The 61,546-nt window shown below is 55.5% G+C and overlaps 2 protein-coding genes, 1 long non-coding RNA gene and 1 pseudogene across 3 annotated transcripts in view; 2 read left to right on the top strand and 2 right to left on the bottom strand.

Moving 5' to 3' along the window:
• The first annotated feature begins 27,433 nt into the window (after positions 1-27,433).
• On the top strand, positions 27,434-48,646 carry PRODH (proline dehydrogenase 1). The gene is made up of 14 exons (XM_019755911.2): positions 27,434-27,722; positions 31,971-32,179; positions 37,344-37,378; positions 37,782-37,931; positions 39,056-39,120; positions 39,328-39,444; positions 39,870-39,949; positions 40,706-40,787; positions 42,076-42,168; positions 42,260-42,406; positions 43,270-43,445; positions 44,373-44,471; positions 47,878-47,966; positions 48,041-48,646. The coding sequence occupies exons 1-14, from the start codon at positions 27,450-27,452 to the stop codon at positions 48,226-48,228; spliced, it is 1,803 nt and encodes a 600-aa protein (XP_019611470.2). The 5' UTR covers positions 27,434-27,449; the 3' UTR covers positions 48,229-48,646.
• Positions 48,647-49,221: 575 nt separating this feature from the next.
• On the bottom strand, positions 49,222-55,786 carry DGCR6L (DiGeorge syndrome critical region gene 6 like). The gene is made up of 5 exons (XM_019755912.2): positions 55,618-55,786; positions 55,383-55,543; positions 51,266-51,366; positions 50,262-50,402; positions 49,222-49,766 (listed from the first exon to the last, which is right to left on the bottom strand). The coding sequence occupies exons 1-5, from the start codon at positions 55,725-55,727 to the stop codon at positions 49,683-49,685; spliced, it is 597 nt and encodes a 198-aa protein (XP_019611471.1). The 5' UTR covers positions 55,728-55,786; the 3' UTR covers positions 49,222-49,682.
• LOC141569303 (U6 spliceosomal RNA) lies at positions 52,842-52,942 on the top strand (annotated as a pseudogene).
• Positions 55,787-61,322: 5,536 nt separating the features above from the next.
• The window catches only part of LOC141569195 (uncharacterized), a 1,901-nt gene continuing 1,677 nt past the window's right edge, over positions 61,323-61,546 (bottom strand). Inside the window, exon 2 of the long non-coding RNA XR_012492653.1 lies at positions 61,323-61,546. This exon is cut by the window's right edge and continues 1,340 nt beyond it. This is a non-coding gene — a long non-coding RNA (uncharacterized LOC141569195).

Raw genomic sequence — 61,546 nt, 5'->3', positions numbered from 1 at the left:
CAGCCTCATAGATAAACTGCTGAGTACTTCCTGGAGCTGCCAGGCCAGTGTATCTGCAGGCTGCCGGCACCTGGAGGAGTGCTGGGAGGCGATCAGCTGGATCTGGGCAGGGGCCTGGACCTGGGCAGGGGCAGGGGCCTCTCTGAGTCCACCCTGCAGGTAAGAGAACCATGTGGATGGGGAACTGGCTGGCCAATTCAGAGTTAGTTGAAGTCTGCAGGACCCTGTGCCCAGGGCAGACCCTGGAACCCTCCCTGTGGCTGGAGCTCCTGATGGAGAGCTTGGTGGTCCCCCTGGGAGCCCTAGCCAGTGCCACCTGGTGATATGAAGCTGAGAGACCTGGTGCCTGGAAAGTCCAGTGCACATTGCCTCCTCACCAGAGCAAACCTCCTAACAGGGAAGGCATATGACAGCTGTTGAGGGGCTAGTGAGGATGGCTTGACAGAGGCTGCAGCCTTTAGTCAAGGGGCACAGCCATCCCTAGGAGTCAACTCTATTGGAGGAGCCAGTGGAGTACTGCCCCTGTAATGCCTTCCGCACTCATCAGTTCCTGGGAGGGCCAGCAGGGGGCAGAAATGACAGGCCATTTGGGCCGCACTGATCTGAGTTCCCGAGGCTTTTTGGACACACGCGCCTCCAGATCAGGAGCAGGCATGGACTGGAGACTGCAGGCAGCTCTGCTATCCAGGCTGAACAGACATGTCACTCCTGGCCTGGGCTGGGCTTCTGCCTGAATTACCCTCTCAGACCCATTATACATGGAATAGAGCCTCCTTTCAGCTTGTCCAGACTACCATACGCCTCCAATGAGGCCTGGTGCTGCCTCTCTCCCACCCTCCGGTCCTGGATACCAGGCACGCGAGGTTCCTCCCAGCTGTGTGACCTCTGGCCAGCCCCTTGGCCTCTCTAAGCTCAGAGCCACCTGTGGACAAGGCAGACACTAACATCTCCTGGGCAAAGTCAGCTGGTAACCATCCCTCCTTTTTCCACTTCTCCTGTCCCCTGAGAGGATCATGCAGGGCCCTAAAGGGGTGGTTCGAGGTTTTCAGTCACACTCATAGAATCTAGCTAGGAAGGGGGTATCCTTGCGCTGTGGACAGTCCTTAGCTTACAGGGACACGGTTCAACTTCCTTAGAAGGTCACTGCTTCCATAGGTTCCAGGAGCCTTGTTTCCATCCTGGAGAGATAGGCCTGTGGTGGCTTTGCTCAGGCAGCTTGGTAGGGTACATGTGGGCATCCAGTCCCTCAACGCCCTCCTGGGGAGGATTAGGGAAGCAAGAGACATGGTATGTGCACACATTCTGAGCCACTCCCAGGATAGCGCAAGGAGAGACCCAGAGGAAGCTAGAAGTTCATACAGTAAACCTGCGCCTGCCGCCCAAGTGCTGCTCCAATGTGACCCGTCCTAGCACTCTGAGTGGGCGGCTGGGAATGTGATCCCAGTGCCAGGGAGCTGGGGAGTGCCGGCCTGCCATCTGCTCTTACCATGGAGGGTGGCTGCCTGCCCAAGGCCCAGGAGGACTCTGTGCCAGGCTTACTAAGTGCATCGTTCCACTCTGTCCTCTGGTGTAGATACCACACTACCCATTTTACAGACAAAAAATTGAGGTCAGGGGAGTTTAGGTAGACCCACATCCTGGCAGCTCCTCCTAGGACCACCTTTGCCCACAGCCACTACTTCCTCCAGAAGCTCCCTACCATGCCCAACCTCAAGACTACAGGGGATGTCTTGGCCTTCTATCATCAGCCCTGCACCCCCAAAGAATCCTTTTGCCCAACTTTGGTGCACATGAAGGCATAACTAATCTGCTTCCTTATCTCTTATCCATCAGAGCCAAGCACAGCAGCAACCCTGAGCTAATGCAGGGAAGGGGCTGACAGCCTGACCCTTGGCAGTATCCTCAAGAATCCCACGTGGCCTGACCATCTCCAAATGCCTCCAACCTCCATACCAAGCAGGGGCCTCCTGGGTTCTGCTGTGCTGAATGCACCCCTTGCCTGTCCATGTGTACCGCCCACCTCTGAGAGGCTGCTGGGGAGTGTAGAAGGGGAGTGTGCATTGCACAGTGTTGGCCCTCACCACATCCACCCTCTGGGCCTGGACCCCCCATGGGCAGTTTCCAGGATGAGAGCCTGAGCCTGGAGGAGAGAGGAGACTCAGGCTGGGTGGTGGACATGCAGTGCTGACACTTGGCTCTCAAAACTGGATCTGCCCCTTCTCTTTGCTCCCAAAGGGAGGGGTGACTGTCCAGGACTCCTTAGTGGTCACCAGAAGATGGGCTCAGGGTCCTTTCCCAGCCAGTGCAGCCAGCTTGGTAGCTTCTGTCTGGGCAATAACCTGGGCTGGGGATGAACAGGATGCCTCTGGTCCAAAGTCTGTACAGGGGCAGCGCTCAGGAAGGTGGGGTCTTCAGGCTGTGCCCAAGGCATCGGCACTTGATTTATTCTACTTCCCTATCCCTGCAAGGAATTTGGATCCTTCCAGAGCCTCCCACCTGGCAATGACAGCTAAATTGGGAACTGCTGTTCACACCAGGAGCCCAGCAGATGGTCAAAACCAGGTCCAGGTTGAGGGGGGCACCTGGTGAGGGGACCCACAAATGCCCAGTGGGACAGGGAAGGCAGGCCTAGGCATGGCTACAGATGCCAGCTGGAGTAAACAGGAGTGGAGGGCAGGGCATGCATTGCAGACCCATCCTGGGACCACAGTGAGGGAGCTCCTACTGGGCCAACTCAGACTTAGTGCCCAGACTTGCTTTTCCCTGACCCCCTTTCTGAGCTGCCATGATCCACAAGGAATGCAGATTTGCTCCATATTTCAGATGGAAAGGCCAAGGGCTCATCTCAGATTGCCGTCTGAGGCCAGAGAAGGGCTGTGGAGCTCAGAGATACCACCCAAAGAGCCCAGCGGAAGAGCCCCTCACCGTCCTCCCCTCAATGCTTTTATCTCTCTTGCTCAGTCATATTTAGTCACTTATCAAACACCCCGGGAGGCTGATTCCAGATACCCTCATACCTCTGCTGCACTGCCACTTCCCTCACCCCCACGGGATGCAGTGGAGAAACTGAGCCCCAGGGAGGATGGCCTTGTCTTGGGTCACTCAGCTAATGAGCTCAAAACAAAGGGTGTGTCCATGCCACATGGTCACCTGGAAGCCCACCAAGGGACTGACGCACTAATGGGGCAGGCAATTGGGACAGAGCCTGCCTGGCACTCACCTTCTGCCCCACATTATGCTGGGTTGGCTCAGCCCAAGCACTCAGAGTTCTGCTCCCAAGCTAGTGGCTCTGGACACTGAGAGCCACAGGACAGAGACCCATGCAGGGTGGGGGCCAGCAGAGCCTGCAGCCCTTACTTAGCTTATCCTTGACCGAGACTTACCCTGACTCCTGCTAAGTCTCGCTGGTAAGCAGCAGGGAAGGGGTTAGACCTGGTCTTGAGATGAGACAGAAGGCTCTGTGGCCGGTCTCAGAGATTGGGCCTTGGGCTGGGTTCCACTTGGTGCAGGGCCTGATTTTTCTCATCCGTCCAGTGGGCCCTCTTGCTAGCCTCTCACATGGAGGTTGAAGGGCATGTTTGTGGTACCAGGCGTGAGGAGGGGGCTCTGAGAAGGCTGCAGCAGCAGGAAGGCCTCTGAGACTGGGGTATTTTTAGCCAGGATTCCTGCTGACAGTCCAGGCTGGCCGAGGTTTGCTGCCAGCCTCAGAGGTACTTCTCTCAGTCTGCCAGGACACCTGGAGTCTGCCCATGCCACCCCTGCCCCTCTCATTGCCCCCACCCTATCAGCCCAGCCAGCTACAGCCCTTCAATCAGGTGGCTGGTTTCTCCCAGGTGAGGCTTTCCTAGCTTGGCCACTATGGAAACTGAGCTTGGGCCCTGGGCATGCAGCTAAGAACAGGTGAGGGAAGACCTAGGGGCAGAGCCGTGGGCCATCTGTGTTACAAATCCTGGGCCCCAAGCTGCCACTCTTGACTGGCCAGCCTGAGAGTTGGGTTTCTGGAGGCTTCGATCAATGCCTAAGCTCCAGGCTCTGGGCTGAATGTGTATAAAGTTCAGTTGAAGGCTGACTGGCTGCTGCCTCCCACCTGCCTACAAATCTCCTCTGGAATGGGTGGTTAACAGGATAGACATAGCTGCCCATCTCGGGCCCAGCTCCTCTCCCAAACACCTGTGCTCAGCGCTATTCACCTGCTCTGGCCACTGGGCCTTTCCAGCCTGTTCTACAAGTCCAGCCTGGCTATGCCCAGGACCACGTGAGAAGAGAGGCCCATGCTTGGGCCCGCAGAGCCTCATGGCTCAGCCAGGACCACCTCCCTTCACATAGGCAAGTGAGAAGAAGACAACCAGCGAGAAGGTCCTCTGCCTTAGCCATTCCCTTGAGACACCCCTCTTCCAAGGCTTGGGGCAGAAACACAGCCCAGCACCCTGGATAGCACCACGCTGGCATCATCCACCGATGGGGCGTGGCCAGGCTAGAGAGCTAGGCCCGCCGGCACCTGCACCTGCCCATGAAGTGAACCCTGCACTGGGACCCTGGCGCCTGCACCGCCACACTGAAATTCTGACTGCTTGTTCTCTGGTTAAATCAAGAGGCCCGGCCAAAGTAATCCTGAAGTTCACATGGAAGAATAAGCAAGCAAAGAAACCAAGGAAAAATTTTAAATTAAGCTTATTGAGGGAGATTGGCTGCATGGGATCTTAAAATATATTCTAAAATCACAGTAATTAACACAGCCCATGGACAGTTAGATGATGGGAAAGTCCAGAAAGAGACTCCAATGCAAATATGAGAAGAGGCAGGTAAAATCCAGGAGGAAAAAATGGATTATTCAATAAGTAATTTAAAAGATATAATTAAACAGGCATTTGGGGAAAACTTTTGGATCCCTACTTCACTTCTTGACACGAAAATAAGTTCCAAACGAATCAAAGCTTTACATAGTAAAAAAGGAAAGCATAAGACTACTAGAAGAATAAAAAAAATCTATAACTTTGAATCATTCTAAGAATTATACAAAACCCAGAAACTACTCAATAAAAAATGGATGTATTCAACCTCATAAAAATAAAAGATGCATGGGAAGGGAACAAAATAAAAAAGATAACAACTGTGGGAATATCAACAACTCATTTCACAAAGGTCCGTTTCTTGTTATACACACACACACACACACAGTGGTACCTTGGTTTTTGAACGTCTCTTGATGAATATTTCGGTTTACAAATGCCGTAAACCTGGAAGTAAATGCTTTGGTTTTCGAACACGCCTCAGAAATCGAACATGTCACGCGGCTTCCGCTGAGTGCAAGATCCTGAAGCCCAGCTGTCGGCTGTTTTCGAACGTTTCAGAACTCGAACAGTCTTCCGGAACAGATTATGTTCGAAAACCGAGGTACCACTATATATGAATTCTTACAAATTAGTGAGAAAATGAACAACAACCCAGGAGAAGGATGGGCCAAACCATGAAACGAACCTATCAAAACAGGCTCAACTTCACTCATGTGAGAAAGATGTAAATTTAAATGACAGTGAGATGCAACATCCCCACCCCTGAGAGGATGGCAGTTCATCAAGGTGGTGGATTCACTCTGGTGTCGGGTGCACCCCCCGGAACTGCTGGGAGGAGTGGGAGGGGGGAACCTTTAGGAACTGTGGGGGGTGAGGGAGGGGACACCTATATGTATGGTTGGGGAGGTACAGAAGAGGGCACCTGTAGATACGTCCAGCTGGGAGTGTCAGGTGGCTGGAGATGGGGCGGGAGGGAGACACTTCCTTTGCCCCTTTATTCCACATCACAGACTGGGAGATCCAGTCTAAATAGAAAATAAAGCATTGTTTTAAAATAAAACAAATAGTACCTCCCCTCCTGGCTGCCACCACCTACAAGGCAGCGGGCAGAGACTCTCCTGGCCTTCCCACCAAGTGTTCGTAAATACCTTCTCCCCCTCATCTTCATTGGTACTGTGCTGGCAGAGGCCTGCTTTAATTACTCTCTTGTGTGTTTCTTGGGAGCAGTGTCAAATTTAACAGGGGTGCACAGAGGTGCTGCTCGGTCCCCAGACCTCGCTGAAGCCCCTGAACATGAGCTCCACTGCCCCTCCTCGTCAGGTCCAGCGTGCTTCACCTACATTGCTTTCTCACACCCCAGCTGTCCCAATGTGTCACAGCTGGCCAGTAAATCTCGGGCCTCCTATGGACTGGCCGCATGTCCCTGGGCAATACCCTCCCCTCCCAAACTCAGTTTCCCTGATGGTGAAATAGGGTGAGACCTGCTTCATAGGAGGGAGAATGAACAGAAATGAGGAGAGCAGGAGGGGCGGGACATGAGGGAAACAGAGTCCAAGGGGGTCCCAGAGCAGTTCAGGGGCCCTTGAGTTTGCAGGGCCTGCCTGGGGACATCCATCTAGGAGGTGCAGAGATGTTAATTGGTAGGAGGAGAGGAGGGTGATCCAGGAGGACTGTCTGGAGGGGCCTAACTGCTAGTCCTGTCCACTCTGCAGGCACCCGCCTGCTTACCTCTGCTTGCCCGCCCCTCATCTACCCATGTCTAAAGAGAGGTGCCTCACAGGTTTGAGCTCAGAGGAGCCCCTGGTGTTGAGCTTCAAGGAGCAGAGTGAGGCAGGACCGGTTCTCACTGAAGCAGAGCATTTGGGTCTCCCCTGTACCATAACTTATCAGCTTGTCTTATCCTGGAAGAGCTTCCTGGGGAAAAGGTCACCTTTTCAGCTGAGGCTGAGCTGGAGGTGGGAGGATGGCAGGCCGGGGGGAGGGGGTAACGGAGGTGAATACTGAGGGCTGAGAGCTGAGTGGTATGAGGACTGGCAGAGGCGCCTCCAAAAAGCACTCCACATGCCAGGTCAGGGAACGCTTCCTGTGAGCCCCTCAGGGAGTAGGCTGTGCCCACTGGCCCTGCCCCACCCAGGCTCTGGGATACAGACTCTGTCCAGTAGACACAGACTTCTTGGGGAGGGGGGACGGGGGAGCCCAGCTCCAAGAGCATCAGGCCACAGCCAAAAGTGGGAGACGTGCACCCACATGACTGTTGGGTGCCAAGCACGGTGTGGATATGGATGGCAGCAGTCTGCGCCCATGTCACTGAGGCCAGGAGGCTCTCCATGGTACACAGGGAGTAAGGATAGGGAAGGGTGACAATCAGATGTGTGGTGGGTGGGTCACTTTCTTCACCTTGTCCAGGCCTGACCCCCAGAAGCCCCCTGATGCCTTGTGGGGAGGGGGCTGAAAGTGGAAACAGGGGAGGTCACAGTTGGAGGCCCAGCTGTCCAACCACACTCTGTGTCCCCTTGTTCATTGGATTTTCAATGACTAAAAGTCCGGCAGATCCTCAAACAGAAAAAGAACATCAGGTAAAAACTAGGAAAATAGGCTTTAATCAGTAATAATGTATCAGTATTGGTTCATCAATTATACATACTAATATAAGAGGCTAACAATGGGAGGAACTGGGTGTGTGGTATATGGGAACTCCCTGTACTAGCTTCTCAATTTTTCTATAAATATGAAACTGTTCTAAAATTAAAAGTTTATTTTTATAAAAGATGGATTTGTTAGCAAAAAGCTGGGACATACAGAACCAAGCAGTAGGACCACGCTCCCTCCAGTGGTGACCTGGGCCATGGCTCAGGCAGTTTGTACGTGCCTGTTTTTCACCTGGTCTGAGCCAGTTCTCAACTGCCTTCCTCTGCCCTCCTCTCACCAACACCTGCCCCTGCCTGGAACATCCTCTCAACGGCTCTTCTGGCAGCAGGAGGCCCAATGGGTATAATCCATTTATCCAGCACTGTGGGATGTGGTGGCAGTGAGTTGGGCTGGCTCCTGCTCTGCAGAGGGCACCTCTGCACCGACCTAGCCTGGCTCCCTTTCCCATGGGCTTGAGGTCAAGCCCACTCCCATGGGCTACCCCATGTGCAGCCAGCAGATGGAGGGGGTAGCTCCGTCTGAGCTCCCAGGGAGTGGGAGCAATGGGCTCAGACACAGCTGGCCCTCTCCTTCAAGGCTGTGGCTGAGTCTCCCTTCCATTTCTTCTGTAGAAAAGCAGAGTGTGGTGGGGGACACCCAGGCCTGGGGACAGACAGGCTGGGTTCAAATATTCACACTATAGCCCTAACTTTTCCTGTTTGAATGACGTTGCTCTGGGCCAGGGGCTCCCTTGATAGAACAGGCACCATTTAGCTCTCTTAAAGCACAGGGGAGGTACTCCCAGGGAAGTGCTTGACTGTCCCATCCTGCCTGGGACAGGGACAGCTGCCCATGGACAGCTCAAATATGCCCAATGTGCCCACCCAAGGAGGGGCCAAGTGGGGCTCTGCCCATTGCAGGGCTTTCCTATGCTGGGCCCGGGCGCGCGGAGGATATCTGCAGCGAATCGGGAGCCATAGGAGGCAAGGGGTGAGCTTAGCTCTGTTAATGAGCTGCTGTGTGCCAGGCCCTAGGACTAACCATTCCGGAGACTCTTACAGTCAGTCCCAGCCTCTTCCCTTCCAGACACATCCTGCCTCTCAGTCCGTTTGGGCTGCTGTAACACAGGCTGGGTGGCTTATAAACAGCAGAAATGTATTGCTCAGGCTGGAAGTCTGGTATCAGGTGCCAGCACGGGCCTCTTCACAGACTTCTTGTATCCTTCCGCGGCAGAAGGGGCAAGAGAGCTGACTGGAGCCTCGTTTATAGGAACTCTATTCCTGTTCATGAAAGCTCCACCTTCTTGGCTTACGTACCTTCCACAAACCCTACCTATTAATACCATCATCTTTGGAGGTCAGGATTTCAACATATAAATTTGGGGGAGGTACATTCAAACCATAGTGGAGACTGATGGGCAGGGCTTCTGAGCAAGGGAGGTCCAGGACTTGGCCTTAGGCTGGGGAGCCAGCAGCGAACACACACTCTTTCTGCTTACACAGCCTGGAAAACGTGCCCAGGGCCCACCTGGGAGGCTGCAGCCCTGACCCAGGCTTGAGGCACATGTGTCAACTAAAACTGCCTGTTTTTGGACCCACGACACTAGGAGGCATGGCTTAGAGGGGGCTCTGGTCCCCTCTCTGCTAGGATTGGGACTACCTGTGTCATCGGGTACCTTGAACTTGAGTTTCAGAGCTTCTCATGGGGTGTGACAACACTGCTTGGTCACGGGGGACTTCTCTATTGAAAAGGGATGTCAGGATATGCCCAGCTTCCTTCCAGAAGGGGGAGCATGCTCCTGGGAGGTAACGGAAAACATCAAGGGTCACCTCGATGCCGTGCTAGACAACACCTAGAGAATCTACCTGGCTCCTGCTGCGCCCTGCCACGTGGCCCTGGCCTGCAGTCTTTCTTTGTGTCCACACCCCTTGCTTACTCCTGGGACCAGTACCATGGTGCCCTCTGTGCCACCTGTGAGGGTGAGGGCTGCTCTGGGCCAAGCTGCTCAGGTGGGATGGGGTCAGGAAAGGTGAGTACAAATCCTGGGCCCCTTGGAGCCAGCCCATGGTGTAGCCAGCTCTGCTGCCTCTCCCTGCCTCCTTTCCACCACCTGTAAACTCTCAGGGAAGTCCCTGATTGTCCCATCCTGCCTGGGACAGAGTAACTGGGAGGGTCTGTGATTGCTCACCTTCACCAGAGTTCCTGGCTTGGAGCAAGAAGGGCAGGGTCTTCCCCCAAAGAAATGAGGTGTCCTGTTCCTGGGCCCAACATGGAGCCCAGCCTCCCAGGTGTTTGTGGACATTTGTTAAAGGTTGGACGGCTGCTTCTGTTATGCAGGAGAGAAACAGAGGCTTGAAGTGGTCCCAAACCGGCCCCAGTGCCACAATTAGTGAGTGACGAATCCCAAATGGCCACCTCTCCCTCTGCTACACCAGGGTGGGTGGGAGGGAGGTGGCTGCAACCAGAAAATTCTGCTGTAGATTTTTCTAGTTGCATGAGTCAGTGGAGATGATTAAAGGGTGGATTATGGAGAGATAAAAAGTGTGAGTGGTGCATAGGACACAGAGAAAGCACAAGAGCCTGAAAGACCCTGCTATGCTCTTGATGGGGTGACTCAGAGACAGACTCCCTGCAGGGAACTTGGAGGTACAGGGGGACGGGCTGGGTCCTGGATCAGGACCAGCCCTGGGACGTCAGTGCTGGTCAGCCCTGGGACGTCAGTGCTGGGGGCATGGAGGAGGGGACAGTATCTCCCCAGGCCTGTGGCCCTGGACCCTCAGGGACCCTGCGGGTGCCCAGGCAAGAACAGTTTACTGTACAGATGGTGAATTTGGCTGGGGGGTGAGGGTGTACGTACAGAGTCACACTGCTGCCTTGTGGCACGCTGCACCCTCCAAGTGCCAAGCACCAGGCTGGGCTACAGAGAGACCAAGGGAAACAAGGTCTCCCCAGGGAGCAGTGTGCCTCAATTTCCTTCATATTCAACTTTGATTAAGATTCCTGTAAAAGTGGACCTCCCCGAGTGGGCCCAGAGTCAGCCCATATCAAAGTAAGAGGTAGTGGGTGTGCTGGCCTGGCAGGGTCAGGCGTCTAGCTGGACAGAGAGGAAGTGGCACGGGCTGGGCTCGAGCAACCATCCCAGCTATCCCCACCCCGGCCCACCAGGAGAGGAGGGAAGCCTTGAAGTGCCAGGCCTTTGAATCGCCATCTCCATGGCAACGCGTGGGCACAAAGGGCCGGGTGGTGAGCAGGCTGCGGCTGTGCAAAGCTGAAAGGAGGAAGGGAATCTTTTATTTATGGGGAGGGAGCATCGGGGAGCCGGGCTGCACCCACGCCCATAACCAAATTGAGGTCTTGAGGCTGTGTCCTCCACTCTACAGCCAAGGCCCCTGAACCAGCACCATAGGCACACCACTGAACCACGCTGCCCGGCGGGGAGGAGGGAGCATGGGCAAGTGGAGGGCCAGGCAGGGGCAAGGGTCCAGCATGTATGCAGCCTGAGAAGTGACCCCAGATGCTCCCCACGAGCAAGAGAGCCTCCTCTCTCCACTGGACCCAGTCTCTATAAGGTACACGCACTAGGACACGTACAAGCCAGGTGCTAGGGTAGGTGCAGGCAGCGAGGACATGCAACCAAACCAGACGTGGCAGAAACAGAACTCAGGTGGGGGTTGCTTTAGTAGGTACTAAATAAGGGCCTCTCAGAAGAGGACACCAGAAGGAGCCAGACATGGGCTGAGAGAACCACCAGTGCAAAGGCCCTGAGGCAGGACAGAGCTGGGAGTATCTGAGGACAGGCAGGAAAGCCAGGAGTGAGAGAGGAGGCAAACCTGCCTACTGCAGCTCTCCTTTCCCCCCACAGCCTCCGTACCTCCACTGTCAGGGGCCTTGGGCACAAGGTGTGTTCCGCCTGCTTCAGTGCAACCACCCAATCCTGGCTTCCAGTTGCCAGCCCCACCTTCCCCCATACTCCTTCCCTCTGTGCTCCCCTCTTCCTTAGGCCCCCAAATGCAGGAAACTGCACTCAGGGAGAATTCTGACCCCAGAGAGCCAGGGAGCAGTGTAGAAACCACCACTGTGAAGCAGAGATTGTATTTCATTTTTAAAAGGACTTGAACCAGATTGAAGAGAGAGATGGAGGCAAGTGTCATAGCCCAGTGGTTGCTTTTCCCAGGCCCACCCACAATAGCCCCTCGCTCCTCCTGGCAGCATGCCCCATCTCCTTTCCTTGAAAATGTCTAGATTGGGGCAATATTTTGTGAAATTGGGGGAATTGCACTGGAAATTCAAAACCAACATACTCGTATACAGTGAGCCACACACACATTCTCTGCTTTGAGCCCAGGGAGGGTTGGTGGAGGGCGCCCACCCCCACAGTCCTCAAACTCGCCAGGGTTGAGAGGGGCTCCTAGGAAACCCCATATTCCCTCAACCTGAGATCTAGCCTCAGCAAGCCTGGGAAGCTGCAAGTCCTTGGGGGAGCCTAGAGACCCACATGACCCGTCTGAAGTTTCGTCCCCTCCACAATAGTGCCCCCAGTTCTTGGCCCTCTGAGTGCCAGCCTCAGGACAAATTAGGGCCATTGGGGCTGTTTCCTCCCCTCACATTTGGAGACAACACCCCCATCACTCCCACCTCTGCCCCTCTCATGGCATCTGTGTTAGATGGGTCTCCCACATACTCAACTTTGGGGTCTGAGCTTGAGGCCTGGGAGGGAGAGCTCCAGGGGACCAGGCAGGACTGAGTAGAAAAGGAGGGTGAGAATCTGGTGGACAGGAGAGGAGACAAGGGCCAGCAGAGCTGCACACAGCAGGAGGAAGGTGGCCAGAGTGGGGTGGACAGCCAGCTTCTCCCCATGGGCACTGTGTCTGGAATGGCCCCTGCCCCCTCCAGTCCAAAGATGGGGCCCTCCAGCCCAGGGAGCCTGGATGATGTTCCCCCAAACCACCATCCTCTCCCAGATCATGTTGGTGGCAACAAACGGGGGCATTCTACCTATAGCCCCTGCCCAGCACTGACAAGCCTCAATTCCTCCTGATGCTCAGGAAGAAAGGCTTGTGGCTGGCTCCATGCTTCCCCTGGTTTCCGTTGGCCCTTCTCCGACCCCCACTAAGGTCTTTCTCTTCCCAGACGTATCTCATCCTTTCATTTCATTTCGCATCAGCTCCATTGTAGAGATGAGAAAACCGAGGGAGTGGCAGGAAAATGAAGTTTTAGATGAAACAGCTGGGATGGGGGAAGACAACGTTCAGGCCAGGCTGACCTGACTGGAGCTTTACAGGACCACTGATGAGGCGAGACCCTGCCTATCCAGATATGGCCCCAGTGTGGGGAGCTCCTTCAATGCCACTCACGGCCTGCCATACCCCGCGGGTCTCTGTGTGGCCAGACTCTCCTCTGGCACAGCTGCAGGCCCCCACAAGCATCCTGCCCCCAGCTGCTGCTGACAGGTGTAGGGTGGGCTCTCCACCTCCTCTTTACCCTCCTGAAGCTGCTCTGCCTCAGGACACTCCCCTGGGAGCAGAGGCCATTGCCTTGCACTTTGATGGGAAGGGCACGAGGCTGCACCAGGTGGAGGCCTCAAAGCTCCCTCGGCAGCCTGGGTCAGTGGGGGCCACTCCCAGAGACCCAATGACAGGACGGGAGGCCCAAGGCCAGCACTGAGGGTGGAGGGGGACACAGGCGAGATGCGGGGATGGCCTGAGAGCAGGGCCAGGTAGGATGCGTCTGTTCTACATGCTGTGGCTTGTGGCAGAGGCTCCACTCAGTTTTTTGTAAGTGGGAAGTTGCTTCCATTAACTAGCACACCCTTTCATTACAAAGTGCCCCATCCTTGAAAACACTGCATCTGGAAGAGCAAGGAGTGGGGGTGGAGGGTGACTGATATGCCTACTCTGCTAGCCCTCGCCCATGAAGCGGCTCTTTGGAATGGCTCCTGGAATCAGGCAGCCCACTGTCTTTTGGGTGCACCCTGTATGGGGTAGGGGACTGCAGATGGTTGGTGTGGGCTTGCGGAGGCTGCACAAAGGGCCCTACGAATGAGGGCGTGGAACCGGGGGGCAGTAGGCAGGGCTGGGGCTGCTGGAGCCCCTGTGCGTGGACTTGGCGTACGGCTGCCTGGCCTGTGGGGGAGGGAGCGGGGTGGGAGGACAGTGGCAGTCCCTCCAGAGTCCAGACCTAACGGTGAGGCTTGAAAGCATTCTCCTGCTGGGTGAGCTGACCTCCAGGGTGCACGTCCTAGGAGGTGTTCTCTCCATCAGTCTGCCCCTCCAGATGGGCATCCCCATCAGCTGGTGCTGGGCCCCTGGGGGCCACCGGACATCTCAGGCTGGTTGTAGGCTAACATGACTGTTCCGGGGGTGGCACTGCCCAGCCCACTCCTCGCCTGCTTCCTTCGGAGACGGAGGGCCTGGCAAGGAGCTGCAGGGAGCCAATTATCCCCAAGGTGAGCCGGCTGCAGATAATTGGGAAGACAGGCTTTTAATGAAGCAGGCTAATGGAGCCCAGCACCAGGGTGCATTCACCTGCACAGAGACTTGGGGACTCAGTGGCTCACCATGCCCCGTTGCTAATTGGGAGCCCCTGTGCACCATTTTTGGCCTGGAAGGTAGTGTTTTCTTGGCAACTGAGGTGTGGCTGAGTGAATGCCTTGGGACACTGGAAGTGAAATCGGTGCCCCCCAACTCTCCAGCTTACCTTCCAGAAGACTTCTCTCTTTTCTTTCTCAGAAAACCAGAGTTCACTGGGCCTGGAACAGCTCCATCTCAGTGGAGGGGATGCAGGCATACCTCAGAGACCCTGTGGGTTTTGTACTAGACCACCGTAATAAAGCGAGGATCAAAATAAAATGAGTTGTAATCTTTTTGCTGGTGGAGGGTCTGTCCCTTCAATTTGTAAAAAACGCAACACCTATGAATGAGGTGCAACAATGCGAAGGGCAGTAAAGCGAGGTCGGCCCGTACTTGCATTCCATCTTGCGGCCACGGGGTGGCAGTCACACGCCCTCCAGGCCTCCTCACTCCTAACGGAGCCGAGGAAAATGAAAAGCCAAACGCTGAGTTTCCTATTAGAACAGGTGGAACCCACCTATCCTAGTCCCTGACACGATCCCCCTGAATTGTCACACCCCAGATGAGACAGAAGACCAGCACAGGTGAACCCCGTGTCGCAGTGCTGGCCAGGCTGGTGCTGACAAATGGGTGTGGATGGGGAAACAGGAAACATGGCAACCTCTGACTGTGAACCCTCGGGCTACAGGTAGGGGGTGTGGTACCCCAACCCAACTTTCCCTATTGGGGGGCATAGGCCTTCCGGGGCAGCTCGGGCCTCCTTCTCAGAGTCCCATTGGGATAAGACTGTGGGTCAGACAGACCCAGCTTAGCCCCCCCGCCCCAGCCTCCTGCATTGAACACTAAAAGGTGACTTGGCCACCTCCCAACTTGAGGCGGGTATGAGGGATAAATAATGAGGACCAGCACTCAGCAACGAGCCTGACCAAGCTGGTCGGGGAGGCACAGAGCCAGCCATAGTGGGGTCATCAGGTGCACTCCAGTCAGGGGCGGGAAGGCCAAAGGTGGCACAGTGGGAGCTCACTAGGTTGGGGAGGGGTAAAGTGGGGCAGATGGAGCCGATACACTGACAGTGAGCTTTTGGCTCTAAGGAGCAGAAAACCCACTGCAACCTGGGTGGGATGATGAAGAAAACTTGTGAGCTCATGTACGTAACTGGGAAGATTCACAGTAGGGTGGGCTTTGGGTGCCGATTGACCAGGGTTCAGCTGCTCCTTGGGGTTCCCTTGCCATGCTGCCATGTGGGTCTGCATCATCTGGGGAGCCCTCAGTCTGTAACTCTCACCTCAGCTATCCAGCAGCCACCCTGGGCTCCATCCTCATTTCACAAATCTGAACCATCACCGTGCCCAGGGCAGGCCAGAGCAACCTGGCTGGCTGGGTTCCGCCCACTGCAGACCAACCACTGTGGCAGGAACAAGTCTGTGCTGATGAGTTGAGCCAGCCCGCCGTCGTCCTCACAGTGGGAGAGTACCAGGCCCTGCCAGGTCACAACTACTGCAGGTGGGGTGGGATTCTTGCTAATGTGATGGTGGCTGTGGGGACAGTGAGTAGAGAACTGGAGCTGATTCTTAGTGCAACAGGTGGCCCTGGGATGTTTCTCAGGTGTGGGTGGAGGAAGGACAGTTAGGAGCTTCTGTCTAGGGTGGACGTTGGGACCAGCCAAGTAGGATGGGGAAGGAGGGTGAGTGGGATGGAGGTGGGACAAGTGAAAGAGATGGGGGGTTGGCAATGTCCCTAGGGCCAGTAGTACCATGTGATGGATGGTGAAGACAGTGCCAGGGATAGTTTTAGATGGGTCAGGTGTGTGGGGCCAACAGTGGGACCTTGGCACAGGGGTGGTCCCTGGAGTGGCTGGGCTGGAGAGAGGACCATGGGCCTCACTAGTTACAGCAGTGAACCCTAGTTACAGCCAACACACTAGATACATTCACCAGAGAAAGAAGGTGGATGGTGAAGGGAGGCGCCAAGGACCGAGAGTGGGGCCAGCAGTGGGAGGGGGAGGAGGGCTTGAAGGTCTTGATGACAAATTCGGAATACACTCGGGAACTGACAGAGCTGAGCCTGGGCTGATGGGGAAGAGCCATGGAAAGTGCTGGAACCAGCAGCCTGGACGGGGTGAGCTCCCATCACTGGAGGACAGAGACTGACCATTAGCTGAGGTGACGAGACTCTAACCCTCATGAGGCTGGACACGAGGGAGCCTCACATGGGCCCAGCGTGTGGTGACTTCTGTCAGGGGTCACTGGGAGAAGCTAGACCTTGAGGATGCTTGGCCAGGCCCTGGAGGCTGAGTCTTGCTCTATGAAGTTGCCCCCTTGCCTAAGCAGGAGCAACTTGCCCAGAAGGGCCAGCTGTACTTCATGTGTCCACAAACGTTACTGATGGTCACACCGGCCTGCCGGTGGTCTCGTGCTGCTAGGAGTTACATTCTAGGGGACCTGTGGTGCAGCAGTAACGTAAATGTGCTTTATGGCCCCTTGGGATGCGTTCATCATGAGTGCCACCCAGAACGTTCTGGAGCCTCACCCCATCCTCTGAGGCCCAGGAGAAAGGGAGACAGACCCTGAGCTGGGCTCTGGGATGGACCAGGACAATGTCCAATAGGGTGACTCATGTGGGCGTGGGGGTGGGGACAGTGGAGGGAGGGTACTGAGAGCTCTGGGCTGGGGGCAGGCAGTAGGAAACAGACCTGAAAGAAAGGTGGCACCCAGGTCGGTCAGCAGCTGGCCTGCAGTAGGGAGTGGGAAGGGTGAGGCCTGACCTCCCCCTGCAGCTGTGGGTCAGGATCTGTGTGTCCTGGAGGTGGGACAAGGCCCCAGGAGACAGGGGACTCAGCCAGGTCAGCTCCATGGCTCTCTGCTGCCCTCTGCTGACCAACTCTGTCACTGTGGGCCTGGCCCCTCTACTACAACTCGCCCCCACTTCCTGGACCCTCCAAGCTCAGGCCAAGTGGTGCCAGGAGCAAGCATCTTGTTGAATTGCTGATGTTTAAGGGGGCTGGGAGTCTGTGCCAACCGCTATGCCCAGTTTCATCCCAGCCAGGTACTCTGGGTGGGCTTTCTGTGGTGGATAGCCTGGGGGCTGCTACCACTGACCCCAGCGGCTAAAGAGGAAAGAGCTCAGAGAGACTGGGCTGCCACCCAAGGTGTCAGGACAGCAGGGACTGACCTGACATGTGCCCCCTGAGGAGGGAGCCAGGAAACCCCACCCTAAGTACCCTGCTCTGTGGCTCCTCATTCTCGGCCCACGGGTGGGGTCTAAGGAGAGTCTACGGGCAAAGACTCCACAGGCGTCTGCCACCAACTGCACCCTGAATGAGGACCAGGCTCCCCTAGCTCCCTCCCAGCATGGGGCTCACCCCCAAGCTCCCTCTGTGAACAGCAATCTGTCAAGGTGGGGAAGTACCTTTATGACGGACGTTTCTCTGTGCGCCCCAGAGCTCTGTACATGAAGACGTGAATTCCATCAACCTAATGGCATTTGATCCATAGTTAAAACAGACCTGTTTCTGTCTTGGATGTCCAGTGACTTTGATGCTGACGCTGGTGCCAGGCCTGGCGAGCACTCAGTGGTGGCGGCCACTGTCACAAGGTAATGACAGTTGTTCTCCATCCGTGTTTGTGGGGCTTGGCAGCTCTCTGAGAGAGGGCCTCCCCCATAGCTGGGGACCTCCCCTGACTATGCACTGCCAGGAAGAGGCTATCTGCCTGCCTCTGGGCTCCCTGGTGCCCCACTCACCAATGAAAAGATGGACAGATGCACAGGTGGGCCTACTGTGTGCAGCGAGCAGCAGCTGGAGGCTAAGCTGAGGCCGGGTCTTCACCTGTGGTCACAGGGATGTGGGCTATGAAGAGCTCAAGGCGACAGCACTGTGACTCGCACAGACCCCGTTTGCTGAGGAGCCCTTGGTGCCCAGAGTCTCCCTTTTGGGGTCCCTCAGCACCCTGAGGCTCCTGCCCATCCAGGGCATCAGCCAGCACCTGCCCTGCACTTTGAGTAGAGGAGTGGTGTGTGTCCGCCATTGCTGATGTTCCCGATCCCACCCAGCCTCAGGGGTGCAGGAGGCTGCTAGGGGGACGGTGCTGAAGGATCTCTCGGCTTCCCTGAGGCCTCCACACCCCCTGAGCAGTGTGAGCATGGGGCTGTCTGGCTGAGAACTCATCCTGACATAGCCCTGCCACTGTGCTCATTCCAACCGGCCATTAAGGCCCTTGTGAGGACACAACTGATGCTGTGCAGGAGCGCCAGGGGCACAGGAGCCCAGAGCCAGGAGGTGTAGAAAGTCCCAGAAAGCAGGGAGTGCACGGTTGGTGATTTGGGGTGAGGCCTGGTGCAGATACGTCATGGAGAATTGTTAATGAAATGGGAACATGCCTCGCAGATAATGCACAGGGGTCTGCTATGCAGTAGAGGGGCCTTGAGTATGGGGTGGATGTGCGCGGATCTGAGCACGTACACGCAAGATGTGTGCACACACAGGTGTCACACCCGCAAAGAAAAGAAAGAGCGACACACACAAAATTCAGTTCTGACTTCCCTGGATGCTGGGATCTCAGACGATGCTGTTCTGTCCGTTGTCCTTCCTGGTATTTATCAGGCTGTCTACAAAAGTCATGCGCTGGCTTCCTAATCAGAAAGGAAAGGAGCTTTTTCAAAACGTCAGGTGGTATTCAAACCATGCAAAGGCCTCTGAGAAGCGGAGGGTGAGGTCTAGTTGTTCCAGAGCAAGGTTCCTGGAATCTGGGAGGGGGCTAAGGAGGAAAAGCGATTATACTGGGGCTGGTGGGAGTCCATGGCTCTGCTGCAGAACCGGTGCTTGTGTGTTACATTTCTCACCAGCCTCCCCATAGCCTCTGGGTGGCTCGTCCCCCCAGGGCCCCTCCTGCTGACACCCTCATGGCCTGGAGGTGGGACTGTCCCAAGGTGCCCTGTGCATGCCCTACTCTGCTCTCTGACCCTCACCCATGTCTCCAGACTCTCCCCTGGCCCCTGGGGAACTCGCTGGGGCTCTTCTGGGGTGGGCACCTTCACTCCCTAGGCTCAGCCCCCAGAGAGGACACGGGACCCCCAATGTCCAAGGTCTCCTGCTTCCCCTTTAACCCCACCAGCTGGCAGCATCTGGGCAGGAAGGGAACACAGCTCTTCTCCCCAAAAACATGTGTTTAAACATTAATCAGAAGAGGACGAGCCCTCTTTGTGCCGTTGTCTGTGATAACAGGGTCTGCCGCAGCCCAAAGCCCTTCCTTAGCCCACTCTGCATGGCAGGCCCCTTGAGGGCCCACAGGGCCCGAGGAGCTGTGCAGGGTTGGCCACGGGGCTGGGTCATTCATGCATGGTGGACTCTCCGGGAGGGCGGCAAGATGCACAGGAGGACAGCAGCCATGTGCTCTGCAGGGGTGTGGACAGGCCAAGGTCAGCATCTCAGCACCTGGAGGTACAGCCAGTACGAACATCAAAGCCTGCCCATTGCAGTGAGGAAGGAAAATCAATGTCGTGCTGAGAGACTAACTGCAGACGCATGGGGGTGGGGACAGGGACAGTGTGGGGGAATGCCAGGCCAACCTGCACTCCACATACCCTGAGCAACTTTCTACCTGCGTCAGAATGTGCAGAAGGGGCAGCCAGGCGAGCAGCTCCATTCATCTGGGCTCTGGATGTCCTCAGTGGGGTGGCTGGGCTCCTCGCCCAATTGTAGCAGAACTGCTGACTGTACATTGGGTGATTCCCGGAGAGGAGCCAAAGGTCTTGAACAGCAATCTAGAGACACTCTCCACTAGTGCCTGCCAGGCCCCCCAGGCTCCATCGTCAATAAGCCCCGAGAGCCTGGACTGAAGTGGCTTCCTGAGATGCGGGGCTGCTAGAAGGCCCAGATTATTACACATTATAAAGTAAGCTGTAGAGTTATTTTATTATTTTTATAAAACATGATGGAGACTCTATAAAAAAGCAATAGATGCAAAAACATCCCTGTAAAACACAAGAGTTATCCAAGGGCTGCTTTCCTTGGTTCACGTGTTTCTGCCCGACTTTCCATAGCTCCCATTGCCTTTGGGGGCACACAGCTTCCCCTGTGCAGCACTGCCCTCCCTGCATGTCAGGGACTCATGTCCATGTGGCTAACACCCCAGTAGATGCTCATCTTCCCATTATGCAGGTGCCCCATGGTGCTCCCAGCCTATCAACCCCTGTGGTGACATGATAATATCCCGAACCTTCCTTATCAGGGAGAGAGCCCAGCCCAAGATTCCACCCTGGAGGGAATCAGCTCGCTGGGCCTGTCCTGCCCCAGGCACCAAGCAACCTCCAGGGAGTCCTGGGCCTGAGATGCCTCCCATGAAGCCCAAGGAGATGGCCCTGCAGGAAGCCTGAGATGCCCCTGCGAGGTGCTGGGGCAGCAGGAGGGACCAGGCCCTCAGTCACGATGTATGCAGCCCCGTTCAGTCTCCAATTCCCACCCGAAGGAACCCATCTTGGTGACTCCAGTGGAAGTTCTGATGCACATGCTGGGGGTAGGGCAGGCAGAGGAGGGAGCCGCAATCTCCGCCCACGTCCAGACCCCAGGGAGAAGCTGTAGTTTGGCACCCCCAATTTGGGAGCTAAGACTGATGGGAGTTCACAGAGTGCAGGGGGCAGGCTTATCCTAGTACTGCTGGAGGCAGACAAGGGGCAAGGTGCCCGTGGTAAAGCGTCAGAAGTCAGAAGCAGAGACTGTGAGCCACCTCAGACACTGCTGGCTGGAGGTGTCGGCTTGGGGTGCATCCAGCTGGTAGAACAGGGGTGCCAGCTTCTCCACATCAGGCCAAGTTTCATGTGAAAGCTGAGGCCCCAGCTCTCCCTCACCAAGCCAGGGTTCTCCTTGTTCCAGCTCAGCTGTCACCTTCTCCAGGAAGCCCCCCAGTCCCTGAGTGGGTGCCCAGAAAGCACAGGTAGGCCGGGCCCTGTGGACATTGGGGAAGTTCATCGTCACACACAGGGGCTTCTCACCTCGGGGGAGAGACAGCCATGGACAGGGAGCGGGGCAGGTCTCACCTATAGGAGGCATCTGGCAGGGTCGGGACATTTCCTCCTGGGTCCAAGCCACAAAACGCCTGTCATGAGTGTTCTGGACTTTAGCCAGAAGCCACTGCCTTTTCTTTCTATGGCTATTATATAAGCACTTAAAAAATATTTTTTTATCACAGAAGTCACACATGCTTGTTGGGATAAAAAGCTCAAAGTAGACAGAAGTATATAAGACAACAAGTGACTGTATCTTCCCACTACACTCTTCCTGGGAGATGTTCCTGGGCTTGGGGCAGGTGCAGAGAACACCAGAGCAGCCTGTCGCAGGCATCACTCTTTGTCCTGCAGCGTGGCCTTGGGGAAAGATCAGACAGGTCCCCTGGAGGAGCTGTGTGGGGTGGCCAGGCCCCGCTCCCTGGGGAAGTCTCCATCCAAGCTGGGGTGTTAACATCACGACAGTTTAGCAGAGAGGGTGTAGCTGGCCCAGTGTCACCAAGTGTCCTGGTTCCTGGTCAACCCCACGGGATCCAGGTGACACAGCTCTGACATCACGCCCAGATCTGAGGGTGTCAGCTCCTAGACTCATAGGGGGTGTGTGGGAGACCCTCGTGGGTGGTGGTGGTGGGGGTGGTACAGGGAGACCAGAGCCACAGCTTCCCAGGATGGCCTCACCTCTAAGACTCGGCCCAAGACCTGTCCACCCTCCACAAGGTCCATGTCCCCAGGACCGATGCCAGTAGGGTATACCCCCTTCCACGCAGGGGCCTCCCTGCCTGCAACCTGCTCATCTTCAAGCGGGTCCCTTGAAGCTCCCATGAACCTCTCAGTTGTCCTGCGCAGGTAGTGAGAGCACGGCTCTGGTTTATCAGGTGCTTAGTGGGTGCAGTGCTTGTGCTAAACACTTTTGGGTTGAATCTTGGCAACAACCTCTAGGGCGCTTATTATTATTATTCTCACTTCCCTGTGGAAGAAGTCCCGAACTCTCTCCGGTCCAAAGCTGCCATCTGTGGCCTTGCTCTGCAGTCCATGTGCTCTGGGCATGGGCTGTGCCCAGGACATAATGGGCACTAGGATCGCCACTGCTGTTGTCATCACGTTGCTCTGATCTTCATGCGGCACGTGCTTGTTCGGTCCTGCTGAAGGCCTCTGCAGCCCTGAGTGGGTCGCCTTCTTCACAAAAGGATTCCACTCCATTGAACACAAAGATGCATGTTTATCCCACTTCAACTCCATCATCACTCCTTCTCTTCTGTCACCGGGGGCCTCAGGTCCTCTGGTTTGGCCCCCTTTCAAGGCCTGTGCCCTTGCTTGGCTCCTTGGCCGGGAGGCCCCCGGGATGCCTCCAGCCAGGGTTCACCTGGTGCCGGCACATACCTCACAATTGGAAAAGATGGAAGAAGCCACCTGGATACAGCAACCCTGCTTTATATCCTGCTGTGAGCTCTCGGGCAGGTCGCTCTTCTTCTCAGAGCCTGTTTCCCCTGCATAAAATGGGGCATAATCATAGCTCCCGTATGGGAAAGGTTGTGATGGCCACACTTGTCAGCATCTAGAGCACACTGATTTTACAAGGAAAGAATCGGGGGATCTAAATGCCTTTTCTCACATGTGCATTGAATGTGACCATCCAAAGTGTCTGGTGTGGTGAAGTGTGACTGCATTCAAGTAAACATAAGAGTGTGTTCTGACATCTAGCAGACAATCTTAACACCAGAAAATACAATCATATTTTACCAGAGCTCTGAAAAAAATTACATAGCTAAATAGAGCTCGAGCAGAATCTGTGAACGTGGAGTGGGTAACAGGATAAGCCGATGAAGGAATTTACGTGCCAGGAGAGCAAATACTGGCCCATGTTTGGTGCAGGCCGATAACAGGAAGACAAGCCCCAAATTAAACAAATGTGAATGAATTCCTCTGCGTGCTGACAGAGCAAATATATCAGTTAAAACCGGGTAGAGCAAGCAGCAAAATGTAATAAATCAGAATGAATTCTGACGCTGGGAGCCAAAATTATGGCAGACAAATATTTCAGGAAATAAGGAAAAGAGGCACACAGCGAAATACTAACTTTGAGAGAGTCCCAATGTCATGCTCACAGCTGAAGTGAAAACAAGTATTTCAGTGAGTCCCCATACAAGACTGGCACAAGGGAAGAGTCGAGAGGGAGGGCTATCTGGGAAGAGCTACACATGACGCAGTCACATGACTGAGACAAAAAGGGGCCCACAGGGGTCGGTAAGTGCCCTGAGGTGGCTGGGATGGCTTTCCACCAAGGTCTGTCCCCTTCCTGCTTCCTCTCAGGACCCCTGGGCCCTGCTGACTGGCCCAATCTTGGGGGGTGACATCGGGTGACAGACACAAGACCAAGTCTACCTTGGGCCTCTCAGATCCACTTCAGACTCCTGAGCTGGAGGACAGGAGCCCAGCCCTCTGTGCCCCCCACCCCAGCTCACCCCACCCAGCTGACCTCCTGGAGGTTCCCCATGCAAACTTCCAACAGGATCTCTAGCCCTGGGGACTGTCCCTTCTTCAAAATGTGCCAGCAGCTGTTCCCAGCAGAACTGGCTTCTCGGCGTTTACAGAGTATCTGTGAAACCCAATTGTTTTATTTATTTTCACATTTGCTGGCATCTTTCAGGCCAGCCTTGTCTACACAGGCACATTCACAGGTAGCTCATCCTCCCTTGGGACCTGGGGCACTTTGACGTTCATCCCTGTCTAGTCTTAGTCTGGAGGTGAGTGGATCATCTCAGCGAACACTACGTGCCCAGCTTATGTGTCCCCTCTTTGCAGCCCCAAACCTGGCAGCCCCTGCTTGCTTTCACCTGAGCCCAGGCCACGGGCTTCCTTGAAGCAAATGCTGTAACTGTGAGCCCTTTGCTTTTTGTATCACAATAGCTTTCTTGAGATACAATTCATATATTTCAAGGATACAACTGTATGGTTTTTAATATAGTCACAAGGTTGAGCAAACATTACCACTGTCTAGTTCTAGAATATTTTAATACTGAAACTCCATACCCAACAGCAGTCATTCTCCATTCCTCCAGGAAACTTAATTTACTTTCTGTCTCTATATAGATTTGTCTATTCTGGACACTTCATATAAATAAGATCATATAACATGTGGCCTTTTGCATCTGGTTTCTTTTACCTAGCATAATATTAATATTTTCTAGATTCATCCACATTGTAGCATGTGGATTCATTCCTTTTTATGGCCAAATAATATTCCACTGTATGAGTGTACTACAATTTGTTTCTCCATTCATCCATTGATGGACACACTTTTTGGCCATTGTGAATAGAGCTGCTATGACAAAGGCTCATTTGCCACTGTTCACAGAGCTGCTTTCCCCTGGATTGAGGAATGGGGGACTTACCTGCTAAAGGTGGAAATGGACTGAAATGAACTGAAATTGACCAGCCTCTTCATCAAGCTGTTTTCTGGAGACTACAAGTGGTCTATTAGGCTCCAGAGTTTGAAATAGTTTCTTAAGATAGTTCCTTTCAGTTGATTGTTCAGTGGAAGGGAGGGATTCCTGGAGCTTCCTACCCCCACCACCTTCGCTGCTGTCATCCCGGACCCTTTGCTTTTGAGCCACAGGCTACAGAGTGAACATTTTACTGTAAGACGTGAGGTGAGGAACCCAGTGTGACCCTCCCACTCACATTCGGCAGGACTAAGCACACTCTTGGGCACTGTCCTGGGTGGCTGGGGTGCTGGTGCCAAGCTCAGCCTCACCATTGACCACTGTATGATAATGGCCATTTTGTCTTGTCCTTGCCTTGACCTTGTCAGGTGTGTTTTGGCTTAGATTCTTCCTCGGTGTTTCCCGCCTGAGAGGAGGGATGGAGATGTCTGGCATCTGTTGTGAATGTTGGGGGTGAGGTGGATGAGTTGACCTGGTATTTCATGTGCTCAATCATTTTGCCAAAGTGTGTGTGATGCTGATGGTTACCAGCCTTCTCCATTATCAATGCAGCGAGAGGTGGCACAGCGGTGGTGCTGAGATACTCCCCCTCTCCCTGCCCCTAATCTGAGTGCATTAGGTGGAGGTCACTGAGCAGGGGCACATAAGATCATGACGATTACCTGAAAATGGTCTAAGCACAGTACCAGCTCCTGGTAGGGAGGGTTAATGTTAGGGTCAGCTCTTCCCACCTTTTCCAATCCCGTGTTTCAGCCGGGAATGCATCACCAACAGATATATGTTGTGCCTGCCTCAGTTGCACTGTTTCTTCTGCCACATGGTGCTTGGGCAGAATGTGCCATGGGGCTGGGTTCAATCCTAGTAACTGGGTGCAGACACTCTTGGAGACTGCAGCCCAGGCTGGCTTGGTGTACCTGCCAGAGGAGAGACTGTGGTATCAAAGGGGTGCCTACATGGAAAGCAGGAGCCAGGGTGCCGAGTGAGGGCTGAGTAAAAGTTGTCTGATTAAGGAGTCAGGGCAGGCAGGGCCTGGAGGATGAGTCTCCAACCCACAGTCACTAGCCTAGAGCGTGGGGTCAAACTTCCCATATCATACATTCTGATTCCTTCCCTCATTCAAGGAGGCAGTGAAGGTCACCAGCAACAAGTGCAAGAAGAGGGACTTGTGGCCAAGTTGGTGCCCAGCTGGGGATGTACCCACCAAGCTGAACCTGAGGAGGAGGAGGAGGAAAAAGGCTGGGGATGCAGGGTGCAGGAGGAAAAAGAGGTGCCCACGAGCAGAATGCAAAAGGCCTGTAGCTCAGAGGAGGGGCCAGCAGAATGACCAGCATAAGTGAGAGAGGTATGGTGAGTGTGGGGAGGGGCTGGGCTACCAAGGGCCGATGTGCTAGGCTGAGCCACGCAGCCTTGTCCAGATGGCAGCAGGAGCCCTGAAGAGTTTTCAGGGAGAGGGAAGATCATCTGTAAAAGGAAAAAGAGGTGTCTGGTGGCTATGGCCAGCTGCTAAGGTCAACCTATTCTTGGTGAACTAAGTTTCTGAGTTGCTGGAGGGACCCGGGTTCCTGAATCTGGGTCTCAGCTCACCTGCCCCTTTTGTCTCTCCCCTTTTCCTTTCAAATCCAGTAGGAGGAAGAGGAGGCAGAAAAACTGTGACTGTGTCAGGAAGGCTCCTTCCATATTGTGGGATGGTGATGGTGTCCCCCAGGGAACATTAGCAAGGTCGAGAGGAAGGGTGCTACTGGCATCTGGTGGGTAGAGGCCAGGGATGCTGGCAAACATCTGCCATGCACAGAAGTGTCCCCCACAAAAAATTATTTGGCCCTAAATGTCAACAGTGCCGAAGAGGCCAGAGCATCCAATGCACCAAGATGCATGGATCCCATAGCAAACCAGATGGGCAAGGTGAGTGAGGTGGGGAGGGAGGCTGCCACCCACAGTCAGACCTAGCACCTGTGGGGGTGCAGGAATGTCTTCAGGATATGCAGCAGGGGCCCATGGGGAGGAGGCTACTATAGTGGGCAGTCAGGGAGGTCCCTCCCAGAAGGTGATATCTCCTGTAACACCGCTTGCAATGTTGTAAAGAAGGGCATCCAAGGCTGAGGGGCAGAAGATGGGAAGGCCCTTAGGAGTGAAGGGAGGCCTGAGGGAGGTGGCAAACAGGTGGCTTTGCTGTCAGCCCCAAGGGTGGCACTAAGGGCGTGCATGGGAGGATGGGGAAGGGGCTGAAACCAGGGAGGCTGCATGGGTTCCAAGGTGAGCTCGTTGGGTGGGTGGTGGGAATGGGAAGACAGGAGAGGAATGAAGTTGGGCAAACTCCTAACGGGCCTCCTTCCCACTATCGTGCCTTAGGCCTGGGGGAGAGGATGGATGGCTTCCCAAACGCCCCTTTACACCACAGGAGAAGCGGGACCACCTTCCGACCTTCCCGGATTCTCTGCAGGCCCGGTCTCAGCTGTGAATCCACGTGGCTCAAAGACCAGGGAGGAGTCCAGGTGTGCAAGTGTACAGTGGAGCTGACGGGCGGGTTCCGGACCCACCTGGCCAGCTGGGCAACCTGAAAAACCCGGGGAAAAAAAAATTAAACATTTAGTTGCGGGCCCAGTCCGGGGAGGCTCTGGGTGTCAAGCGGGAAAGGCTGAGGTGGGTGTCGGCAGCCCAGGAGGCTGGGTCCCGTTTGGAGGTGAGGCCACGGGCTAGGAGGGGGGTTTCAGGCGTCAGTGGGGCGCTCGGTGGGCGGGGCCTTCCCCAGGACTCACACAGTTCAGGAACGCGCTGGAGGCGGGGCCTTCACGGAACAAGCGCGGCTGCTGGCCGGGTGGAGCTTTCCGACGGGAGGGCGTGGCTCAGGGCGCGGGGCGGGGCCGCCCTATCAGAGGGAGCAGGTCCTGGGGCGGGGCGGGGCGGGGCCTCCAGGGAAGCGGGAGCGGCTGGGCACGGGGCGGGACCTGCGGGGCGGGACCTGTGGGGCGGGACCGTGGCTCGTACTTAAGCAGCCCCGGCGCGCGGGACATCCCGCCATGGCTCTGAGTCGCATCTTGTCGGTCGTTCGCTCCTGCCCTCCCCGCCTCGCCCCGCTGTCAACGGCGCCGGCGACCCGCGAGCAGTCCGCCGCGGGCCCGGGGGCCGTGCTGGGATGCCGGGCGGCCGAGGCCCCGCGGCCGCCGGTGCCTGCCGTGGACTTCGGCAACGCGCAGGAGGCGTACCGTAGCCGGCGCAGCTGGGAACTGGCGCGCAGCTTGCTGGTGCTGCGCCTCTGCGCCTCGCCTGCGCTGCTAGCGCGCCACGAGCAGGTGCGAGGGTGGACTGGTGGGTGAACGGGTGCGCAGGGCCTCACCGGGTCCTCTGCCTGTCCCGGGATCCGTTTTGAAGTTTCAGAGTGTAAAGATGTGGCCTCTTGAGCATGGCCTGTACTGGGGAAGTCAGGAAGGGAGTGTTTCCTGCATTCCTTTGGGGGCCTTTGAATTTTGCAACATCTCAGCACTACAAACAAAACAAAAAACAATTTAATTTTTAAGCTATGTACCGCTTACAGTGACACAAAATTTTCACCTGAAATTTAAAATTGAATGACTATCATGCTGCCCAAAGCAAAGTCTGGTGATTTTCAGGGTCCATAGCCTAGGACCCCAGAGTTCTTAATGACCCAGGGGCTCCCCAGACAGGGCCACTATGAACAGCGTTGGGAGAAAAATGGGAAGCTGCTCAAACATTCAACTTTTGAAACTTTAACATGATAACTTTGAAAAGTGTGAGGGCTTTGGGGACGGAAGAAGCAGAACACTGTCTTCGCCACTGGTCACTCTGGGGTATCACAAAAGATGCAGTTGTTTCAAGGTGATCCTGGGAATGGTTTGCAAGGCTGTAGTTGTTGGTGCCGAGGGTCTGGAAGGCTCTCCATCAATGGAGGTGGCATTGATTTCTCAGATGAGACTGGATTGAGCGCATTGTGCTGCCTCCCTCAACTCCTGGGGGAGGCTGGCCCAGGAGGAGCATTGAGCCCCACCTCAGGCTTGGGTGAATGTCAAGCCACAGCAGATGGGAGATGAGTGACTGAAAGGACTGTGAGGCCAGCAGAGGTGTTGGCCTGGATCCCTCTGGAAGCTAATGGGAGGAGGAGTGATTTGGAGGAAGTTGGGGCCAAACTGGAGAAGTAAAGGCCTTTGGGAAGCCATCCCATGTTTGTGGCAGCTGGGGATGTCCTGAGGTAAAGCTGCGACTGTAAAGAGCCCAGGCCAGAACTGGGGAGGAGGGCGAGAAGGGACACGTGAGGTCTAGAAGGAATCTGGTGGGGGGTAGGAGGTGATGAAGGATGCTTTGGGGAGCACCACATCTGAGGAGCAGCCAAAAAGGAGTGGCCAGCACTGGTGGTGCAGTGGTCAGGAGGGAGGAGGCAGCTGGGGGGCGGGAATGACTTAGGGAGTCCAGAAGTGGCTGTCCATGGGGACTGTGTGGGGGGCAAGGACTGGGACCTGGCTCCCACAGCCTGGGCATCACGGGAACTGCCAGGTTAAACCAGGATGAGCGGTGCAGAAGCCATGCCCCCTGTGTGGATGACAGGGAGGGGAGAGGGAGGGCTTGGAGCCAGGTAGGCCAGTTTTTTTCTGGCATAATACTGAGCTTTCTTCACTGGGTCCAAAACCAGTGGAGAAGCCAGCAGAGCTTCTCCCAAGGGCTCTGGGGTACCTTGAGAGGGATGTCAGCCCTCCTGTCCCTGGGATGCGTGCTAGGGGAAAGTGCTGGAGTACAGGGACCGAGCTGTGTGTACCTAGAGGAGGCAGGAGATTCTTCCCAGATTCCCTTGCATCCCACCTGTGCCCTGGAGATGCATTCAAGTAGCCCACTAGCAATGGGTGGTGCTCTGCATGTTTCCCATGGAAACTGTTCTACCTTTGTCAGTACTGGTGGTGTCACTGGTGATGGTGGCCTCAGTGCCTGGTGCTGGAGGAAGTGGGGCAGAGGCCGGACAGACTGCAGACTTGTGGGCCTGTCCTTCCCTGTGCTCTGGCATGCGGTCAAAATATCTCCTGCTGAGCACTGTTGGTCTATGCAGTTCCTGCTGGGGTGTTAGGGGTCATCAAACCGGCTTCGAGGGAGAGTGTCAGCCTGCAGCATCCAGGTTTGAGCTACTGCCTTGGCTTGGGACCTAGTGGGGGCCGAACTGAGAAGAGTTTAAAAAATCCAGGTGTTGCATGACAAAGGCTTCTGTGCTTGGGTGTGAGCCAGTGCAGAAGAGGATGATGGAAGGGGACACTACAGATGGTGACAGTGGCCCTGTAGGAGGCAGGGAGGAAAGAAAACTGGCTTTACCTGTCCTTGCTCTGCACACATCTATGTTTTATAGTGAAAACGAGTGTATATGTTCCTAGTGCAAGTATCTAAATCCACGAAGGATGCCCCCACCTGGAGAAGAGGTGGGGCTGCCCTCATCTCAGGTAGTGTTGTCCAGATGGTTTCAAAGTGGCCACTTTGTTCTGGAGTTGGCTTTAAAACTGCCAGCCCTGCCCCATGTGCTTCCACAGCCCTGTGACAGGCTGGCCTCCCCTTCACCACGGTGAGAGGGCATGTGACTAGCTCAGGAGACCTGGGTGGCAGTGCCCTCTGAGCCCCTCCTGCCCTCTGAGCCCCTCCTGCAGAGCTCAAAGTGCAGTGCAGGCGGTGTGGGAGGTCACCAGTCCAGGGCTCCCAATCCCGGCCTTCCTGTCTTTGACAGTAAAACACCAGTCTTGCTCCTGCTCCTTCCATTAGTGGTAGCTGTGGCTGCCTTTGCACTACACCAGCAGAGCTGAGTGGTTACGACAGACTGTGTGCGCCACACAGCCCAACTTATGTACGCTGTGGCCCTGGACCGGAAAGTTGCCAACCTGAGAGGAGACACTTCCTCCCATGGCGTGTTTCTGCCCGTCCTCAGAGCTGATGTGTACGTGCTCAAGGGTTCTTTCCCAGAGCCAAATGATGGTTATTCTGCCCCACCAGCCCCTGGGGTGATCTTTGATATGTTCAGGACCTGGCTTTCCCTCCTGCGAGGCTGCTTTGGCCCTGGCTCTGTGTGAGGCTGACCAGGAAGGTGCAGGGGAGGTCAGCCCTGTCCTCCCATATTGGCATTTTCATTTTCCATTTCTAATTCTCTTTATAAAAACAATGAGATGCAACAAAATCAGGCACAGAGGCTGCAGTGAGATAGAGGTGATGGCTTACAAACCCTCGTCCTTGGGCCACCTGATGGTACCCACAGGAGTGGCCTCGCATCTCCACTGAATGCCATCCTGCAATTCAGGCGCATCTGCCTTTGAGCCAATGGGGGCTGCTCGAGACTGGTTTGGGGATGAAGGCATTTGACTTGCTCATGCTTCTGCTTAGGCTAGAGATTGTTTCTTAAAACCCTGATCCCAAGAGATGCCCTCCACAAAAAAGGATGTTCTATTTTCCATTGGGCTTCCATTGGGTTTGAGAAATCGCAGGCTTTTCCTGTCTTGGAGCTGGGGGCGGGGGAGTGGACACAGGAATTCCCAGATGAGTGGGCCATCCCCTCCAGCCCCAGAGGCCTCCAGTTGTCCTCATCCCTCTGTCCTGGCTGTCCCCATTGCGGCAGCTCCGTGTCACCCCCTCACCTTGGCGAGTCCCCTGCTCTGGCTGTAAGTTAGCAAACATCTCCCACCCCATTCTGAACCACCTCCTGGAATTACCTGGCTCCTCCCTCCGTCGGCGTCTCTGCCCCAGTAGGATGTGAACTCCTCAGTTTTGTTCAGCCTAATTCTAATGCTGGGAATGAAGCAGCTGCTCAGGACATTTGAATAAACAATGGCAGAAATTTGGGATGCGATTGGAGGAGAAAGCTGAGTGGTTTATGGGGAGCGGTCTTCCTCAGGGGCATGTCCATCTGAGCTACTGGTCTGCTGCGACCCTGGATGGCTGTGCTGAGTCCCCACTGGTCCCAGGGTGGGCTCTCATCTCACAGAACTTTGTAGACGGTCACCTGGCTTATTGCCAACGTACACTTCACTCCAGCTGAACTCAGACTCAGTCTGAATTTTGCACATGTTCATTTATTCAGCAACCATTGGAGGGCCGGCCCCTTGCCAAGCACTGTATTAGGAACTTGGAATAAACAGTGAACAAAACTTTGAAAAATCTGGGCGCTTGTCTTCTAGAAAGTTGCACCAAATCCTCCTCTTTCCCAGTGTAACTTTCTGAGAGGTGGATACAGAGAATGTTATGAACACGCCCACTGCCCTTCCAAGAGAGACCTGCCATTCACTTCTCTACCCACCAAGTGGTGGTCAGACAGCCAGCTGAGTGTCAGCGTGAGGGCAGGAGGAAGGGTGGCCACAGGGGCAGCACGCGGGACCTGCCCTGCATGAGGACTGAGTGATTGACAGTTGCTGCAAGCAGACTAGCAAGCTGCTCGGGTGGTCTCCACTGTGAAATCGAGGGTGTGAGCTGAGTGTGGCCCTGGGGAAAGTGGTCAAGGCTTTGTGGTTGGAGTGCTGGGGACATGGGAGGCTGGTGGTCCAAGACAGCTCCTTCCCTTTGCCTTTCAGCTGCTCCATCTCTCCAGGAGACTTCTGGGACAAAGGCTGTTTGACAAGCTAATGAAGATAACCTTCTACGGGCAGTTTGTGGCTGGCGAGGACCAGGAGTCCATCCGGCCCCTGATTCAGCACAACAGGGCCTTTGGTGTGGGCTCCATCCTGGACTATGGGGTGGAGGAGGACCTGAGCCCCGAGGAGGCAGAGCGCCAGGAGATGGAGTAAGGCCTGCCGGGTGTCTGGTGGTGTCCTTAAAGCACCCCAGGGTGGCCAGGGCTGGGCTGTGGCCTGGGCAGAGAGGAGGCCAATGCGAGGCGAGATTGGTCAGCCTGATTACCTGCAACCTCCTGGGTTCAGCTTGGGGTTCTTGCATTTTTGCCCCCTGAGGATGACAGCTCTGGGCTTTCATGGGAAGCCTGGTGTGCGTGAGGCCAGAGGAGCAGCAAGGACGGGTCAGCACGCCTTGGCCCACAGCCGATCCCACCCACCGTCTGGTTTTGTACGATCTGCAAGTCAAGAATGATTTTTGCATTTTTAAATGGTTGAAACAAATCGAAGCAAGAATTAATATTTTGTGACGTGGGAAAATTGTATGAAATTCAAATCACTTTTGCCCTTCAGGGGCAGAATTGAGTAGCTGAGGCAGACACCAAATGGCCCGCAAAACAAAATAGGGCTACTGCCCAGCCGGTTACAAAAGATGTGCCTGCTCGGGTATAGGAGGTTTCCTGCTCTGCTGAAGCAGCTTTTCTGGCAGGATTTCTGACCTGTTGGGAGGGTCCCACCGGCCCACCCTTGTCTGGCCATAGATGGTTTTCTGATTGGCAGGTGGGCTCTGCCTGGTGGGTGTGGAGCCTGCCTAGGGGTCCGTGGAGAAGGGAATGTGTAGCCAGGAGCAGTGTGGCAGGCTGGCCTGAGGTCACTGATTTGCTGCAGGGCTTGTTCTCTGGGCAGTGAGTGTGGGGGCAGATGGGTACTTCCCTGACTCACCCTGCTGGGTCAGAACTAGAGGCGAGGTCACCCTCTGCTTCCTGGAGTAGTGGCCTTATGGCAAGTCCAGACAAGACCAGCCCTTTCTTTGCAAAATGCCCAGTTGCTGTGCTGTTGTCTATGCCCCTCCAGGCTGGGCCCTTGCTTGCATCTGGGGCCCCAAGTCCTAACAGCAGTTGTGCCCAATCCACGTGAGGCTTGGACAGGCTTGCTGAATAACCTTCCCATGAGAGGTGGTGTTTGCTCTGGCGAGGGGAGGGGAGGGGAGGGAACAGGAGAGAAAGGCATCACATGAGGCTCCTGCACTGGGAACAGAATGTCCGAGCCTCTAGGCGAGGCAGCCAATTGGCCTGGGGAGCCCAGCCCCTGCCTAGTGATTCGCTGCCTTGAAGGCGGGGTTGTCCAGCTGAGCACCCCCGCCGTTCCCAATGGATTGGTGGCTGCCTGTTGACTAACTAATGGGCTGTGTCCCGCTGTGTCAGGGTGAGGGCTGGGTGTTTTCACAATGGGATTTTCTCTCTCTTGTATGAAGAGACTTCTTTCCCAGGGTAATCTGCCTGGCTTCCTCCTGGGAACAAGGGGACGTGGGCTTGCCTTGCCCTGCCATAGGGCCATGCAACCTGCGCCCCTGGACTGCCCTGACTGCCCTGCTGTTGGTACGCGTCCTGCAGGAGCACTGCTTGGTGGGCTCTGGGATGTGAGCGGCAGTCCCTCCCCTCCTAATAGGGTGACCGCCATCTGATAACAGTGACAGGTGTCAAGAACTCATGCCCAGCTCTGCTGCTGGTGGCCCTGTGCCTTCGGAGGGGCCTGGGCTGAGGTGCAGAACCGGGCTCGCAGGCTTTGGTCGATAGTGGACACTATCAAGTTGCCTGCCTGGCTCACAGGGCGTTCCTGGCCCGCAGTGGCTCTAACCACGCAGCTCCATGCAGGGAACTGCTTCTGGGTCCTGGTGGGGCCCAGGGAGATCTTTCTAATCCTGACACGGCTCATGGACCCTGCTCTGGGGAGTGATGTGGGGGCCACTGCCCCAAATTAAGGCTGCAGGCAGGGGTGGTGGTGCCAGGCTTGCCCTAGGCATAACTGTAAGAGACACAGAAAGGAGGAGGCATCTGAATGCCCAGGAGGCCCACCCAGCAGGCCACTGAAGGCATGATGAGGGGAGGTTTCTCAGGGAGGAAGCAGGAGGTGGGCGGCCGGGAGCACACTAAGGTGGTCTCCTCCTTTCCTCCATGCAGCTGGGACCCTAGGGAGGGGCTGGGATGGTGTTTCCCGTCACACTTGTTAGGAGGCAGAGGCCAGGGCCTCCACTCCAGGAGAGGAGCCCCACAGCGTTCCCTTAGGCTGGGTGCAGTGGGGATGGGGAAAGGGGCTAGGGCACCTTCCCCCTGATAGGCTGTGATAAGGACACCTGGGGACGGTAGACAGCAGGTGTGTCTGTCCTGTTTGTGCAGACCCAGGGCTGGCTGCACGCTGCCTGGGCCTTGGTCCCCAGAATGGTGGCAGCTCCCCTGGGACTAATGTACACAGAGTCTCAGGTGCTGCCTGGAGCCAGGGTCTGGAGAAGCTGGGGAGGCAGGCTTGCAGGCAGGAATGGCCAACATTGTCACATCCCTCACCCTCTTCTGTTACACCAAGCACTTGCTTCTGGTTGGCACGAGGTGGCCAGAGCAGTGGCTCTCTGCCTAGCTCCCATTCCTGTCCCCAGTGCAGACTTGGCTGCACTTCCTCTCCCTCCTCTGGCCGCCTGGCCTGGGTTTCACCAGTGGAGAGCTGGAGTGGGGGTGGCTGGCATGGTCTCCCCTCACTGTCTGTTCTTCTGTAAAAGGCATCTAGCCAACCAATCAGGAGATACATCTGCCAAGAGCTGAGCTTAGAAGCAGCCAAAGGGGTGGTTGGGGTCTTCCTGAAACCTCTGCAAACCCCCAGGGAACTAGTAGTCTTCTCTGCCCCTTGCCCCCAGGTGCACTCTGTTTCCTCCTCCACGTCCTGGGCCATGCACGTGTGTGCATGTGTGTGTGTGTACACGTGTGTGTGCATAACAGGTGCTCTCCTCCTTTCCCCTGTGGTGGTGTGAACTCCGTGGCACCTGGGGACCGCCATCTTTATTTCCTTGTGACCCACCCACCTGACCTCTCGGCTGCGAGGCCTCCCTGGTTCTTCTGCTCCGGCCTGTTTGTAAATTGCTTCCCCTCAGGTCTGTGCCCTGGGGGTTCATGTATGGAAATAGTTATGGCCCCCAGCTGCTTTCTTGCCACGGAGATGCTGGGAGCAAGAAAGGGAGTGCCGCCTGGCTGTGCCAGCCAAGTGGGAACCTCACATGGCCTCAGGCCCCTGGGGACCTTTCAGATAGAGTTCAGATAGATAGGCTTCCGTCTGATGGAAGGCCTTCTGCCTAGAAGGCAAATAACTGTGTGGTTAACGCTCACCTTATCTGAGCCAAGCACTGTGGTTACAGAGCAGGCCCGAGTCCCGCCGGCCACCGTCCTTGTTGACCAGGCCCCTGCCTTAGCACCTCCCCCTTAGTGGATGGCTTTGCCTAGTTGTACCTGGACCACAGCTTGGAGGGCCTGGGGCTAGTCTCATAGGTGCCCTTGCCCGGGGGCCTCAGGGTGGGGAGGTACTTGTCCCCAGCAGGGACGTTGTGTGTGGGGCCAACATTGTCACATACCTCATCCTCTTCTGTTACATCAAGAACTCGCATCTGGTTGGCATGAGGTGGCCAGAGCAGTGGCTGGCTGTCTAGCTCCCATTCCTATCCCCAGGCTATGGCCTCGTGGGCTGTGCCACTATGTGGGGAGCTCCTGGCCCCTGCGAATTGGCCTGGCCGCCAGGATTCCCAGGTCCTGACCTAGGCATTCTGGCTCCAAGACTCAGATTCAGGCCCTGGGGTTGCACAGAAGCCAGGCCAGGAGGAAGGGCTCCCTGGAGGGTGGCTGGGTAGCCTAGGAGTTGCTCTGGGAGCAGCGAGGTAAAAGCTGCCACAGCCTCTTGACGCACATGTCCATGGGTTCCTTGGAGATCTTACCGTGAAGGAGACTGGCTGAGTAGGTTTCACCTTTTGGTGTCATGATGTCCTCTTGATGCTGTTACTCTTGTTCAGCAAGCCCAGGGTGTGCTATTTACAGGCATCTCCACCAGCCAGGAAAGTCAGCTTCAGTGTATCAAACGGAATCAGGCCACTGCAGGTGCAGGTACCGCTCAGAGGCTTCTCTGGCTTTACCTTGGCCCCGAGTGTCCCTGGGGGAAAAAAGTCACTGCTCTTTCCCTGTGGGGTGTGGGCAGAGCTGGAAAGCCCCCCACCCTCTTAGCATTTTGGAGGCCATGTGATGACTACAGGGCTGCAGGTGAGCCCTCTCTGTGGTAACTGATTTAAGAAACTAAATACAAAGTCAGGTGACGATAGATAGAGCTGCTGGGGTGCGACCCTGGGGCCTGGTGGGCGTGATGGTGAACATTCTCTTCATCTGAAGACAGCCATGCCTCTTGCTGTCCCAGACCCCATGGCCACTGTGAGGAGGAAGATGGTGTCTGCTGTGATGCTGGCATGGGTGCCAGTGGGGGTGGGGGCAGGCCTGGCAAGACCAGTGAGGGCACGGCTGAGGGACTGCAGAGAGGCCAGTGGGGCCGGGCTGAGCCTCAGTGCTGGGTGGGGCAGGGGCAGCCAGGGCTGAGGGCTGGCTTCACCGTCCTGTCCTCTCCTCAGGAGGCCTGGGCATGTTATTCAGGGAAGATGGAAAGCTTTGCATTTTAAAAGAAAAATTCTGGTTGTTGCTTGGAAAATAAGCCTAAGGAGCAAGAATGAAACAGGGTGCTGGGCCTGGCAGTGGTAGCTGGAGGTAGGGGCAGGAGGCAGGCTTTGGGCCCCTGGTGGCTGGAGGTGCCTGGATCTGGGGGGCAGAAGGTAAAGCAAGGGGGCCTCACTCCTCGATTTGGGGGACTTTGTAAGCTGGTGCAACATTGTCTCTGTTCCTCATTGGCCCTGACAGACCCCACAATCCTGTCTTTTCCTTAGAGTGTAGCCAGCTTCAGTGACTTACTCAGTGCTCTGGGCTGTTCAGAGAGCCCTCTGCCTATTGGGTAGTTTCACTCACTCCTCACCCACACCAGGGAGGGTCTCTACCCATGGGGAACATGAGGCTTCTCCAGGGGGCAGGGCTTGTAGGCCAGGTTTGTGTGGAGGCCGCTGCCCCTCCCAGCTCAGAGGAGGCAATCCTGGCGGCCTGGGTGGGTGGGGTGAGTGACAGGCGCTTACCTGCCCGGGCTAACCCAGCCCTCCTCACACAGCCTTCCTTGGCCTCTAGCTCCTCTCACCTCTGCCTCCCTGATGGGAATGTACTTGTCATTTCTGCCTGAGGTGGCATGACTCTCACCCTCACCCTCTTCTTCCTGCAGGTCCTGTACCTCAGAGGCAGAGAGGAAGGGCAGTGGTAAGAGGAGGCCATTCACTAACCAACGCTCTCCCCCCACCCCCTTGCCCCGCACTGTGGCCTGGGACCTGAGCTAGGGGCGTAGGCAAGCCCAGGAGACAAGGGGCCATGCCGAATTCTGCCCTGTGTCCATGGGCACCCAGGCCATTGCTCCGAGTGTGCTCCTCACAGCCCTCGGTCGGTCTGGGCTCTGCCTCATGGCTCAGATCTGCCATGTTACTAGGTCTCAGCCAGGGAGAAGGAACATTGGGTGCAGGGGCAGAGGGCTTTGAACATTGGGGAGCAGCCCACAGCACAATGCAGGGGTGCTGTGGGGCTTCCTGGAGCAGCTCCTTGTGTGCTGGGACTGAGGTTGGAACCAAATCATGGTGCAGAGCCGGGTAAGTGCTAAGGCCGTTTGCAGGCACCAGTAAGAGGGAGAAGCAGTACCAGGTTCACCAGGCCTTCGGAGACCACAGGGATGGTGTCATCAGTGCCCGCACCTACTTCTACGCCAACGAAGCCAAGTGTGACAGCCACATGGAGACGTTCCTGCGTTGCATTGAGGCTTCAGGTGGGGCCCCTCTCTTTGTTGGCCGTCTACCTGCCAGGCCCAGTCCTGGCTGACCCCTGGCATGTGGAGACCTGGTGGGACAGTGGGAGGCAGGGGCTGGAGCACTCGCTCGGGGCTTCATCTCTGGGCAGTCCTGACTCGTGAGGATGACCTGGGGTGACACAGGGGAGCCACCAGCTAGGCTCAAGTCACATGGGGTCATGCCTGTGTCTAGCTGTGAAGAACCTGGCTGCCTCCAGGAAGGTGCCTCATGCCCCTTTCTTGGGTACCAGGTGCCCGGACGTGGACCTTTCAGAAGACTGTCAGTGGGCTAGCGGCTCCCAGTCCTGGCAGAGGCAAAACTATGGTCACCCATGGCACGTGGGTTTGCCAAGGGCTGTACTGTTCAGGGAGCTGGCGCTACGTTCTCTGTAGAGAAGTCCTCCCCACATGACCTTGGGGCGGGAGCCCCTGCTGAGAGAGGCCAGTTAAGTTGGGAGGTCACTGAGGTCTCTGTGTCCTTTAGAAACCCACCAGGTCACAACACTGCCCCACTGTGTGTCCTCAGCAGCCCTCCCATGATGGGGCAGTGGATCCCACACCTCCTGAACACTTTAAGGAATGGGAGTAAGCAATGGTCAGAAACAGTCTTCTCTGAATAGCATTGGGGAGACCCTGGCCCGCCAGGCCAGCACTTGGCCATCTAGTGTCCAGTGTCTGGGGCCTCATCTCCGTGCCTCCCTGCCCTCTGCCTGGGAGGCAAATAGGGAGGAGGGTCCCACAGAAGTAGTGACAAACTCCAGAAGTTGGAAGTGAGATACAAGTGTGGTTGAGTGCCTTCTGCACTCCAGCCTGTGTTTCTGCTCTGTTTCTGTGTTCTGTGAACCCCACCTCCAGCCTGGGGTGTTGATGGCATGAGAGAGGAAACTGAGGCAGGCAGAGGAGTAATCATCAGGGCGGCGTAGGAATAGTCAGGAGGCCTTCCCACCACCTTCCTGACCCACGTGGCAAACTGCTGAGTCACCTTCCCACCTCCAGGGAGGGGCATCTGAGCAGCTGTGTGCACTGTAGTTATGGGTGAGCACAGGCTCCTGGTCCTCCTCCCCCTCTGGAGCACTGAGGGCCCTTCCTGTGGCTTCCCACAGGCGGAGCCAGTGATGACGGCTTCTCGGCCATTAAGCTCACTGCACTGGGGAGACCCCAGTTTCTGGTAAGTGCTGGAACCGTCCATGTGCAGAGCATTTGCAAGAACTGGGGGTTGCTGTGAGCATTAAAGGAAAGCTCATGTGCCCATATCTTGCAGCTGGGAGCTGGGTACACAGGTGGGACAGAGAGGGGGTCCAGGGGCTATGCGGGGTTCTTGGGGGCAGGGAGCTGGGCATGCACTCAAGACAGGTGCTCAGGCCTGCATTTGTAGCTGAAGTTCTCAGATGTGCTGACCAAGTGGAGACGGTTCTTTCACCAAATGGCTGCAGAGCAAGGGAAGGCCGGGCTAGCTGCCATGGAAACGAAGCTGGAGGTGGCGGCACTGCAGGTGGGCAGCCCTTCCCTGGTGGTATGAATGGGCAGGCACTGTGAGGCTGAGTAGGTGCCCTGCCCAGGAAGAGCTGGCCGGGCAGTGTGTGAGTTGGGTTCCCAGAGCTGTTCCAGGGCCTACAGCCCACCCTGAAGCTGCTGGGGTTCAGCTTGGAAGGAATCTAAGCAGAGGCTAAGGACCCACTGGGTGGGAGGGTGGAAGGGCTGGCCCCACAGGTAGAGCACAACAGAGCTGCAGGGATGGGATGGGGCACGAGGGAAAGAGCCATCTATGGAGCAGAAGCACAAGCCTGAACCGCATCTTGTTTTCACTAACAGGGTAATCAAATCAAAATAGATCACAAACCAACAGGCGGGGGACACTAAGTGTTAGTGGATGGGGCTGGGAGCTACCAGGAGACTGACACCTTCTCACTTCTCAAGGAAAGTGTGGCAAAGATGGGCATCGCATCCAGGAAGGAGATTGAGAAGTGGTTCACGGCAGAGACCCTGGGCGTGTCTGGGTAAGAGCGGAGCCCAGATGAGAAGACGGGAGCATCTGCCCCGGTTCTGCCATGGTTCCAGCCGAGGCCCAGCAGCTTCCCCATGCTGGTCACTCCTCAAGGGCATGCGCCTCGGGATGATGGTCCCAAAGAAACTGCTTCCCTGAAATGGACAGAATGGAAGTTGACAGGGAGCCGGGAGTCCATGAATGGGGTCTGGCAGCTTGGGCACAGGGTCAGCCCAGACTGCAGCTCAGCAAGAGTGCCAGCTCTCCCTGGGCCCCACACAGCAGACAGGCAAAGGGTCTGGGCAGCTGAGACCCCAGAGAGCCCAGGCCTCTTCCTTAGGGTGCTGGGGGCTGGCCCTGAGGTCACCAGGGCCCCTGCGCTGGCAGCTAGGTGCTGTCTACTCACATGCTCTCACATGCTGTGTCGGTTCCAGCCTGGTCTCCCCCATTTGGTTCTTCCCCCAGCCTGACACAGCCCGAGGTGTTCTTGGTACATGCCCCCTTTTCAGAGCTGCTGCTGCCCCGATGCAAAACGTGCATGTTTCGGTGTCCATTTTTTAAACAGAGGAGGATGTTTACGTTTTATCTGTCTTTTGAAACTAAACACTGAGGCGGGTTCTGTGGGGATTGGGTTTGGGGACTTCTCTTTTAGGGAATGGGCTGGTTTGGGGTCTAGGCTCCCCAACAGATCCTAGCACCCATAGATAAAGCCGCCTGGCTGGATGGAGAAGCTGCTGCCGCCACTGTGCTGACCCCCCTCCTCCCGCAGCTCCCTGGACCTGCTGGACTGGAGCAGCCTCATCGACACCAGGACTGAGCTCTCCAAGCACCTGGTGGTCCCTAACACGCAGGTGATGCCACTGAGCCCCGTCTCAGAGGGTGTGGGGCCAGGAAGGGAAACGTTCCCTGCTGCGGGCCCTGGGCCAGGGCCACTGTCCTCCTAGGCCCCAGGAGATCCCCACGGTCCAGGGGGAAGAAGATAGACCCACGAGGAGCGGGGTATCTGGGCGGCCTTCCCCATGTCATTGGGGGTCACCCCAAACCTCACTGGCCTGAAAGAGCAACATTCCTTATTCCCCCTTGTGGTTCTAGGCTGTTCTCTCTCAGGGTTTCCCTTGCAGTTGTACACAGAGGGTGTGGGGGCTGGGGGCATTGTGGGGGGTCCCCGCTCACACGGCTGGCTGTCAGCCAGGGCTTCCTCACCGTGTGGCTGCTGGGTTCCCAGTGTGAGTGTCCTCACAAATCAGGCTAAACTCTCACCTTTTGTAGCCTGGCCTTAGAAGCCCCACAGCATCACTTCTGCCTGATTCCATTGCTTGAAAGCGAGTCACTAGGCTGGCCTGTGTTCAGAGGGAGAGGGTGAGACTCCTGTCCTTAGGCGGGAGTCTGGGATTATTGGCCATGTTTGAAACTGCCCCTTAAGCTGGGATGTGAAACAGCAGCAGAAACACCTTGAGAAAACATCCCGCAAACACTGCTTTCCACAAACCTCCAGCCTTGGCCAACTGAGGGCCCACTGGGAGCACTCTGGGCAGGGTTAGTGGGCAAGGGGGGCAAGCAGAGGGCCCCAGAGCCTCCCGGCCTGCAGGGTGGGTGACCACCCCCCCCCAAGCACCAGGCCACTGCCAACCCACTCCGCCCCCTGAAGGCCACCATCTGGGGATGCTGCGTCTGTCCCTGCTGTGGGGCAGTCTACGCTGCACAGCAGTGCAGTCGGCCTGCAGCCACTGTTCTTCCAGCCCTTTTCTGCTAGGGGCTGAGCCTTTCCCATCACTGGGTGGGTCAAAGGTAGCTTCCTTAGTAGTTCGTGCAAGCAGAAAGGGGACCCTCTGAAGGTACTGGGGAGGCTGTGGGTGCAGATACTTTGGGTGCAGGCCTAATCGGAGGCAGCTGTGAGTAGGAGCGCGCCAGCTGGCTGGTGGTGAGGTTACACCTGGCCTCACCTCATTTGACCTTGTTGCTGTGTCACCAGCCAGCCTCAGGGCAGGGCGCTGATCTCCAATCACACACAGGGTGGAAGAGGGCCTGAAGAGGCAGGCCCACTGGTCCTGGGATCCAGCTAGCAGGTATCAGTAGGCTCTAGGCAGAGAGACACGGTCCGGGGCCCTGCCGTGGCCTGACTGTGTGCTGCCCCCTCAGACAGGCCAGCTGGAGCCTCTGCTGTCAGGATTCACGGAGGAGGAGCAGCAGCAGATGACGAGGATACTGCAGAGGATGGATGTCCTGGCCAAGGTTGAGGGCCTGGGATGCGCCTGGGGGCTGGGGGGGCACCTTTCTCACCTGAGCCCCAGACAAACCCTCTCTCCCACGCCTGATCTCTAAGAAAGCCACTGAGGTGGGGGTGCGGCTGATGGTGGACGCTGAGCAGACCTACTTCCAGCCAGCCATCAACCGTCTGACGCTAGAAATGCAGCGCAAGTGCAACGTGGAGAAGCCACTCATCTTCAACACCTACCAGTGCTACCTCAGGGTATGGCCCGTCACCTCCCCACCCTTCAGGTGATGGCACACCCCCATCTGCGCCCCCGCGTTGAGGAGGGAGGCCGCTGCTCAGCGGCGGCGGCTGGCCACGCGTGACTGCCCGAGTGGGAGGAAAAGCGCCCCAGGACCCATCGCTTGCTGCTGCCGGCCCCTTCACTGGGCCCCAGATCCCAGACAAGGGTGGTGAAGGGGCAGGAGGAAGATGGAGGAGCTTGTGTAGGGTCCACTTAATGAACTTTAACCCCCAGATTTCGAAGCCTTCAGGAATGACCATTTTCTCCCACCTCTTTTAGTTCAGGTTCCTCTAAGGAGCGGATGAAAGCTCTGGGATCCTTCCCAGAAAAAGACTTGGCTAGAGTTTTGCTTGTTCCTCAGGAAGCCCAGCATGCTTCAGGGTGGGGTCCCTGAACACAAGCCTGGGCTGAGCTGCTTGGGGAGCAGCAAGGCGTTTGGAGGCTATGGGGAGGGGTTGGCATCAAGGTTGTGGGGTCTCAAGGCAGATGCCCACCCCCCAAGTCAGCCCAAGGAGACTGGCGTGTACCATGGTGTACCGTGGCTGCTGGTACCTGGCTTTCCCCTCCGAGGACTCGCCAGGCCACACAGAAAAGGCTATAGGTCTCCCCATTATCACCATTCCTTGGGGCAGGTCAAAGGGCCTCCCAACTCATACCTGTCTCCTAGATCCCGAGTACCCACAAGTGGGCACAGGGCACCTCCCTCAGCCAGCTGCTCCCACCCCAGTACCCCATGGTGACTACACCCTGGGAGCCCCTGGGCCAGGGAAGGCGCTGGGAGGTGTGGGCTGGAGCAGGGGCCTGTCCTGGTCGTTGACTTTTGACCCTGGTCACGCAGGATGCCTATAACAATATCACCATGGATGTGGAGCTGGCTCGCCGTGAGGGCTGGTGTTTTGGGGCCAAGCTGGTGCGGGGTGCATACATGGCCCAGGAACGGGCCCGTGCTGCAGAGATTGGCTATGAGGACCCCATCAACCCCACGTACGAGGCTACCAACGCCATGTACCACAGGTGCGCCAGCTCTCCCTGGGTCCCAGAGCCTCAGGGCTGCTTGGGGAGAGGAGTGAGAAAACAGGGCAAGGAAACATACCACCTTGGTGCTGGAGCTGACCCGATGGACCCCCATCCTAAGGGGTAGCAGCCCTGGGAGTCAGAAGCTTCTGGTAGGAGCAAGACTTCTGCCCTGAGGCCAGAACTATTTTCTCTGCTTTTGTTTTACTTTCTCAAAAACACTAAGGTGTTTTTTTTTTTAATATAGAAATGTTTACTGAACAAAAGAACAAAACTAAACTGGCCCAGGTACCCCAGCAACTCCTGTTGCTGCCGGAGCAGCCCTCCCCACACTGTGCTCAGCTTGTTTGCTTCCAGGAACCACGTTTTTCTGCATCTTTTGCTGTTTATCTTGGTGATCTTTTACGCAGTATGGATAAAAGTCCATATTGCATAAAAGGCTGACCTCATGTTTTTTCTGAGGTTGTGCAGATGTGTTGCAAATTCAGAGACCCCGAGTGTCTCCCCTCGCAGGCTCCTGTTCCCTCCCCAGCGATGCCCTGCTTCCTTCTAGGAGCTGCCATGCATGTCTGTCGGACTGCTGGCTCGGACTGTGTCGTGGTTGGCTGGCATTATGCACTCAGTTCTCTGTCCTTGTTTTTCTGGTGAAGCTGTATTTGGATCTCCCCTGCTTAGCATGCAGACCATTAGCTACCCTAATGGCCAACGTGGGGTCCTGTACTCAAGTGCGTCCCTGCGAGCTTTAAGGTGGTTTGACGTCCTGTTGTTATAGGGGCGACACAGGGCACACCCTGTCCCGTCTGTTGTATCCGTGGGTGAGGACACAGCTATTGCACATTCCTGGAAATGGAGTTGTTGGGTCAGAGAGAAAGCACCCTGCCCGTGGGGGACTTCTCTAGGCCCGCACTCACGTGGTACTCTCCCCAGATGCCTCGACTATGTCCTGGAGGAGCTGAAGCACAACGCCAAAGCCAAAGTGATGGTGGCTTCCCACAATGAGGACACAGTGCGCTTCACGCTGCGTAGGTAGGTGCACGCCCCGCCCCACAGTGGTCCAGGTGCTCCCCGGTTAGGAAAGGGCTGAGGTGAACACCCTGGAAGCGTGTGCAGAATGACCTGCCAGGCACGGTGGGCGTTTTCGGGGAAACAGCTGTGGAACAAGCTCGAGTGGGGGCTTCGCTGCCCCACAGGCCCCACCCCACCATGTCCAGCTGGGCATCACCACGGCTGTAGCAAAAAGGCGATTTGCAGTTAATTTGGTTTTTAAAATTAAACCTGACTTTAATTAAAGTCTCCAAAAACTAAACTTCAGTAAGTGACTTAAATAGCTTATGGAAATGCACAAGTACAGTGTGAAAAGTTGGAAAGCCTCACGAGGTCGCATGCACGGCCTCATTTATAAACAATTTCTCTTAACATTTTTAACTGCATTCCAAATGCAGTTAATTTAGTATGTTTTCTCTTTCAATACTCATTCTCTGGAGCAAAACTTTGGCAGAATCCTTACAAGTCAGACATAGGAATAAGGTGAAGTAATGCTTAAATATTCCAGTATTTTCACCATGTTCTTATACCCCATGTCTTAACCCGGGGGTCCCAGTTCCCCTGCCTCTCCCCAGTCTCTGCCTTCTTGGGGCTTAGGCCCTGCACTGGGTCTTGCTGGCCCTCAACTTTTCCAGGAGTAAAGTAGGGGCCCCTGTCTCACAGCACGGGCACCCCAAGCCCAAGGCTTGCTGCTGAGTGGGGCTTCCCGACGGAGCAGTGAAGGAGCAGGCAGGGTGAGGGTGCTGCCTGGGGAGCTGACTCTGGTCATTCTAAACATTCAGTTACATCACCATTTATCCTTTGTTCATGATGGTGCTGCTTTTTCAGTCTGAAACTGCAACTGAAAACCGCAATTTCTAATGCACAGAAGTTGTAGCCATCATGGTTGGGAACTTGAGTGCCAAGGCTTCCTCCCAAGCGTCCCTGCCAGGGTGGAGGGGCAGGTGTCTGGCTGTTTCCATGGGGGAATAGAGCAGAGCCCCAGCTGGGCAAGGCTCTTCCAAACCTTGTTTCCTTCATCCATAGGGACTTCTCAGGCCCTCATTTTCCCACCTTGGATGCTCCATCCTTGTCACTGGAATTTAGAGGGCCACCTTTCGTGTTCAGCAAAGATTAGTTATGGCTTCTTTGACTGGCAAAATGAGCACGATTGAGCTGCAAATTTTAAAACGTGGCTCTCCCTTAGGCTTAAAAATATTATTCTGTGATGGAACCCGATCAAGGCTCGATCCCTCTGGCATCAGGGTCCTCTGCTAGATGATGGACATGCAGAGCCTCTGGTACCCCTGGCCCAGCGCTCGGGAACCTGCACCCCTGCACAGCAGGGCACCCATGGGAGACTGTAGCTGTGTGGAAAGCGCCACCTTCTTAGGTTCCAATTACAAACTCAGCTGACTTTGGTAGCCACACGTTTTTGTGGGGATCACCGGCTAGTCCACTCAGACACTGACTAGACAAAACTATGAAACTTCTAAAGGCATAACCTGTCCTCGGAAGGCTCCCTTTCTCCTGATTTCTGAATCTTCCCACTGAGAACACGTCTGTCCTCACCATTTTGGTCACAGCAGCCTCCTGCCCTGAGTGCCAGCTGAACGCTCTCCCCTTCCTTGTAGCCTTGAGGGCCCGTGCCAGGCTCCACAAACACCACTATCGTGGAGAAGGCCCAGCCCACGAACTGCGGCTGCAGTTCTGTGCTCCTGCTCTCGGGGCCAGGGAGCCCCCGGCAGCTCGGCCTTGCCTTCCCTGGGAAGCAGTGTGGGTCTCTGATGCGGTACCTCAGGGACCTCAGACAGGCAGCCTGTGTCAGCTTTGGCCGAGTAACAAACCAACATAAAACTCACTGAGCAGCAGTGTTCTGTGGACCAGCAGTGTGGACTGGGCTCAGCTGGGGTGTGGTTGGCCCAAAATGGCCTCATTTGTGGCTGGGGTAACAAAAGGGACTGCATCCTATGTCCAGTGTCCAACAAGCCAGCTTAGGCTTTGGCAGTCTCAGGCTTTCAGATGCCCAGAAGAGGGCAAGCCTCTGCCCACATCACATTTGCTATTGTCCTGTTGGCTAAAGGCAGTCACAAGGCTGAGTCCCAGATACCAGGTGGCAAGGCCTCCATTTGTGCATTGGGAGAAGCTGGTCATATGGCAGAGTGCGTGGACACTGGCAGGGGAGGAGTCAGCAGCTATCTTTGCAGGAGGCCATGAGTGTCCCCACTACGTCAGTCAGTTGGCAACATGGTGGCAGCCCTGCTCTCACAGGGTCATGTTCTAATGGGGGACAGAGACATATGACCTGGAGACCAAGGTGATATGGTGGGGATCGGGCCACTTTAGACTGGGTACCCCGACATAGGAGCCCAACCCTGGGCGTCATGTGGAGGCCCAGGGACCCTCTTGCTCGTGGTGCTCTGGGAACCTGGGGCAGGTGGCGGGACCCTGACACAGGGATGGGGTCGGGAGCAGGGACAGGGAAGACAGGCCTGGCCTGTAGCCTGCGTAGGTGTGAAGAGGACCCAGCTGAACCTGCCCCTGGGGGACGTGGAAGCTGGGGGCGGCCCCACAGTGCTGGTGCAGATGGGCCAAGTCTGGATACACAGATGTGGGAAGAAGGGGATAAAAAGGGATCAGCGACAGGCAGGTATTTCAAACCCGGGGAATGTTTGTAAAGACCCTATGAGGCTAGGTATGAGGGCAGGTGAGGGTGCTGCAAAGCTGCTCCCCCCAACAGCTGAGCGGCACTAGCAGAAGTGCAAGCTGCATCTATTAATTCTAAATCTTCCAGCAGCCACATTAAAAGAAAAAGATGAAGTTAATTTCAATAATACGTTTCAATTAACCCAACATATTAAATATATTACCATTTAAACATGTATTCGGTATTTAAGAAACATAGTGAGATATTCTGCATTCTTTTTTCATTCTAAGTCTTCACAGTCCTATGGTGTTTTACACTTGTAGCACCAGCGGCCTTCCAAAGACTCAATGGCCACTGGTGGCTGGTGGCTGCCAGCGAGGGGAGGACAAAAGGCCAGGTTGGGGGGACTAGGAACGTGGCACCGAAGCAGAAATGATGGAGAAAGGGAGAAAGGAGTGGCCCCGGGACATACTGTGGGGCAGGCAGCTGGGTGGGTCTGCTTTGCTGGGTCAGGGTACCAGTTGTGGGTTGGGGAAGGCAGGAGGGAAAGGGCCATCAGGTAGGGGAGGCTGGCTAGGGAAGGAGGGAACTTGGTGGCCATGGGCCGAGCTGGGAGCAGCAGGGCAGAGGCCTCGTCTGTGCAGGACAGAGCTTATACCTATACTTCACCCTGGGGGTTAGAGCATGCGCATGAGGGCCTGGGGCGGCAGAGGGACTCAGAGCTAGCACAGGGAGTTCACCCGCTGCTTTGCCCCGTCACAGGATGGAGGAGCTGGGCCTGTACCCTGCAGATCACCAGGTGTACTTTGGACAGCTGCTGGGCATGTGTGACCAGATCAGCTTTCCGCTGGGTAAGCTGGGTCTCCCTGGGGGATGGCGTGGGGGCATCAGGGTTGGGACTCACCACCTCTGCCTGTGCATGCAGGTCAGGCAGGCTTCCCCGTGTACAAGTATGTGCCCTACGGCCCTGTAATGGAGGTACTGCCCTACCTGTCCCGCCGAGCCCTGGAGAACAGCAGTATCATGAAGGGCGCCCAGCAGGAGCGGCAACTGCTATGGCAGGAGCTCAAGCGGAGGCTCTGCACAGGCAACCTTTTCTACCACCCGGCCTAGCACCCAGGGGCCACCGCCGCCAGACTCGGCCTCCCGGGATCCTCAGGTTGGGGCAGGGATCTGGGGGGTCTGGTGGCCCCCAGGCCGATGCTGCAGCTATAGCCCAACCGCAACCTCACATGGATTCACCTTACATCCAAGACTTTGATACCCGCTGGAAGTGGGGCCTTGGTGACCTCTGCCCCTGCCCAGGATGTGAGCACTCAGGTGTAGGCTGAGTCAGGTACCTGCCAGAGCTGCTGGATGGTCAGGGACTGCCCTTCAACAAGTGGGCACTGCCCCCTCCCTGCTGACACCCACAACCTTGGAATCAAAGGCCAGCGTTCCACCAGGGTCCAACCCACACACCCCAAGCTCCACAGGTGGACAGTAGCCAGGCTAGGTCAGGCGGCCTGATTAATAAACCACTGTTTCTGTAGCTAAGAGCTCTCAGCGCTATGCCCCAAACACCCCTTCCTGTGGGGCCCTTAGGTGGGGTCAGCAATAGAGAGGGAATGGCTCCAATGGCCTGAGAAGTCTCACGTTAGGCTCTGCCTCTCCCGAATCGTGTGCCCCTGGGGGCCCACACCTCCCTTTAGGATATATTGCAGAACCTGCCATGTGGGGTGCTGGACCCTCACCCCCAACTCCACAACTGAAGACAACAGCAGGGTCCCCAGGCTCAGACCAGTGCATATAGGATGCTCCCAGTGGGGGGGCTGGGTGCTTCCCCACCCTGGGTCTCTCCCACAGACCGTTCTTGCTGCTCTGATAGGAGCAGGCCCATGGCTGCCCCCCATACTCTTAAGGTGCCAGCCCCACAGAGCAGACTGGATGTGGTCCTTGTGCCCCAGGAGAAAGGTGGTAAGGCTGGGCCTGCGGCTGCATGAGAACCCCAGGGAGAAGCCTCCAGGACACGGAGGTGGGGCATTCTGGCTCCTCTGTAGCTACCGGGCGAGGGCCCAGATGGGCCCTGGTCATGACAGGTACCACAGAGCTATCACACAAGCCACGTGCAGGCCATACTGAGGCATCTTTATTTCTCTGGGTCACACAGGCCTTCGGCCTTGGAGCCTCTCCCACTTGGGGGCTGCACCTGCCCAGGGAGGGGCTGAGACCAGAATGAGCACGAAGCCTGGCGCTTGGCAGAGGTTGGGATGTGCTTGGTAGAGGGACAAGGTCCTCAGACCTCTATCCCCACCCTCCGCCCAGCTCTGGGGCAGCCAGCCAGCAGACACTCCCCCCTTTATACCACCCTAGCTTTAGACACAAAACCCAGACGAAAGTGGGTGGCAGACACAGCCAGGGTCCACCTTGCCTCTCAGAGGGTGACGCTTCCTGAGGCACCTGGGAGGGTGGTGGCCAGATGTCAGGAATCCGAGTTCCTCGGCTTTCTGCTACCTGTAGTGACAGTGGGGCAGGGCTGTCTTTCCAGCCAGGATGGGCAGTGGGTGACTGGCAGGGACCCAAGCTGGTCACAGGGCTGGCTTCCCTGCCTGGCAGCCCCTTTGCTGCAGCTTCCGGATGAGTTCCAAGAGGTTCATCTGTAGCGTCAGCTCCTGGGATGCAGAGAGGCCACTGTGAGGCCAGAATGACAACTGGTCTCATCTTGCCCCAGCAAAGGCCCAGGCAGAAGCCTTTCCCCAAGGACCCAGAAGCAGATACCAGGGCCTGGAGTACCCCAGGCAACGAGCCCACAGGCCTGACTCCCAGTGAAGCCTGGCCACAGCCTGCCAGAAGCTGGGACTCCACCGCACAGCAGGGCCTGCAGCTGCCCTGGCTCGGCGCACAGAGACGTATGCAGGGGAGGAGCAGATGGCTGTCCTGGGGCCACAGCAGGCCTGGGGAAGGTGACCAATGCCCCTGCAGGCGGTGGGACCAGCCTCTGTGCTGAGCACTGCACAGAAACCCTTCCTGGAGCCTCATTACCTCCCTCCCTCCCCCCACACCCCCTGGGCCTGGCCCTCTGGCAACCAGCCCCGAAACCCCCGATGGGATGTGGCCTTTGGGGACTAGCCTGCCCTGGGCTGACGGGGCAGGCCCAGGATACTGACCTGCGGATTGGCGGTCACATAGAAGCCAGCGACCCCCGCCTTCTCCAGCGTGCTCTGCTGGTCTGCCACCTTCCGGTCCAGCTCCAGGACGATCTTCTGGTCCATTGCTCGCTGCTCCTCGCGGAGCCGGTGCTCCACTGCCTGCCACAGTGAGGGCAGCTCAGGGGCTTAGCCCTGACCCGTCAATGCCTCAAACGCAGGTTCCCGGCCTGCCACCTCCTCAGGAGCCCGTCACCCCCACAGTTTAGGCTCCAAGACCACTGATGGTACAGTTATGGCACCCAGGTCACTCCCTTCTCAGCCACACCAACTCTACAGAGGGGCTCGGCTGCCCTCTCCTAAATGCTCTCCCCTAAGGACCACCCATGAGGCATCTTCCCTTTGCTGTGCCAGGCCTTGCCCAGTGCTAACAGCTCAGCACCACCACGAGCTGGCCAGATGCCAGCTCCACCTCTGCTTACTATCAAGTTTGCCAGTCTCTGGGCCTTTGTGTACATTACCTCCCGACTGGGGCTGCCTGAGACCCCAGCTTGTCACCTCCTCCCTACCTGTCCAGGCTTGGGGCTGCCTCGGGACCCCACACACATTTCTGCATGCACCCTCACCACCCATGGCTTCTTGGTTACATGCGGGTTTCCTGTTGTCCCTGTGCAAGCCGGGAGCAGGACGGGCCCCTGCTGAATGTCCCTGTCACTGTACCACTGCCCTTGCACCCCCAAGGCCACAAGCACACTGGCCCCCTCTCAGCACCTGTCCTGCACAGGCCTAGCCCATAGGAGCTGCATCTCGGGAGGCAGGTGGAGGGGAGCAGGGACATCACACACTCTCCCTGGTCCTGGCATAGCCCATCACCCCACGGTGAAAAGCCACTGGAAGAACTCGCCAGGCATCCAGCCCACCCCAGGCTTAGGCCCAGGGCAGCCAGCATCTCCCAAGCCACCCTGAGCCCCTCCACCAAGCCGTCAGCAGAGCCCAGGTGGTGCCCACCCTGCTCACACCCATACCTCCTGCTCACGCTGCTGAGCTGCCTGGAGCACGAGCAAGTTGTGGGGTCGGCAGGCCTGCTGGGCTTCCTGGTGCTTCTGTCGCAGTGCTTGCCTGAGCACTGGGAAGGGACAAGACCAAAGAATCCATCAGGAGGTGGCAGGGGCGAGATGGAGGGGCCCACGGAACACCTCCCATCTTAGCCCCTGTTCCAGCGGGCTCAGCATAGGGCAGCCAGGCCAAAGGTGTAGACGTGAGGCTCTACCCAATGACCTCGCCCACCCACAGCCCTGCATAGGAAGCTGGGCGGAGCTCCAGGGGACCCCGAGCCACCCAGACCATTCAGTCCCACCCTTATCCAGGGCAGGGCCCATCTCCAGCAGGAAGGCTCCAGGGGACAAGGGAAGGTACAGGACACTAGAAGAGGGTGAGGCAGGGCAGAAGACCAAGAGGGTAGGAGACTTCGGTCTGGAGGCTTCTGGGCTCAGATTGCCACAGGCCATCAGTCTTGGGTGTGACCTGCTCAACATCCACAGGACATCTACTGAGATGTCCATGAGACCACCCAGGCAAAGGCCTGGGAACGGAGGATGAGGAGAGGGTCACTATGCCAGAGCAAGGAATGGCTTCTGCCCAGGGGTGTGGCAGTGTCGCTCCCCATCACTGCTGCCCTTCAGGGTGGGCACATCCCACCTCATCCACAACTCCCAGAGGGAGTAGGGTGGGCACAGACGCTGTGAAGTCCAAGGCCGGGATGAGCTAGCAGAGGCTCTGTGCTGGGGAGTCTGTACTGCTCTGAGAGGGGCTCATGATGGCCACCAAGCAAAGCTCCCAAGGGCCTCACTAAATTATACCATTAATACAAGCATGTGCAAAGTTGTCCAGTCTCATAGGACTGGACAGAGAAAGGTATCATGGGATGGAAAGAAACCAATCACAAAACAGAACATTCAACACTACACAGCCCAAATCCTAGACCAGTGAGTGTCAAGTGGCTACATCTCTCCCATAAAGTAGGGTCCTGACTGTAAAGAAACACAAGCCCAACACTCTGTGCTAGGCAAGAACCTCACATTACAGCTCTTCTCAGGAGAGCCCCTGAAGTTCCCCTGCCAGTAGTTTGGCACCTGCATCCTGGACTCTGAAGCTCACAGCCTTATCTAGTCTCCTGTTTCTTGGCATTCTGTGTACACCTTGATTATGGCATTTATCACATTAAATGAGTTTCAAACCAAGAGCCACTCTCGAAACAAAGGAACAAGAAAGATACTTCCTAGTTAATGTTTATACTATGTGGAGGCAGGATTCAAGAAAATGGATAAATGCAGGGAAATGTCATTTCTTCACTCTGTTTAATAAATACTGCTACAAAATCCAAGATCAACTCCCATATTCCACTGGATGAGCAACCAGAGTTAAGAGGAAAGCTGCTCCTGCTGCCCAGGTGAAAGAGGCGTGGCCTTTGCTAAATCAGAGGAAAGTCACAGGGCTCGTTCCCAAGGCCAGCATCACCAAAACCTGCCCAAATGTTCCAAAGGACAAGCAGCAAAGTGTCTAGAGAATTATGAAAACCCCCACTAAAAGGAACCAACACTCATGCTCACTTCAGTATCACATATACTAAAATTGGAACAATACAGATTAGCATGGCCCTTGTGCAGGATGACATTCAAATTCATGAAGCATTCCATATTTTTAATAGAATAAAATACAACTTATTTTAAAAAAAAGGAACCAAGTCTCCATGGAGAAATGACGGATTCTCTTTTTAAAAATTATTATTCTGAGTGCTTTATCTGCTCCCAAACTACTAACCTCTGTGGAGATAAACAAAGATGACCAAAACAAGAGCAGGTGCGACTTATTGTTACCAAGAGAGAGCCACCACCACTGCCTGCATTTGGCGGACTCAAGCAAAGGCAAGAGAAGGAATGGGAAAGCTTTACGGTGGTCAAAGGGGAAGGTGTGTCCTGATGGGAGGTGGCTGCTGTGAGGAAGCTGGAGGCGAGCTAACTAGCAGAGAGGTTGAGCAGGGAAAGAACGAGAAAAAAATGAGCCAGAACACCTTCCTCTACCAGAAAGCAAGGAAGTGCTCAAAAAATGATGAGGACATGTCAAAAAGACATAGGAGCCCGCCAGAAGTTTTCCCACTGGCCAAATTTGGCATGATTTGAGCATTAAAAAGAATAATGAGCTATATACTTTGGATTCGTGACTGTATGCATCTTATACCTCAATAAAAATGTTTACAAAGACAACCACCAAAACATTTAGGGAAGAAATAATACTGATCGTACACAAACTCTTCTGGAAAACTGAAGAGAACACTTCCCAACTCATCCTATGAAGCCAGCATCACCCTGATACCCAAACCAGACACAGACGTCACAAGGAAACTACAGACCAATGTCCATCATGAACACAGAGGCAAATATACTTGAGACCTTAGCAAATCAAATCCAACATAGACCAAAAGGATAATACATCATTACCAAGTGGCATGTATTCCAGGAATGCAGTTTATCCAAGTAATTAAAAAAATCAATATAATTCACCACAGTAACTGAAAAGTTATTGATCACATCAATAGATGCAGAAAAAGGATCTGACAAAATCCAGCAACGATTCCTGACAGAAACACTAATCGTAGGCAGACATATTATCTCTTTTTCCCACAGGGAAGGGACTTTGTATCACTAGAGGAATTTTTGCCAAAAACATTTAACCTGCATATCATCAGGCTCTACCCGCTGTCCACTCTACAGGAAACACAAAGGGTGGAGAAACAGGTTAAACGACAGCATGAAAAAGCAACCTGACAGATCTAGAGTGGGAATATGCTGTAAGCAGAATGCCTCAGGGCATTCGGGAAGACTCAGTCTCCAAAAAGTCAATGCCACAGTAAATGTTGGGAACTAGTCCAGAAGCAGAGAAGCCAAAGTAACCAACTGCAATGCATGAACCTACACTAAATCCTTATAAAGCGACAACTTGAGACAAGGTAGGTAATGTGACCATGGATTGATGGTCAGAAGACACACTGGAATGATTAATTTCTCAGGAGCCTATCCACTGTAGGCCCAGCAAGAGAGTGTTCTTGTTCCAGAGCATTGGCTCTAAATCCTGGACACAAGCGGACCCCCAAGGATGTCTGAAGAAATTTTTGGTTGTCAAAATTTGGAGAGGGTGCCACTGTCATCTAGTGGGTAGAAAGGGATTCTGCTAAACATCCTACTATGCACAGGAGATTGTCTCACCATTAAGACTTGTCCAGCCACAAATGCCAACAGTGCTTTGGTTGAAAACCATGGTCTACAGAAACGTTGAAGACTCATGGTAAAGCCCTAGGGCATAGATTTAGGGATATAAAGAACTTTGGCAGAATGTTAATTATTGAATCTGGCTAGAAAGCATTCTATTTTCAACTTTTCTAAGTGCTTTAATTGTTTTTCTATAAATAAGAAGAGGAACAATAAAATAACAAAAGTGGGAAATGTGCTGGGCAGGGAGAGCTGTCCAGCATACCTTGCAGGAAAGGGCTCAGGAACCCCCCCCCCCCCCCCCCCCCGCACACATACACACTAAATAGGGACGCCTGGGAGAGGCCAAGGCTCAGGAGGCTTTGGCCGAGCGTGTGGCTCAACTGGGTAAGTTTTCGGGTCGCAGAGGGTGCTACAGGGCACAGTGCATGGGAATTCAAGCACAGCTGGGACTCTGCACCGCTAAAGGGTACTGATCATAAACGGCGCTGCAGAGCGGGGAACATTGTGGGGCATCACTGGGGGCGGTCAACTGCTACGCGGACCGCCACCACTAGGAGCTGCCCGTGGGCTGACCGAGCAGAGGCCCTGGGCCATCCTGCCTGGACGGGGGTGGGGACACCGGGGAACCCAAGCAGGGAGTTTCGGGATGTTATGCTAAAAGGAAGCCGTGCAACTGACAAAAAACCAAAACCTGTCTTGACCCATGTGTCACCAAAGCAGCGATAGCAAAGTCTCCGCTCCCTTGATCTGGTCAATTTTAGGAACTTCTTAAGAGCGACACCCAAGGAAGGCTCGGCTCGCAGAGACCGAGTGCTCCCGGAGCAGGCTGACCTCCCGGAGGAGGAGCGTGCGTCGTCCCGCCGCCCACGCGCACCTCGGTGCTCGTTCTGCAGCCGCAGGCGCTGGTTGTACAGGCTCTTCTCGGTGAGGTGCTGGATCTCCAGCAGCCCCTGCACGATCTCGAACACGGTGCCATCGAGGAGCGCCAGGGCCAGGTCACTGAGCGTGGTGTACGAAAGGCGCTGTTGGAAAGAGCTGCGGACAGAGGGGCGCGGTGAGCGCAGGCGGGACCTGGAGCTGCCTCAGTCGCCCGCCCCGCGGCCGCGCACCTGGGCAGCTCCTTGACCAGGCTCTGCAGAGCGGACAGCAGCTGATAGTGCCGCTCCTGCTGCCGTGTCCCGTCTACCGCCTCCTCGAAAGCGCCAGCATAACGCTCCATGACGGCGCGCCCCGCCGGTCTCCGGCCAAAGCGACGCGCCCCCCCCGCTACGTCAGCTCGGAGCGCAGAGCGTCCCTCCCTCTTTTACGACAGTTCTGAGCCCGGCGCGGTCGGCTTCCGGCGTCACCGGAACGAGGCTCGCCCCGCCCCTCCGCGGAAGCTCCTGCGGTGGGAGGGTCCGGTATTGTCCCTGCCCCTTACGCTGTCGTTCCGCCCACGCAACGTCGGAGTCATAACTCCACAGCCTCGAAATCACGAGCTTTCGAAGAAGACAGCGCTGCCCGCACAGAGCCCGCTTCCCAGTTTTCCCCACTCGCCGCCGCTGGGCGCCTGCGCTGTGCGGGGGCTCGTCCTGCGCATCCCTCTGCTGGGCGGCTTGAGGACGCTGCTGTCCTAACCTGGTCACTCCCCCAGAAAGCGCTCGAGTCCCTGAGCTCCGAGCTCCACCAATTCAAACGGCGGTGACTTTGTCACCGTGGGACCAGTTTCCTTGTCTTCCACTCAGGGGGCTCTTGTCCGGGCCACCTGTCAAGCGAGGTTCCTCACCCCAGCCGGGGTCTGGGAGCTCCCTGCGCGCTGGAAGCTGTGGCCCCCCAGCATCCCTGCACCTCATCCACCTCCACCCAGCATCGTCAGCATGGAGAGGAAAACCTGGTCCGATGCCTCATCCCAACCTTGAGAATAAATTATCGGGAATCCCCAATTACAGTTTTTATAAACTACAAAAATCTACCCCCCCCAAAAAAAAAAAATTCTGACTGATGACTAGTCTGCTGGGTTCATGGGAGCAGGAGGTGGTGGATTCCCAACCTCAGAGAACTAACATCATGCCTTCCTCATTTCAGTGGGAGTACAGTGCTGCCAAAATTGGGAAGAGGCTGCTGTACAGCAAAATGCAGAAGTAGGTAGAATCATGAAAAAACAAAACAAAACAAAACAACCCCAGAAAGAAGGCTTGTGACCAACGTGAGGGGATGAATCCAAGTGGCCACGGATGGACTGTCCAGACCCCTGAGAGCTCTGGGGGGTCAGGTCCAAGGAGAGGAGATAGCCTGACTTAAGGCCACCCTAGGGTGGGTCCTTAACCAAACTTTGGGCTGGCTCCTCTGAGCCCTCTTTTTGACTAGGCTTCATCCTTGGGCCTGTCTTCGGCTTGTCTAGTCCAGTTGTAGCAGGAATCCTGCTATGCCTGTTTAGAGAGTACCCCTACCCTTGATATCACAATTGATATCTGATCAAATTCTTCATCCCCTACTCTCAATGTCTGATCACCTTGGCCTGCCTTCAGCAAGAATCCTGTTAAGTCAGTTTAGCGAGGATTCCCCTACTCTTGATATCTCCTCTTAGTAAGTTTCCATCCACTGACCCTCTTGCTCTGCTCAGGGTTATAAATTCCCAGCTGTCTTTGCTGTATTTGGAGCTGAGACAGATCTCTCTTTCCTATTGTGATAGTCTTGACACCTATTGAAATAGTCCCGAATAAAGTGTTCTTTACCATTTAAGCAAGAGTCAAAATAATGTTTTCTTTAATACCTTGCACACAGTAGCTCAGCCCCAGGAGGGGCTGATGGGGTCAGAGTACTGGATAGAAGGAAGAGGGCAGCTCCACTGTTGTGGCCACTATTGGATTCTCGTCCACCAGTGGTCCCAGAGAGGAAGGGGTCAAGGATCTCCAGCCCAGAGGAACTTTGGCCTCATGCACCATCTAAAACCAATCAGTGGGGTGACACTGAGGTCTGTCTGCCCCACCCCACCCCCTCTGCTGGGGGTTGAGACTGTGACAAAGGACCACACTTGGAGCTGCCTGGCCAGGACAGTGGGAGATTGAGTCTTCATGATTGCCCATTGCTGCCCACTCCCCAGCCTGAACCCCAGACTTAACATCCCTAACTACCCCGTTCCTGAGGCACCCCTGCTGGTTGGGGGTCTGTGCCAGCTGTTGTGCTGGGAGCTGAGGGTCCTGTGTGAACACAACAGACACAGGACCCATCCTTGAGGGGCTTCCAGCCCTGTTGGAGAGGCACACCCCAGAATCACAGATGGAAATGAAACACCCTAAAACGAAGACAGGTAGGGTAGGGAGATGGTGCTGAACCAGCCAAAAGCAGCCATTAATGGGAGGGGTGCTGGTGGGAAGAATGGCTTGTGCAAAGGCACTGCCAAGAGTTGGGGCCAGATAGATGGGCGAGAGGAATGATGTGGCTGGGCTGCAGAGCCAAGGGGACAGAGGGGCCGGGGTGTGTGTTACAGAGGCTCCCGAGGGCTACTCCTAAGAGCAGTAGGGGGATCTGAAGGATTTGGAGGCACAGACATGATCAGCTTTGCCTTTCACAAGTCACTCTCTAGCCACTGTGCTGGGTGGTTGAGTGGCTGTGTGAGATGACCTGGCATCGACAGAAAGGCTGGGGCCAGGAGCACAGTGAGGTAGGAGCATTCTCAAACCATCTGGGGTCACACTGAAGTCCCTATGTGGTCCTGAAAGTTTTCTCCAGGATAAGTCTCTGCAGGGCTGGCTCTCCCTCCCACACGTCCTTGGGATTCCTCTGAGCCTGAAACCTATAAAGAATAGTTCCCACTTTGGTCTGTTTCATGCAAACGAAGTTTTAAAATCAGGCAGTTCTGAGTGGTCATATAGATGTAAGTGAGGATAAATCTGTACAGTGCTGATTGGATGGGGTAGGTCAAAAGATGACATCAGCAACTTCCTTGTAGAGGGTGAACAGGCATAGTACCGGAGGTTGAAAGCTCCGTCCGTGGCTTTTCCTGAAATGTAGGGTGCGTAGAGGTCCCTGTCAGTGAAGGTTATGAATTTAGGCCCAGTTAACGAGAAATCAATTTTGATAGATATGTTTCTTCTTGAGGCTCACAGGGAGGACCGGATGGTAGGAGGCTCCGGCTGTTCAGTCTGGGTCTACCTGTCACCTGTGCCCCTGCTCTCAGTCCTCCATCCATGGAAGGTGCCCACGTGAAGCCTGGGGTCTGCAGCGGGGATTTGTGCTGCGGCCAGCTGGGTGACCACAAGGCTCCTGTGCTCAGGCTGGCTCAGGGAACCTGGTGACTCCAAGGCCAGGGTGAGCCGGCTGGGCAGGTGGAGTTGTGAACTGCACCAGGAGTCTGACAGGCTTGGGTTTGGAAACTGCTCCACAATCTTGCTCAGCTGCTGCCATAGGAAAGGCCCCTCTAGCAACCCTGGTGTGACCTGAACCAGTTCCCCCACCCCAGCAGCACTCCTTCCTTATGTGGACACGGGCAGTGATTCACTCCGGCATGGAGACTCCTGTGCCAGCTCTGAGTCACCAACGAGGGACTGGTCTGGAGGGAGCAGCCAGATCTCCAGAGCTGGGTGGTGAGGGCACCCCCGGGAGGTGTGTGCAGGAATGCAGGCAGGAGCAGCTAGCATGAGTATGGGACATGCACTGAGGGTACATGTCCCCTGTGTGTGTGGGCTTGGTGGGGCCACTTGTACGCACATATTGGATCCACCCAATGGGCCTTCTTCATTCCACAGCCACTGCTCCAGTTAGCCTCCCCAGCCTGCAAATCTGTTACCAAACTCAAGGGGTTCACTACTTGGGGTGTTCTAATCAAGAAGGAGACCGTGGTGCTATAGTTTTGTTTACTTGTAGCAAGTAAAGGAGACAGGATTCATATCCAAAGCTCTGTCCCCTGGAAGGGAGGCTTAGCTAGTGCTTATATACACTATCAACCAAAGTCGATTTCTTCCTTGCAGCTGGCTAAACTTACCTGGTTGGGTTCTGGTCAAATTCATTCGGTTACAGAAATTGCAAAATACTGTGCTACATTTTAACACTGAGCAAGAATAGCATTTAGTAAGAACTACCCAGACCTTGAGACCCTTGTCCTATGTAACAAAGCCAGTTGGTGGCACCTCGGTGACTGGAGCACACTGGTCTGGGGGTCCCTGGCTCTCTAGTGTTGGGCAGGTGTAGGTGACTGTGGTGTGTGTCTGGGAGCTGTGGGTCCCTGTCTCTGACTGTGTGACTAAGTGTGACTGGGCAGGCAAAACCAAGCCTGTGGCGTGAAGGGGTGTGTGTCTGTGTGCAGCCGAGACTTCGCTGTGTGGTTTTTGCAGGAGTTGGTCTTTGTGTGTTGTATGTGCCTCTCTGCGTTTCCTGTGCGTTTTTGTGCGTCTGCTTGTGTTGCGTGTGTAGAAACATGGCTCTATCCTATCGTCCTGGCGCCTTGCATAGCATCTTTGTCAGCCACACAGACAAAGGCATGAACTACAGCTAATCGAAGTCTGGCAGAACGTCTGTGATCTTCTCAGAACACGAGAGGAAGGTCCAGGAGGAGCCACCTCTCACTCCCTGACTTCCTGGGGGCCCTGCTGAGGTGTGGCCTCCCTGCCCAGTCCCTCAGAACAGACCTGCCGCTGATAAAACCCTCAGCTGCCATCTACAGTGGGCTTCTCAGCAATGATATATCCCACAACTCATGCTTCGGTTCTGACCCTTTTGTTTCTGTGTCATCCTTTTTGTTGTGTGGGACAAAGGACGATAGGGAGCTGCTACCTCATGCCACTCTTCCTTCCGCTGCGTAAGTTATAAACTCTGAATTGACCACAGCTTGTTGTACCTTTACTGGTCAGAGCAGTCAGGCCTTGACGTGTCTGGGTGTGCTTGACAAACGGGCCAGCACAGTTACAGTGACTTTTAGAAGACAAGGGGCTGTGTGGGCTGGTGGGTGGGGGCAACAACTCCTGGGCACAGCTCTTGCCTAAGTGGTGGGTGGAAGGAAGAGGATGGATCCTCCCTCTGTCTCACCAGTTCAGGGGGCTGCAGGGGCAACTCTCCAGGGCCTAAGAGTGTGTGCCTCCTGTTGAAAACAATGTTGGAGTTTTCAGTCGCAAGAGGTAATGTTTGTAGAGGCCAAACAAACAGCCATTTAAAGCCAAAATCAAGTTGGGGCCCCATGAAGGTGTGCATGCATAATGGTGAGAGTTGCCCTCATCCCCACGGGCCCCCCTCCAACTCAATTCCCTGAACTTCCAGCCAGGAGATGATGGTAAGGACAGCTGCTATTGTGGTGCCTTGTTAAAACTTTTGGTTCTGTTTCTATTTAAAAAACACCTAATAGAGTTTGGGTCAGAAATTTGCTGTGAAGAGAGAAAAGAAAGTGAAAGGAACCTTCTGAGATTCAGGCTGATTCATGATAGGTACTGTTGTATGAATGTAATTGGTTTGTCAGTGTGCACTGTGGGTGTTCATGAAGATAGAAACCTTACTCTTTATTCCAGTAAATACCAACTTAAATCATCTCTTTGCAATTTGATTCCCCTCCTGTCCCATGATCAGCCATCTGGTTGACCTTCCAGGGAGCTATCCAAGCAGTGGTAGATACTGCCCAGCCGCAGGTGTGAATGTCATTGAAAAGGATGGGGACCGCAGCCTGGCTCAGAGCCCCTCCCCAGTACTCTTAAGACAGCCTATTGTTGCGAGTGCCTGTAAGGGCAGTCGTCACATTTCTGTCTTTTCCTGAAACTCAAGGGGACATTAATCCCTTGGCAGAGCCTTACGTCCCTGCATGGTACTTGTGATGCAAGTGGGGAACAAAGTCCTGACACACAGGTTCAGATAGAGTGAGTAACACAGCTTTATTTGGGAACCAATGTCCCTCCAAAGGCTAATGCTCTGGTAAGCACAGAAGGTTTATACTGAACAGAATAGAATTTAATAACGAACCAAGTTCCAGGGTCAATTGAGATGGAGAAGGTCCCTGGTTCAGCAGAGACGACTGGGCCCATGATGGGTCTGAGGCAAGTTGGTCTTGTGAGGAAGAACTTTGGAGACTCCCGGAGT

This window comes from Rhinolophus sinicus, linkage group LG16 (genome assembly GCF_036562045.2).
Source record: "Rhinolophus sinicus isolate RSC01 linkage group LG16, ASM3656204v1, whole genome shotgun sequence".
NCBI lineage: Eukaryota > Metazoa > Chordata > Mammalia > Chiroptera > Rhinolophidae > Rhinolophus > Rhinolophus sinicus.
Note: the sequence above shows the minus strand (reverse complement) of the source record. Positions and strands in the feature narration are given on the sequence as shown.

Bases quoted from the DNA above. Each gene is read 5' to 3' on its own strand.
- PRODH (XM_019755911.2), top strand. From the start codon at position 27,450: ATGGCTCTGAGTCGCATCTTGTCGGTCGTTCGCTCCTGCCCTCCCCGC. The intron at 39,121-39,327 runs GTAAGTGCTGGA...CTGCATTTGTAG, and splicing joins TGGGGAGACCCCAGTTTCTG to CTGAAGTTCTCAGATGTGCT. The intron at 42,407-43,269 runs GTATGGCCCGTC...CTGGTCACGCAG, and splicing joins CCTACCAGTGCTACCTCAGG to GATGCCTATAACAATATCAC.
- DGCR6L (XM_019755912.2), bottom strand. From the start codon at position 55,727: ATGGAGCGTTATGCTGGCGCTTTCGAGGAGGCGGTAGACGGGACACGG. The intron at 50,403-51,265 runs GTATGGGTGTGA...TCACTGTGGCAG, and splicing joins CTCAGCAGCGTGAGCAGGAG to GCAGTGGAGCACCGGCTCCG. The intron at 49,767-50,261 runs GTCAGTATCCTG...TCTGCATCCCAG, and splicing joins ATGTGACCGCCAATCCGCAG to GAGCTGACGCTACAGATGAA.